Below are 72,089 nucleotides of genomic sequence, written 5' to 3' on the forward strand. Positions count from 1 at the left end.
TGTGAACAACGTGCAGGTTTTTTACATATGGATATATATGCCATGTTGGTGTGCTGCACCCATTAACTCATCATTTACATTAGATATATCTCCTAATGCTATCCCTCCCCCTCCCCACACCCCACGACAGGCCCCGGTGTGTGATGTTCCCCTTCCCGGTCCAAGTGTTCTCATTGTTCAATTCCTACCTATGAATGAGAACATGTGGTGTTTGGTTTTCTGTCCTTGTGATAGTTTGCTGGGAATGATGGTTTCCAGCTTTATCCATGTCCCTACAAAGGACATGAACTCATCCTTTTTTATGGCTGCATAGTATTCCACGGTGTATATGTGCCACATTTTCTTAATCCAGTCTATCATTGATGGGCATTTGGGTTGGTTCCAAGTCTTTGCTCTTGTGAATAGTGCTGCAATAAACATATGTGTGCATGTGTCTTTATAGCAGCATGATTTATAATCCTTTGGGTATATACCCAGTAATGGGATGGCTGGGTCAAACGGATTTCTAGTTCTAGATCCTTGAGGAATCGCCACACTGTCTTCCACAATGGTTGAACTAGTTTACAGTCCCACCAACAGTGTAAAAGCATTCCTGTTTCTCCACATCCTCTCCAGCACCTCCTGTTTCCTGACTTTTTAATGATCGCCATTCTAACTGGTATGAGATGGTATCTCACTGTGGTTTTGATTTGCAAGAAAATTATTCTTCATTCATGTTTGAAACAAACAAGTTTCTTATTTGTTCACCTAATAAAATAGACTCTTGGTTATCAAGTCTTTATTGCTCACAAATTAGGGAAATCACAAGAAAAAACTAATTGATACTTTCCAAAGGAAATAACTTTTATGAAGCCTGAAAGCAGAATTTTAAAATTTAAAATGCCAGCATATTAATTGTTCTTATCCTAGACAAAATACTGAAGCTAGTATATGTTTCTTGAGGAGTTTTGTTTAACAAAACCATAGTGCATTATAAATGCACTGTGTATAAGTGACAATTAAGTGATATTATCTACTTTTTATTTCATTTCTCCATCATGTGCTGACACAATCTTTTATTAAGGTGAGACTGCTACAATCAGATAAACTTACCTCTTGGCCATATAATTTTCTGCTGCTCCAAAGTATGTCATCAAAGAAAGCAAAATATGACAAGGTTAATAGTGTGTTTACTAGACAGCAACTACAGCATTATGAATGCTCAATTAATGTTTAGACTACATTAGTGCACTTCATAGGAAATGTATGATATTGGAAAACATAATGCACACTATTCAGAAGCAGTTCTTTTTCACTAAAGAAAAATGTGCTGGCAACTGCTCCGTTTCCATGGATTTATGATTCTAATAGGTCCTGAAAATATAGCCCAATCCTTGCCAAAATCTCACTTGTGCTTTATATCAGTAACATGCCCTCTATCCCTGCTTATGCATTTGAGAAACAGAAAAACAACACAATTTGTTAAAAATCCACTAATTAGAACTCCAGAGAACTGATTTTGGGGAGGGGAAGATGTACAGGAGCTGACACCTAACTTATTTTATTTTTATGGAAAAAAGAAAATTGCACAAAATTATGTGAAATTGAAAAAAGAAGCAAATATTTTCCAGAATATGTTTGAAAGTGTATAGTTCAAATTTAAACCGTTTTTTAACATTTAATGGTATTAAATCACTTCAGGAGAACTCAATCAGCAAGAAGGATACAATTCTCTCCAATGTTCTACTTACAGAGAGAAGCATATTGTACATTTAATTCTTAAATTCTGGTACCTGCAATACAAAGAGGAACTGGGAGATTTAACCCCTAGTTAACTAAAATATCAAATCAACAGACCCGGGGCAGTGGCTCACACCTGTAATCCCAGCACTTTGGGAGGCCAAGGCAGGTGGGTTACCTGAGGTCAGGAGTCCGAGACCATCCTGACCAACATGGTGAAACCCTGTCTCTACTAAAAATATAAAAATTAACCGGGCCTGGTGATGTATGCCTGTAGTTCCAGCTACTTGGGAGGCAGAGGCAGGAGAATTGCCTGAACCCGGGAGGCAGAGGCTGCAGTGAGCCGAGATCGTACCACTGCACTCCAGCCTGGGCAACAGAGCAAGATTCTGTCTCAAAAACAATTGTCAACTTGAACCCCATTCCTTAAATAACTGGGTTCCTTAAATAACCTTATTTAAGGTTCCTTACATAACCTTAGCTGCATGTTAGCATGATCTAGGCACCAAATTCTCAATGCTCAGGTCCCACTCCAGACCAATTAAATCAGAATTACTGCTATTTAAAGAAAGAAAAACAAAAACTCCACAGGTGGTTCAATGTGCTGCCTAGATTGCTATCCACCACCTGGGACACTATAGTTATTTTAAGTTTTAAACCAGATTAGTTTAAGTCACAAATTAAATCTCTACTGCTGGATAAAAGCATATTTGCTAAGTGACCTTTAATTTTTACCAGAGTACTAGAAAATCAATGAAATCCAATGCCTGGTTAACATTATATCTGATGGTCTTTCAATTCCGGGGTGGCCGTGTAATCCAGTTCCTGGCACTGAAATAGAAGGGAGACTCCTGCTGGGTCTTTTCCTTCTGGGATAAAAGGACAGAGCCCCACTGGGAGGAAAAAGTGGATTTCATTTCTTTCTCCACTTTCACTAGCCCTGAACTCTCAGATAAATACTGAAACTAAGGAGTACATCTTGCAATCAAATAGCAGTAAGAGAACAAAAAGTCAACATGTTGAGGATGGTGGTAGAACAGAGACTGGAAGAGCTTGGGTCTTTGATGACATTGTTGTGTCATTGAACCACACCAACCAACTACCTTCCACATTTTTATGTTAAGAAAATGATTGCTTAAGCCACCATTAGCTGAGCTTTCCATTACATGAAGTCAAATGTATTTCTTTCTTTTTTTTTTTTTTTTTTTGAGACAGAGTCTCCCTCTGTCACCCAGGCTGGAGTACAGTGGCACAGTCTCCACTCACTGCACCTCCGCCTCTCCAGTTCAAGCGATTCTCCGTGCTTCAGCCTCCGGAGTAGCAGGGAGTACAGGCATGCACTACCACACCTGGCTAATTTTTGTATTTTTGTAGAGATGGGTTTTCGCCATGTTAGCCAGGCTGGCCTTGAATTCCTGGCCTCAGGTGATCCGCCTGCCTCGGCCTCCCAAAGTGCTGGGATTGCAGGTGTGAGCCACAGTGCCCGGCCCTAAAGTATTTCAGATGGGTACACCTTAGTTCTCTCTTAAGCTACGAATCACTCAACATTTACTATTGGCTAAGAACTTTAAGATATTATCACTTTTAAGCCTCACAGCAACTCCAGAAACAAGTGTTGTTATTCCCATTTTACATATGCAGAAACTGAGACCCATACAAGTTAACTATCTTGTCCTTGGCCATACAGAAGTTAGACTTTAAGCCAGGTTCCTTTGATTCTAATCTCAGTGCTCTTCATTACATTGCTATAGTACTGTTATTAACCTCTTGGATGTGTGCAAGTCTAGCTGCTCTGATTAAATTGTGTATCATGCAAGAAGAGCATGTTAGGCTTGTAGGAGTACACCTAATGGTCTACATTTAGGTCAATAGATATTTGAAGAATTAATGGGTTTGCTTGAAAAAAAAATTACAGGATAAACTTTTTTGTGCTGTTCTGCAAAACCACATGATGCTTTAAATTCACTCCACCAAAAAAAAAAAAAAAAAAAAAAATCAAAATCAATCCACTTTCACAGAAGACTTGATAAAAACGTTTTTAATAATAATCAATGGCTTTGGTATGTGATAACATTTTTTCTCCCTCCCTGGTGAAAAAGCAAATAAATAGTAGGGTTTTGGTGTAGATGCTTAAGGCAACTATATGGACCTATCTTCAAGGATATGGGGTGCTGCTATCTGTCGAGTTGAAAAGACAAACGTACCCCTTTCCAGGGTTGTGTGCTAGCGTGTATTTTGTAATTTTTTTTTTCTTTTTGGCCAGCATTTACTCTTCAGGTGTTTCAAGGTGTCTAATATCCCCACTACTATGCTATTTGACCAAAAGGCACTGCTGATGGGCCTCCTGCAATTGCTGTTCCGTATTCTCTTAGCATTTACTGAATTATTGAAAGCAGTACAGAGGCAGCCACGTTGAGTTTAGAGTCAGGCTCACTGGACCAAAGCTACTATGTTTTGCCTTTCTCTGTAAAATGAGAAAAGACCTATTTAAAACTGTTCTTATGAGACTTAAGTGAGCTGAAATGTAAACAAACTAGTAACAGTTAAGGCAGACAACAAGAAATTACCAAATATCTATGTGCTGAATAGTGAGATAAGTGCCTGGAAAGTAATGATGGCCCCTGTCATCAAGAAGCATACAGTCTACTAAATTGCCAGTTTCAACTCTAACTCCTTAGTGGCCAGAAAACGGAGTAAGTTGGAAGATAGTAAAATCTGAAGTCTGGCACCTGGGATCAAGTGCCAGTTCTCAACTTTTCCGATGTAGTGGGTTGAATAATCTCCAAAAGTATGTCTATGTCCTAACTCCCAGGACATGTGAAAGTGACCTTATTTGGGAAAAGGGCCTTTGCAGATGTGATTAAATTAAGGACCTCCAGATGAGATGATCTTGGATTATCCCCGTGGACTCTAAATTCAACGTTCAGTGTCCTAAAAACACAGAGAGGTGACACAGGCACAGGAGAAGGCCATTAGAAGACAGGCAGAGATTGGAGTCATGCAACAACAAGCCACGGACCGCCTGGAACCATCAGAAGCTGAAGAAGCAAAGGAATCTCCCCTAGAGCCTTGAAAAGGTGCAGGGCTCTGCCAACAGCTTGATTTTGGAATTCTTGCCTCTAGAACTGTTACAGAATAAAATCCTGTTGTTTGACACGACCAAGTTTGTGGTGTCAGTTTCTTCATCTGGAAAATGGGGCATATATCCTAACCACAATTTTATATCCTGAAGTATAAAGTGCAATAACAGCACTTTCCAGGCACGAGCAGACATTAAAAATGGCAAACATTTATTGAGAGCGTCCCATGCTAAGCGCTTTGCACGTGTAACTTAATTATTTCTATTTTATTGATCAGGAAGCCAAGGATCAGAAAAATTTTGTAATTTTCCCAGAGCCACACAGCTAGCAAGTGAAAAAAACGGGATTACAATTCAAACCGATTCACGATACCCCTTTTATCCTCCACACTGGACTGCTCAGGAAGTATGCAAATTAACACACTTTAGAAACTTTAGCTACTTCAATATTTGTTCAGGCTACGGGATTCAGGCCTCTTATTAACCGCGCCGGCCAAGTCTCTCCTCCAGCAGCCTGTTCGACCTCGCAAGAGATCTCCCTTTCTTTCCAGCACGGAAGCGACAGGGTTAATGACGTCATTTTCTCGTGACCGTTGTCGCGTCCTCTGACCGACGGATCCTTTCAAGGGCCAAAATACTCGCTCCTCAAGAGGGGGCATAACAGCAGTGGACCAATAGAAACTCCGAATTTTTGTATTGCCTGGTAAGCTCCACCTCTTAGTCACTGATCCGCCGCGGAAGTTGAAAAAAAGCGGTCCGGGGGCGGAGCAAGGCAAGGAAGCGGAAGCGGAGCCGCGGTCGGGATCCGCTGCGCAACTTGCTTCTGTCCCACGTGTGCGGTGAGTGTGGCCGGCTCAGCGGTCGCTCCTAGGAGGGGTTCGCGCCCTACCGGGCGCTGGAAGTCGGAAAGGTCTCTCGGGGCTGCTGTCCACTGGGCAGTCTCCTGTGGCCTCTTTCTGGGCTAGGAGTTTGGGACTGATTGGAACCTGGCAAGGAGGGCGGAGCTCCGACCTCTCTCCCACCACGTTGCCTTGCGTGCTGGGTTAGATTGGACTAGCTTCACTCTAGAATCCCAGCCCGTGCTCGGCCTGATCAGCCTGTCTGTGCTGTTTCACAAACACCAACTCCAGTACTAGGTGGTGTACCTGAACGTACGCAGATTATAAGTGCTGGGAGGAAACGAACTGGAAGCTGAGTTGGGAGATAGTGGAGTCTGAAGAAGTGATCTTTAAGCGGAGATCTAAAGCATGGCGAGAGGCCACCCGGAGATCTGGAAACTCTGGGAGTACTTCAAGCAGAGGCAATAATCGGCTAAGTTTCTGAGATGGGAGCTAGGAAGGAGTACAGTTGGAGTACAAGATAAAGTTATTGGGATAGAGTGGAACTAGGTTCTGTAAGGCCTTGAAGGACATGATGGGGATTTTTTTTTCTATACAGTAGGAAAACATTTCCGTTGCTATTACCATGTATAGAAAACATTGAAGGTTTATAAGCAAGTGAGAATAATGAATAGGCCCTGGTTCTCTTTAGAAGATGTATTTAATTTGGAAGCTCAAGAGATTGTATTGATAATAGTTTGCATTAGGGTGGTGACTTAAGGGGCATTTAAGAGAACTAACTTATGGTTCAGTGTGGCAGACAAGAGAGAGGAAAATGTCAAGGGTAACTCAGGTTTCTTACTTGAGCAGTAAAATAGATGATGTGCCATTGGTTGAGATAGGGGACAGTGGGGCAGGGAAAAATAGTATCTTGTTGTCTGTGGGACAAACAGGAATAACATAGAGAACAACATAAGAGAAGTATGTTTTAGACATATTAAGGGTAAGGTGCCTGTTAGACACGTAATTAGAAGTATCAGATAAGCAGTTATACACAAGTTTGGAGCCCAAGGAGAAGTTCATAATGGAGACATGATTTGGGAGCACTCAGCATAAAAAGCCAGGAGATTGGATAAGACCATCTAGGGAGAAGTGTGGAGAGAGAATGGACGTTCCCTGAGACAAAGATTTGAGGAATGCTGACATTTAGAGGTTGGCCTATAAGAAAATGTCATTTAAACTGAATTTGAAGGATGGGTAGGAATTGTGTTGGCAGAGAGAATGGCTTTAAACTTCACTATTCAGATAAAGAATAATGAGAAAGATTGACTTCTGTGTGGTGTTGATGGGTGGGGTGAATTAAGACCACATTTTGAATGGCTGTGAATGCCTGAGTTGGAACTTTTTCCTGAAGGCAGTGGGAAAGCTTTGAAGCTATTGGAGCATGGAAATGACATGAAATAGGTGTGCTAGTGGAAGATTAATCAGGCAGCAGAAAGTGGATCAAAGCAGATTAGATCTAAACAAAACTGAGCAAGAGCTAACAGGAGCCAGAATGGGGTAATAGAGGGAAAGGAAAAAGAGGGGCCAATTCTGAGAGACACTATGGAATGTGATGATTGATTATCAAGGTACAGGGTCCCTGAGCAAAGCAAATTGCATTTTGCCGAGTGCAAGAAGCAAGACCCAAAAAGTTACATATTGTATGATTCCATGTATATGAATGACATTCTGGAAAAGACAAAATAGGCATGAAAACCTAATCATTGGCAGTCAGGGAAGAGGGAAGGAGTTGATTACAAAGGAGGTGTACCAAGGGACTTTCTAGAGTGACAAGACTTTTCTGTGAGATACTGTGGTAGAGGATGCATGACTCTTAGCCATTTGTTGAAGCCCATAGAATTATACACCAGAAAGAGTAAACTTGACTATATGCACATTTAATAAATCTGCCAGCATTTCTGGGGATGCAATGCTGACTGTGACCAATCAATTAAGCTATATTATAAACATATAACTTCACTAAAGAGAGTGAAGGGCTGATCTAAGTAGCTTTTTTTTTTTTTTTTTTTTTGCCTGCAGCAGTAATTGCTACAGGCAGAATCCACCGACTTGAGTGCTAAAGTTAACAGGTAAAACTTGAGGAGGTAGGATGTCTACATATTCTCCAAACATCTTGTCTAAAATATTTATTAATTGCTATGGTAGCTTAACATTTGAAACAGAGTCTCACTCTGTTGCCCTGGCTGGAGTTTAGTGGCACAATCTCAGCTCGCTGCAGCCTCCACCTCCTGGGTTCAGGTGATTCTCCTGCCTCGGCCCCCTGAGTAGCTGGGATTACATGTGTGCACCACCACTGCACCCAGCTAATTTTTTTTATTTTTAGTAGAGACAGGGTTTGGTCTTGAACTCCTGACCTCATGTAATCCACCTGCCTCAGCCTCCCAAAGTGCTGGGATTACAGGCGTGAGCCACCATGCAAGCCTCTAAGTAACTCTGGAAGTGTTTTGAATGGATACAAAAAAGAATTGTACTTCAACACTGTATCGTCATTGTAAATTTATTTCTCATGAGGTACAGGTTAGCAGTTCTGAAAGTATACATGTATAGTAGGGTTGAACATACGTATAAATAAATTGTAGATGGTGGGAAGCAGGTTGCTCACTGTCAGAGAAAGAACGTACAAATGAGCAAGAGGAGATGCCTAGAATAAAATCTGTGGTGCTTGATTAGATTTGGAAACATAGTATGAGCTTCATGTTATTTTAATAGATATAAAAATAAATATAGGTATGTGCATATGCATAGGTTAATGTACATATGTGTGTTTCCTGAATCTGTCTGCTGAAGGGACGTAGAAACAGGGACACCTCAGTGACAACAAGCACACCTAGCACTCAGATCATGGTTTTTAAATACCATTCTTAAAGAAAGGAACCAGGATTCCTTGGAGAAGTGGCTAATTTCAGGACTAGTTTAAGGAAAATACAGAATGAACCTGGAGCTAGTGCCACAAAATAAGGGTGTGCTTTAAAAAACAAAACAAAACAGATGGGCCATGTCAAAAGGACACAGAAGCAACCTGAAAAACTTCCCACTGGCTGGAGCTAGAATTATTTGAGCAACAAAATAACAATGGTAGTGGATTATAACCGAGGAATGAAATAAATATCTGAGACTATATGATATAAGTAAATAGAAAAGATGGGACAAATCTTCCCTACAGAAAAGTTCAGAATAACAAAGGTAAAAGTAATAAGAGAAATAGAAGATCACCATTTAAACGCAGTAATTGCTGCAGCCAAAATCCACCAACAAATGCTAAAGTTAGCAGGTAAAACTTAGGAGGACATAGGATGTCTACATATTCTCCAAACATCTTGTCTAAAATGTTTATTAATTGCTGTGGTAGTTTAGCATATGTCTGGATTCTTTAGACCCCTCCTTCTGGGAAGTGGAGCTTAATTTTCCTCTGAGTTTGGGCTGGACTTGGTGGCTTGGATCTAATAAAGATGGAAAGGTTAAAGTGGCAACTTTACAGTGGAGAAACCTGGAAAACACTGCTTTGACCAAGTGAACACGGTTAACATAAACAGTAATAAGTCATGTTAATGTCATGTACCTCCTGGTAGAGTACTACCAGAAGAAAGCTTGACCTCTGGTAGTCTTCCAAAAAATGTGTAGCCTTAGCCTAATCATGAGACAACATCAGGCAAACCCCAAATGAGGAATATTCTACAAAATACAAAGGAAACTTGATGGCCAGAATCAGTGTATCCTGGTACAGAAAGAGGATATTAGTGGAAAAACTGGTAAACTCCAACTCAACTCTGTAGCTTAGTTAATAGTATTGTATGTTAACATTAGGGGAAGCTGGGAAAAGGGTATATGTGAACTGTGTATCTTGTCAACTCTTTTGTAAAGCTAAAATTATTTCAATATAAAAATTAGAACAAAAATATAGAGAAAACATGTAAATGAATGGATTCTTATAAAACTACATGGCATACAAGAGCTAAGACATGCAGGTATGGTCATTGAGAGGTGATAATGTGCTAGGAGCCCTCACTCTCAGCGCCGCCTCGGCCTTGGCATCCACTCTGGCGGCGCTTGAGGAGCCCTTCAGCCTGCCACGGCACCGTGGGAGCCCCCCTCTGGGCTGGCTGAGGCCAGAGCGGCCTCCCTCTGCTTACTGGGAGTTATGGAGGGAGAGGCGTGGGCGGGAACCGGGGCTGTGAACAGTGTGCTCAGGGGCCAGCGCGAGCATGCCAGCGCGAGTTCCGGCGGGCGCCGCGCAGGCTCAGCGGCCAGCTCCACCGGCCCAGGGCAGTGAGGGGCTTAGCACTCGGGCCAGCAGCTGCGGAGGAGGTTGCGCCGAGTCCCCCAGCAGTGCGGCTGGTTGGCGCTGCACTCAAATTCTCCTCAAATTCTCGCAGGATTTATCTGCTTCCCCACGGGGCAGGGCTCAGGACCTGCAGCCCATTGTGTCTGAGCCTCCGCCCCCCGCCGCGGTGGACTCCTTTGCGGCCCGAGCCTCCCCGATGGGCGCCACTCCCTGCTTCCTAGCGCCGGGTCCCATAGACAGCCCAAGGGCTGAGGAGTGCAGGCGCGGCTAGGGACTGGTGGACAGCTCTGCCTGAAGCCCCCCGCCCCCCTCATGCAGGATCCACTGGGTGAAGCCAGCTGGGCTCCTGAACTGGATGGGAACTTGGAGAACTTTTATATCTAGCCGGAGGACCATCATATGTGCACCAATCAGCACTCTGTGTCTAGCTCAGGGTTTGTGAATACAACAGTTGGTACTCTGTATCTAGCTAACCTAGTGGAGACTTGGAGGACTAGCACTCTATGACTCTGTGTCTAGCTCAAGGATTGTAAATGCACCAATCAGCACTCTGAGTCTAGTGCAGGGTTTGTAAATACACCAGTCAGCACTCTATGTGTCTAGCTCAGGGTGTGTGAATACACCGATTGGTACTCTAGCTAACCTAGTGGAGACTTGGAGAACTAGCACTCTGTGACTCTGTGTCCAGCTCAAGGATTGTAAATGCACCAATCAGCACTCTTTGTCTAGCTCAGGGTTTGTAAATACACCAGTGAGCACTCTTGTCTAGCTCAAGGTTTGTAAATATACCAATTGGTACTCTGTATCTAGCCAACTAGCACTCTGTGACTCTCTGTCTAGCTCAAGGATTGTAAACACACCAATCAGCACGCTGTCAAAATAGACCAATCACCTCCCTGTAAAATAGACCAATCAGCTCTCTGTAAAATGTACTGTTCAGCAGAATGTGGGTGGGGCCAGATAAGGGAATAAAAGCAGGCTGCCCCAGCCCCCGGCAACCGGCTCGGGTCTTTTTCCACGTTGTGGAAACTTTGTTCTTTCGCTCTTTGCAATAAATCTTGCTGCTGCTCACTCTTTGGGTCCACGCTGCCTTTATGAGGTGTAACACTGACTGCGAAGGTCTGCAGCGTCACTCCTAAAGCCAGCGAGACCACTGGGAAGAATGAACAACTCCAGACGCGCTGCCTTTGCTGCCTTTAAGAGCTGTAACACTCACTACGAAGGTCTGCAGCTTCACTTCTGACAGCGAGACCACCCACCAGAAGGAAGAGGCTCCAGACACATCTGAACGTCTGAAGGAACAAACTCAGGACACACCATCTTTAAGAACTGTAACACCACGAGGGTCTGCGGCTTCATTCTTGAAGTCAGTGAAGCCAAGCAACCCACCAATTCCGGACACGTTATGATGGACATAGCTAAGTAATAATGTGACCCTTCAGTTCTAAATGCCCCAAGGAAGCCGAGTAATTCGGGGGTTGTCCATTTTTCAAAATCATTAGAAAAGTCTAGATTGGAACAGCGCTTTTCAGAGTGCTCCTTGGAACTCTGCTGTTCCCTTGTGATGTTCCAGGAAAAAGTGGTTCAACTGGAGTTGGAAAATCCTGCATCCTTTTAGCCTTTGCTTGACAATTGATCGTTTATATTAGCAAATTAAAGAATCTGAAAAGCCTTTTCTTACAGACTGATTGTTGTCATGTAACTTACTGTTTCCCAAATATATTTTATCCCCGAACCCTTGTTTTCTCTTATGCTAATATCCTGAGAATTAGTTATTGAATGGGCAATTCTAATCTAGATATATCTATTGTTGTCTGGGGATCACTAACATCTGCTGTTTAGAGTCAGCTTTCAAATGAGTTGATCGTCCAACTTTGGAAAGTGGAGAAATGAGCCAAATGGCTTTTGCTCTTGATCTGTTCCGTTGCTTTCAGGGACCTTGGGTAGTTGAGGGATTATAACTTGTTTATCCTGTGCACCATGGTGTCTCAGTAGCCTATAAAGCTCCTATTAGACAGATTCCTTTCAATGAAATATTAACTATTTCAACATGATCTTATTTTGGAGTTCACTGCCAATTACTTGGCTGCCTCTAAAACAATCACAAATTAAACACTGGATGCTAATCTTTGTTTTAGCTATGTTGGATCACATAGGAATCTTTCAGATAATCCTTTATTTTCTTATATTAAATGCATGTAGTGGTATGTGCAGCCTATTGTTTGTTCCTGGCTTTTTAGGCTCCAAGAAATCAAGAGATAATTTTGTCAGTTACTCATCCTCTAGTCTTCCCAGGTTACAAAATGCAAACTCTGATGCGTATTATACTTAGTGTCAATCGTGGTCTATTTTTAGCCAGTACTATTGTGGAAGTGAAGTGTTGCCTCCAGATACATCAAACACTGGCCAGGGTGTGTGTTGTTCCTAGTTTTTCTATTGATACCTTGTTCATTTTCAGTTTTAAAATCTGAGGCAGTGATTGCATAATTGCTGGATTTAATTAGTTGCCCATTCTATGTCTGGGTGATTTGTATTGTATTTGTAGACTGAAGGACTAAATGCGGCAGTGACTATGTAACAGCTCTTATTTGATGAAGAGAACTGCAGTGATTGTTTTGGTTTTGATTTTCCAGAGTTGCTACAATGGAAGTCAAAGGGAAAAAGCAATTCACAGGAAAGAGTACAAAGACATCACAAGAAAAAAACAGATTTCATAAAAATAGTGGTAAGATATGCTTCCCTTGTGGGTGTTTGGCTATTATAGTTGGGGGATGGGAAGGCAGGTAGTAAATTTCAATCTGTATTCATTGGCTAGGATTAGGATTAAAATAGTAGGAAGAAGTATGTGTTATTGTGTATGAGTTAACATGTTGCTCATAACATTTAGACACTTAAGAAATTGCCAGAATAATTGAGGAATGCCTTACTCATGAAAGACTCCTTATCTCAGTTGTTACTGCTGTTGCATCATTTTATTCACACTAGTTCACCATACGTTTTATTTTAACATTTGATAAATTAGGACTGTTTAATACATACTGCTCGTAAGCCAAATACTTTTAGGTTCAGAATTTATAATGGTGATGTCTTTATTATTCCATCAGGTGTCAGTATTGTAAAATAGAAAAGTCAGGGAACTGTACAAATGACTGTTTCCTTAAAATAAAGCCATTGCTGTTTGTATCTCATTTGTAAGGTACTAATTTGTATCTTCTTGACTAAAAGTTTTTATTAAATAATTTTATTGTAGACTTTAAAATTTTATTTTCTTAAAACTAGAAAATTTTCAAATTAACATTTTAGATGTCCTTATGTTATACTTTCCAAGTTTCAAGAATATTCATTTTATTCTTAGACTTCTTTTATGTTATTGAACTCTTGAAAATTCTGTGTAGACCATCATTAAAGCAGAATACAAAGGTATATAAATAATAGCTTTGCTATATGCTTAAAACTAGAGAAACATACCAAACTGACACCAGTGTTTAGTGGTAGAATCATGGGTAGCTTTTATTTTACATTTCTCTACTCTTGGGTTTTTGTTTTGTTTTGTTTTGTTTTGTCATGAACCTGTATTAGTTTTATAATCAAGGAAATAATTTTTTAATTTTGTTTTGATTGTTTAAATCCAGTTCTACTCAAAAGGCTGTATGTTGCGTATCTGAGAGTAAGACAAGGTATTAGGATTAAAGAACGTAATTTTCTGTAATGAATATAATCCCATGGATACAAGAGATTTGGGCCCAGAATCATTGAACTTGTAATTATTATTGTCACTAGATTCTGGTTCTTCAAAGACGTTTCCAAGAAAAGTTGCTAAAGAAGGTGGACCTAAAATTACATCTAGGAACTTTGAGAAAAGTATCACAAAACCTGGGAAAAAGGGTGTGAAGCAGTTCAAGAATAAGCAGCAAGGGGACAAATCACCAAAGAACAAATTCCAGCAGGCAAATAAATTCAACAAGAAGAGAAAATTCCAGCCAGATGGTAAAAGCGATGGTAAGTACTGATTTGTTCAGCATGGTCTTTGCAGATCCTTGCCCTGCCTGACCTAGTGCCTGAACCCATTCATTGTGCACAGGGACTCTGGAGGTGCATTAGAGACCTCACATTCTTATTCCTTGGCAGGTAACATTTTGGGACAGGTAGATGGCTTAAACAAACAACAGAGCATCTTTCATGCTCAGAATTTCCCTCTGGTGCTTGGAGTTTTTTATTTCTTAGCCCTTTTGTGAATTACCTTAGCCATGAAGTTAAGCTAAATTATAATGGCTTTGTACAGTGGAACCTCAATAAAATGTTTCTTTCTATAAGCTAAAATTGATTCATTCATTCAACGAGTATTTGAGTTTTCTATGCATTGCACCAGAAGATAGGGCAAAACACATACACACACACACACACACACACGCACAATCAGTAAGGATACAGGCCCCAACTAATCATCATAGAATCTGGCTTTAAAGAATCAGTCTGTCCCCAGCTAAGTGTCATCCTTGGTTAAGGATGCTTTGGTGAGCAAGAAACATACAGACCCTGCCTTCACAGAGCTTAGGCCAGACTAATACAATAACCCATCTGATTGCACAGATCCATGGTAGTTCCAGAGAAGGTGTCGTGCACACATGACAGATTTGATTTTAATTGGTTCAGGACAAGTTGCTCACTGATTGGAGGTTTTGGCAGGTCTCCTGCTTGTCTGTTGAAACAAACTGCCCGTCTCTGTGACGATGTTCAGTGGGTCATTTCTAACCCAGAGCTTTGCTCTCTATTGTGTAACATTCCTCTGTTGTGCATTGTCCTGCATTGATCTCAAACAAGCAGTTTCCAGGTTATATGGATTGTCGTATCATTACTTCCTTTGCAACATCCTGAGAATTTTTCTGGTGCCTTTTATTCTCTTTTTCTCCAGCACAGCATGTCTTAACACTGCTCCTTTGTTGCCAGCTGAGACCACTGGGGATGGTTTTCTCAGTGCCATCCCCTAGTCCTGGTGCTTGCTTTTTACCCTGCCTAAGGGCTGCTTACCAGAGGGACAGCAGCCTTAAGACGGAGGTGGGGAGAGAGGAAGGAGGGGAAGTGCCATTGTTTGCCATTAGGGATGTAGGATCTTTTCATGCTCAGTCTCGCTCTTCTCTTTTCATTTTTTCTTTCTCCCTCGTCTTCCTCCTCCCCCATTGCCAGTAGTTTCTCTTCTAGCTCTCTTATACTTTCTCTTACCTAGCCTCTCTAATAGATCCCAAATCTTACTTTCTCTACTGGAGTTTTTGATGCCTGCATTTTAAACACATATGCACTAATTTCTCACATTGATGTGAGAAAAGCCATGATTTCTTTTGCTATGGGAGATATGTTCCTGATATCTCAAAATGGGACTCTTGATATCATTTTCTCATATTTTTGTATCAGTAACTAGACTGATAGAATAAGATGAGAGATTGGATACTAGACAACCCCCACATTGATAAATGTATCGCAGCCTAACATGATGTATGTCAAGGGTACCCAAATATTTATGGAACTAAATTAGCCCTGGATCAGAATATCCTCTATTGTATAGTAGAAGATATCATGTTAATATAATGGTAAATACGCCCTCTGTTGCCTATAATCTTTTGTGTTACCAGGCAGGGAATATATAAGTAAACAATAAGGGAATAATAAATACATTGTAGTATATTGGATAGCCATTAGAAATTATGTTATTGAGGAATGTTAATTTCATGAGAAAACATAATCATGTTCAGTGAATGCAGATTCTGAATTTTTTTCTTTTTTGAGATAGGGTCACACTTTGTTGCCCAGACTGTGAAGTGCAATGGCGTGATGATGGCTCACTGTGTCCTCAACCTCCTGGACTCAAGTGATCCTCCTGCCTCAGCCTCCCAAGTAGCTGGAACTGCAGGCGTGTACCACCACATCCGGCTAATTTTTTAATTTAATTTTTTTGTGGAGACAGGGTCTCACTATTTCGCGCAGGCTGGTCTCAAACTCCTGGTCTCAAGTGATTCTTCTTCCTCAGCCTTCCAAAGTGCTGGGATTACAGGCATGAGCCGGCCACATTTTGAGTTTTTAAAGATTAAAACATGCATGGAGAAAAAGTAAGAGGAAAATAATCAGTGGTTATAACTAGGTTTTGGTTTTATAGGGCTTTTTCTTTTCTTTTTTGCATTTTTCCCAGTTTTTTAAGAGAAAGGGAGATAGTTAGAAGTGACTAATTCCCCCAAAGGATTCCGTGCAGGATACTCATGTAAATAATACCCATTTTAGTAAGTTGTTCTTTGTTTGGCATCATTAGTTCCATTGGTAAGTTACTTGGATTTTGAAGACAAAAAAGTGGTGGTAGAAAGATATTCGACTTTAATAGTATCACTGTTTGTGGCGAACTTGGAAATTTTGGTTGTTCATTGTCATGACTATGATAGCAGAGCACTGTTTCTAGGTTTGAATCCTAATTCTAGCAGGTTGTGTGGCCTCAGATAGAGATCTCAACTGCTTAGTTCTTTTTCCCCACCGTGGAAGGAAGGGTAATATTAATACTTCTTGGAGTTGTTTTAAGAAATAAGTGAATTAATATAGAACAGCACTCAGAACAGTGAATTTTCGAAGTTGTTTTTCCTGTTTTCATTTGGACTAATTTTTGTTTTCATTGAAAGTTGACTATACCCTAAGTCCAATGATCTTAATCTTAAAAAGTAGAAGTTTATTTCACAATTGAAAAGATATTTAAAATATTTTAGTTACTTTTGTAATTCTTTTAATGTCCTTTTCTCTTAATAGGTATCCTGTTAGAAGAATTAAAGATTTCAATGTAACAAATGTAAAATGTACAAACTGCTCAGAAAGCAAAGTATATATGGGGAATGGTGTGTTCCCCTTTCTAGCTTCCAGAATGGGCATTGATCCTGATTAGTGATTGCCCTTTATACTTAATTTGTGTTGGTTTATGACACTTAGAATGTTAAATGTAATTGAAAATAATTTCTATAATAACTAGAATCAGCAGCCAAGAAACCTAAATGGGATGACTTCAAAAAGAAGAAGAAAGAACTGAAGCAAAGCAGACAACTCAGTGATAAAACCAACTATGACATTGTTGTTCGGGCAAAGCAGATTTGGGAGATTTTAAGAAGGTAATTCTACCTAAAGATGTCTTTGTTAGTCCCTTTGCGACAGTGGAGAAGTCAGTGTACCTTGTAAATAGGGAGATGTCCTAAAATAAATGACGTAGCACTTGGGTTATTGAGGGCGTCCTCATGACAGCCCAGTAGAGACATCAGTACTTGGATATCTGCCCGTTGCAGAAGTGTGTAGAATCATTACGATGGCATCGGATATGCTTATGAAAATGTATGAGGTTGAAATAAATTTGACATTCTTCCTGAGAGATTTCTGAGAAAATGAAGGATAATTTCTTATCAGCTAGGTTTTGAGATACTTCAGTATTTGTTATCTTAGATTTGTTTTATTATTATTTTTTTTTACTTCTGAAGTTCTGGCTGTTAAGATTTGGATTGATACATAAAATTACACCTTTTGAGATGAGTTTCTGCCTTTGAGAAAATTACTTTTGTCTGGCTGCTCTGGAATAGTAATTTTAATGTCAGAGGTTTGCTGCTGTAGAAAAGAAAATCATGCTGAACTTGGAGAACATATACTGGTATGGTTTTAATTTTGTGTGTTTAAAATAACTTCTTTACTTAAACTGTGTTTCCTTTTCTCATTTGTAGAAAAGACTGTGACAAAGAAAAAAGAGTAAAGTTAATGAGTGATTTGCAGAAGTTGATTCAAGGGAAAATTAAAACTGTAAGTAGGACATACTCATTGTTGCCGTTTTAAACGATTGAAATTGCCTCACTCTGAGGAGTAGCTGACCATTCATGACAGGTGATCCTGTCATTGTTTCCGGTGTATTTGACCAAAAGTTTTAAATACCTTCCATAACACTGAACTACATAAAAATTTAAAAGTGAGCGACCTTACTGCTGGAGAGTTTTGCAAAGATTATCAGTTGGCTGTGTCATTTTTAAATAATTCTTAAAATAAGCCGGTGTTCCCTTAAAGTTATCTTGAGAAGTTACTAGTTCAGTAGTATTTGCTTAAATGTCTTGTTCTAAACTCCATATAATTTAGTATGTTCTCAGTTGCCAACTTTTTTGTATTTGTGATGTGAACATATTACTTCTTTCTTTTGCTCCATGCTTTTGTAAACATCATGCAAAGATCTTTAACTAAAATATAATCATTTGAGAATTCTAAAGTAGTTTTCATTGTTGATGCTTAATCCGGTTTTGTAATAAATTTCCAGTGACTCTTGTGCATTTGGATTAATACATAATGGCTTGGAAGACAACAGATTCTCATAGTTTTACGGCACCTAGGGGGGCAGCGTTTGCCAAGTCAGATGCATAGTTCTAACCAGATGCTATATTACCTCTTGAAGGAAAATAGCAAGTCATCAGCTGCTGCTTTCTTATAAATTCAGCAGGATCTTTTTACAATAGAACTGCCCCCTCAGCTCTGGCAGCTTATAAATATTTCACTCAGGATTCTTTCTCAACTACCCTGAGGTCACAGCTGTGTGACCATGGTCTTAGAAGTGAGTTTGGTGTTCAGATCCTGGCTGGGCTGCTTAAAATATGTGTGCCTTTGAATAATAACAATAACCTATTTATTATTTACTATAGGTTAGGAATTGTGTTAACCAGGACATGCATTGTCATTTACCATATGTCATCATCCGTGTTATATATTTGATGTATTTGGGACTCAGAGAAGTAAAGATTCTTCCTTAGGGTAACAGAGGTAGCGAGTTCCTTCTCGAAACTTTACTCCCCTTATCTGTAAAGTGGGAATAATGACAGCTCATTCTTATCTCATTCTTATGATTGCTTTGAGATATAAATACGAACACTATGTTTAAGGCAGTTATGTTGGTTATAAAATAGATGCTCAATATATACACAAAAACAGCCTTAATTTTTTAAAAGATATTCAGAGATGTCTTACAAATCTTGAAATTTATGACTTTGATGGAGGTATACACTCACCTTCTGATTTGTTGGAATTAAAAAACTTTAAAGACAGAGTGAGCAACAAATAAGCACTGTTGAAGTAGACTGGTACTGTAGCATAGTAAAAATAATTTTGCATGATGGATGATTTGTGGAGGTTGCTCTAGAAAATTGACCAGTGGGTCCTTCCAGCAGTCGTGAGGAGGAATGGGTTAGAGAATCAGATTCGAAACACAGCAACTCTTCTAGAAATATAACTGGCTATATGTGCAGGAATTATCATGAAAATGTGACAAATGAATGATTAGCTTATAATTGCCAGTGTGTATGGATATAGTTATATTTATTTCTTTAGGAAGACGTTTAGATTCATCTTACGGATATACTTCTGGTTGTCAAAGCCAAACATTCTTAGATCACTTATATAAAAGTCATAGGGTAATAGACCTTTTAAACAAATATTTCCCTTTTAGGGACAGTAACTATCAAAGAAATGAGAAGTTATAGTCTGTATAATCATCAGATGGTTTGGATTGGTTAGGTTTTAATTATAATGAGAGGAGTATTGCAGAATGGTTTAATTTATCCTTGCCTCAATGTCATTATTAATTGTACCTATCAAATATGGTAGGCCTCAAAACAAAAGAATGATGTTCTGGGTAATTAAAACAAGTAGTTCTCAGTAATCTAGGTTTGATTTTATCCATGAAGACTACCTATTTTCTCACAAGAAATTCCAGAAGAGGTCACGATAAATTAATGAGAAACATGACTCTCAAAAGAGAATTAGTCTAACTCAGACTTTTTCCTACAGATTGCATTTGCACATGATTCAACTCGTGTGATCCAGTGTTACATTCAGTATGGTAATGAAGAACAGAGAAAACAGGCTTTTGAAGAATTGCGAGGTATTTATTACATACTGAAGATTATGTTATCATTTGCAGTAAGTCACTTGTTTTCTCTTAAAATACCCAAGACTGTCTAGAAAACAGTTTTTGTTTAGGTGTGTCTTCTCCAGATCCTTTTTTGTTTTTATTTTTTCCTTGCCTGGGACAAATTGAGAATTATTTGTGTTTCCAGGATTGTGCATTTATTTAGTTCCTCCCTTTGTTTTCAGAGAACTGAAATGAGATCTCGAAGTCATTGTAATGTATTTTTGTTTTTCAGATGATTTGGTTGAATTAAGTAAAGCCAAATATTCCAGAAATATTGTTAAGAAATTTCTCATGTATGGGTAAGTTGTTTTATTTATAAAATACATTTTTTGTTTGTCTTTTGAAGGCATAGTTTCCAACTGTGCTCAGATGTGAAATAGGAAGTCTGTGGTCTTTATAAGTAATAGTAATGGCTCGCAGCAGATGCTTGTGTTGTTTCTAGAGAGTATCATCTTTAATACAATTATTGAAATTAATGTAGAATTATGGTACTGCCTTCATTCCTAAAAAGATACATGAGAGATGTCTTGCAAATCTCCTTGAGATGTATGACTTTGATGAAGGTATACCCTCACCTTCTGATTTGTTGGCATTCAAAAGATGCTGGGCCCTATTCTAAGTCCTCCCCCTCCACATGTCCATCTTTTTGGCTGTCTCTCCATCTGTGTTCCTGTCTATATGTCTGTCTTCTTGTCATCCAGTAAACACAGTATATGCAGGGGGAGTTCAAGTGGGGACTTCCATCAAAAGAAGAGGCAGTTCTGTCACAAAGACAGAGTGAGCAACAAATAAGCGCTTTTGAAGTAGACTGGTACTGTAGCATAGTAAAAATAATATTGCATGATGGATGATTTGTGAATGTTTATCTTGATCCTCTGGAAGAAGAGAGATAGAATAATTAGCTTGTAATTAGCCACCAGTATTAAGAGGGTAGAGAGTGGGGAGGGGGTGGTGGGTGCGTAGACTGATACAGGGTTAGTGGGTTAGAAAATGTCAACGTGGGAGAATTTCCTAAATTAAGTGGAATTAGTACTTGTCTTGACCAATCTTTTTGAGTGTAACAATGTGCTAGAATATGATAATCAACAACAAAAAGTGTAATATATGCAGTTGACAAAATTTTCAAAAACATATTCCTAGCTATAGTTACCAGCTATTTGATTCTTTTAGGATATAGTTAAAATACTTGTGATTAAGTCCCATCTTCAAAAAGAATCTTAGAATGATTTTCTATTTCCCTGAATCTTTTGCTTTCATCTTTTTTCCTGCCATACTTTTTTTTTTCAAGCAGAACAGTTTAATAGGAACTGACATTTATCGAGCATTTACTGGGTGCTAGCCCCAGCTTCTCAATGCATGCTTGCTCATTTACTCCTCAGAGCAACACAGGTTGATGAGTTGGTCTTGGAGGAAGTAAGCTGTGTTTTATTGTCACCCAGCTTTCTCTTTCTATCATTTATTTTTTCCATGATTGTGTTGCATTTAGAAGTAAACCACAGATTGCAGAGATAATCAGAAGTTTTAAAGGCCACGTGAGGAAGATGCTGCGGCATGCGGAAGCATCAGCCATCGTGGAGTACGCATACAATGACAAAGCCATTTTGGAGCAGAGGAACATGCTGACGGAAGAGCTTTATGGGAACACATTTCAACTTTACAAGGTGACATCTCCAGAAGTCTTTTTCTAGTATTTTTACTTTTTCTATATGCTCTTCCTTAACTTCTAGTGCCCTATTTTTAGAATGTATTATTTTTTACCTTGGCTGGTTCTTTAAGAGACCATCTTATGCCCTTGATATTCCCTCATGCTTTATTTTGTCTCTGGTGTAGTAAGCAAGTGATCATACTTACGCTTCTCTTTCTCCAGAACATTGGCTTTAAATCCACTTCAAATCAACTTTTGGTCCTCTCCTAAGTATGCTGTGTGTAGCACTTCAGTACTTCTATTTTTACAGTCAGACTGAGGGAGAAGACTCCCAATAGTTATCAAAGTAGTGTAAGCACCCCCAACCAGCTCTGGCTGAAGTGTGTTGGGCTCTGGTTGCTAGCTTCTCCTGTGTGTTCTCATGTACATGCATTGCCCTTCTTTGGATTGTATCTAGAGATGAAGGGGAGTAGAGAAACCTAACCTTGGATAGAGTGCAGGGATTGAATTTGAGAATAGTGAGCAGTGGGACTAGCTGGTTAAAGAATCTATTTCAGACCTTGGAACGTAAATGCACACATTTGTCTGAAGGGATATGGATTGATTCCTGGGTTGCCTCCATTAGTCAGGTTCAATTCTTTGGTTGAATTTGTTGCTGTACTAATTTTGTTAACAGTTCATTATATTTAATAGGAATAGCCAACTAATTAGAAAACACATGGTGGCAAGAATTTGTGACTTGACTACTTGATCTCATAATTAGGCGAGAGCTAGGTGCTTGGCAAATAACTATTGACTGGTTAACTTAGTTGGTGTTTAGCCTGGCTCTTTAAATGCATTGATAGATATACAGACTGAGAATCAGCTAATGAGGTTGCTCCACAAGGATATACAGCAGAGCTTTCATTATGTAAATGTGGGAAATCTTAAATTTGTTAAAACTTACTTTAAAACGACTGTAATTGCTTTTCTTTATCCTGAAGTGAAAAAATGGATTAAATTTAGAGGAGTTTGATTTTTTCTTTTGTTGCAGTCAGCAGATCACCCAACTCTGGACAAAGTGTTAGAGGTACAGTCAGAAAAATTAGAGCTTATTATGGATGAAATGAAGCAGATTCTAACTCCAATGGCCCAGAAGTAAGAAAGTTGTTTTTGTTTTTTTCTTAACAAGTGACATTCAAAGGAGGAAGGTTTTACATAACTGTTGCCCAGAAGAGGTAGATATTTCCTACTTACAAGTGTTAATCTGTCCTAAATAAGAGTGCAAAAGTATTGGTTTGAAACCATTCTTGGTGCAAAAGGAGATTTCTTTTTCTGATATTGTACCCTATAAAATGGCAACTAACATGCATTCGTGATTTATTAGCTTTTTTAAGCAATGAAACATTCTTTCCCCAAATAAAATGTTACATGGAAGCCATGTATACTAAACAGTTTCACAAATATAATTTTTACTCAAATTTGGTTGTAGGCAAGATGCAGTGGCTCACGCCTATAATCCTAGCACTTTGAGGGACCAAGGTGGGAGAATCACTTGAGGCCAAGAGTTCAACACCAGCTGAGGCAATAGCAAGACCCCATCTCTATGAAAAATAAGAAAATTAGCCAGGCTTTGTGGCATGTGTCTATAGTCTTGGCTACTCGGGAGGCTGAGAGGCAGGAGGCTCACTTGAGCCCAGGAGGTGAAGGCTGCAGTGAGCCATGGTTGTGCCAGTGCATTCCAGCCTAGGCAACAGATTGAGACCTTGCCTAAAAAAAAAAAAACAATTTTTTTCAAATGGATTGTAAGACTCAGAAGCCTGTGCCTGTGCCCTTCATGGCATCTGTCCCGTAGTGGAGTGGCTGAGCATAGCTTTTGGGACCCGATTGCCTGGGTACAACTCCTGGTTCCCCACTCCCCCCACTAACTGTGTAACCTTCAGCAACTTAACCTCTCTGTGCCTCAGTTACCATATCTGTAAAATTGGGATAATAATAGTACAGACTTCATAGGAATTTTATGAAGATTAAATGGGTTAGTTGTTCCAAAACATTCAGAACAGTGTTTTACCCATAAAGGCAGTGTTAGTTTTTGCCGTATACTTGGATATCGCCTGTTTTACCCATAAAGGCAGTGTTAGTTTTTGCCGTATACTTGGATATCGCCTGTGAACTTTAGGTCTTTGATGCCTGACCATCACCCTCCACTGTACACCTAGATCCACCAAGTGTCACACTAGGGGGTTTGGATTAAGTAGGTGTTGTTGCAATTGCTGACAATGTTTGGTTCATTCAAGTTTTAATTTTGCTAAAATTATTTTGTGAAACAGATGGATTGTGAAGAGTGTTGACAGAAATAAAACAACTATTAAAAAATAGGTCCACGTGTGGATTTCTAATCATCATGTCCAGTGCTGGGGAAAAAAATGAAGATGTCCTTATTTAACAGAGCAGAGCATATTTCAAATGTTAATTTTATGTGTGTTGAGTAGATACTAGACATTTGTACTGGTCTTGGTTGTAGATGGCACTAAATCAGTTTTACCATCTAAGTTTTTGTTTAAGTTTAGTATTTCTGAAAGATGCGGTCTATTTTATGACAAATCATATTCAGTAAAACCATTTCACTTGTTTAGATTACTTTAGGACTTCTGAGATTACCTATCTTGGTATGACTAGTGCCAGATCTGATGAGTCTTTTTGCTTTTTTTTCTGTTTTCAGGGAAGCTGTGATTAAGCACTCATTGGTACATAAAGTATTCTTGGACTTTTTTACCTATGCACCCCCCAAACTCAGATCAGTAAGTTCTTGGTTTTTGTTTTTAAACTAAAACATGGAGAAGGAGCGGTGTAGAAATTTGAAAAACTGCTTTGAGGTACATTGTCTTTTGGAAATTTTAGAGATGCTTCCTTATTTAGGGAAGATAATTTACTCACCTCCCTTTGAACATGTTTGCAAATTCCATTTAGATATTCCAGTAAACAATAGAATTGACCCTAGTTTTACTAGTCATGTTGAATGTTTATACCTTAATTATAATCTGGAGGGTATCTGCTAGCTAGCCTACTCTGAAAATTAACTAACTCATGGAGGAATATTCAAGCATTCGGGTAGTTTTAAATTCAACTGTGCCAAAAAAAAAAAAAAATTAGCTTGGCATTAAAAGGTTAGAGGAGGATACGTTTGTAAAATTAAATGGACCATGAAAACCTGGACTTTAAATGATAGAAGAACAGAGAGTGAAGGTAAATTGCACTGCCCTTCAAGTCAGTCATGGGAATACAAATGAGAATTCATCATTTATTTCCCTGAACTTTGCTTGCCTCATCGTACAGTGAGCTCATTGTCCATTTGTCCTCATTTTCCAATCACAAGGGATAATGAAAATAATGAGACTGACTTAACAAATATGCCAGACTATACATTCACTGGAGTTTTGACTCTCTTAAAATTGGCATGCAAAATAATTTCCCAGCGGTAGCCACCCACCTAAGCTTATGGTTCGATGACCATAGCAGCACCTTCTCTTTCGGAGATTTCTCTTATTTCCTGCAAAACACAGTATCCCACAGTTCTGAGGTAGGACTGTATGCTCAGAAATGACACAATGATTATTTGAATATATTCAGTGGTAGAAAGTATCTTTTTAGTGTTGAATGTTTCAGTAACAGCAAAAAATATTTTGTAACTTAGCATGCATGTAAAGTAATGAGACAAATTGTCTTTTCTGGTACTGGGGGCATTTTCAAAAGAGACTTAAAAAAAAAAAACCTTTGGGGAAAATGGAAGCATAATTGGGATATATGCCTGGCTTTCCATCTGGGTAGCTCGGAAGAGATTCCTAAGTTCAGGTATGTTAGTTGAAACTGCTCTTGAGAGTCATCTTGGGAAGCGATGTAAGATACTTGAGGGTGAAATTGTTTGTTCCTTGATGAAATTAGCCACCTACCCTCTCTTTCCTGGAATGAGGCTTTGTATTTATTTATTTAACGTAAATTTTTAAATTGGGAATAGACTAAAATGGGGCTCTGAAGGTGTTCGTTGCCAGAACTCATTTACATTCTATGTGCTTAGACTTTGAAAATATAGGGCTGGGCACGGTGACTCACGCCTGTAATCCCAGCACTTTGGGAGCCCGAGGCGGGCAGATCACAAGGTCAGAAGTTCAACACCAGCCTGGCCAATATGGTGAAACCCTGTCTCTACTAAAAATACAAAAATTAGCCAGGGGTGGTGGCGGGCGGCTGTAGTCCCAGCTACTCGGGAGGCTGAGGCAGGAGAATCGCTTGAACCCGGGAGGTGGAGGTTGCAGTAAGCCAAGATCGCACCATTGCACTCCAGCCTGGGCGACGGAGCGAGACTCTGTCTCCAAAAAAAAAAAAGAAAGAAAATGTAAATAAGAAATTATGTACATGGAAAATGAAGGCTAAGGGTTAAATTAAGCTAAGCTACGTAGTGAGAAATTAAATGTTTTTTACTAAAGGGTCATTTGTAGGTGAGGTCTTAGTCTAAATGTTAGTACAGAAATTTTTCATAAGGAAATAATATATAAGCATATTTATGGTAAAGAATATGATTTTTGGAGATAATCCTGTTATGAACTAAAAAGGGAACTTTTTCAGTCAAAATGAGTGTTTTGATTCTGTTTGTTACATACAGGTCTCTTTTTGGGAGGAGCATTTTCTTTATCTCACTTATTCTGTTAAAAGCTCCCTTCTTATCACCACCACCTCCTAGGCTTCTTTTCCTTGGAAAATTATTAGAATATATTATAGTACGCATATAGTTTGTGACTTTTTTTTCTAACGGACGTTGGTAAAAGTCAGATATTGTGTTTAACAGAAATTGTCTGCCAGCAGTATTTACTGCTCTTGACGGAAAAGAACGTTTCTAGAAAGAGGTTGTGTTTCTGTTTGATGGCCTACAAAATGAAATTGTTTGCCACCTGGCACTCTCTTCCTTTCCTTCTCTCTGTGTAACTGGCCCCTGTAGACAGACAGGTAAAACAGCAGAAAGAAGAAAATAAAGCAAAGCCCTGTTCCTGACAGCATTTGTTCCCTAGGAAATGATTGAAGCCATCCGCGAAGCAGTGGTCTACCTGGCACACACACACGATGGCGCCAGAGTGGCCATGCACTGCCTGTGGCATGGCACGCCCAAGGTAAGTGTGACAGCACTTGTGCATTTAAACTGTACAAGTCAGGGCCATGCTTTATCTGCAGGCTTGTTTAGCTGTCCTTAGACTTTTAATCTCCTTTGGTCTTTTCCCTATTGTGCACAGCAACATTATCTTCCAAAAGTTGTGCCTCAGGGCCTGATGGGAATGAGCCATCTTCTTTAGGCCTAGTGTTTCTTCTTTTTCTGCTGTAGTAGAAACCTTGAAGTTTCATTAAAGGATGGGAAGAGATCCATCAAGCAAGTGAACATAATACGTATTTAAGCTTTAGTTTATAGAGGTTTTGGTACCTCCTCACTTAATGATCATACTATGGCAGAGGGAAATGGGAAGGGCTAACACACAGCTGGCCACACACATTTGCTCCCATAGGTGTTAAGTACTTGAGGGAAAAGGTAAAGATTCTTGTTAGGCACAGAAGTTTAACAAAAATGATCATTATTTCCTTAGTCAGCATAATTCTGCCTTTAAAAGGTAGTTGTACTATATCTACTTTTTTAATGCAGATTTAATTTTGTTCAACAAATGTAGACGAGTACTAACTGTTTGCTAGACTCTGCATTTGAGGACAGTTCAGACCTCGGAAGAAGGGTCTGCCTGGTCTCACTGTGAAAGGTGGCTTCACTAGGTTTGCCTTGCAATTTGCAATTTAATGGTTCCATATTTATGTCTGAATGGATTGTCACATATACATCTAAGCTTGTGATAGTTCTAAGAGAACTTCTTTGGTATATTACAGTTTTTTCATTCTGGCTGCATAACTATTTTTACTAATGAAAAAATATGCCATTCAAATGAAAACTTAATAAATATATTAAAATGTTTAACTACAAAATACCCTTAATACATAACTGAAAGTTCAGTGAGACAATCTTTCCTTTTTAAGGACAGGAAAGTGATTGTGAAAACAATGAAGACTTACGTTGAAAAGGTGGCTAATGTAAGTATAATAAAACTACATATTTCTTCAAATTATTTTTAATAGTAAGATGTATTCATGTATATTACAGAAAATTTGGAAAAATTCAAAAAATTACCAAGAAGAAAATTATTGTTTTATTATATTTTTCTGTGCATATACATGTATTTTCATATTTTATCTACACAAAATGGAAATCATGCCACATGCATTCTTTTCTTCTTTTTAAATTTAACATTGTATTGTGATAGTTCTCTACTTTTATTAGATATTCTTTGAAAACCTGATATTTACTAGCTTTTTTGGTGAATTTGTCCAGTCGTGTTAATTAAACATGGGAATTTACTGCCTGGATACGGTATGTCCATATTTTAGTCTCTGGGTGAATGATGCCAGATTGCACCTCAGAAACTTGATATTAGTTTTCCTTAGGACCAAAACCATAAAAGAAATTAAAATGTATCTTTTTATTTTTTAAGAATAAATTTGCAGTGTAGTTATGGAAATTTTATAGTTCTTTAGAAATGCAGTAACAATTTTCCTAATTTTTTCTGGGGAATTTGTTGCTTCAAAAATAGTGTTTATATGTTTTTAGATATTAAATAATTTTTTCATGCTGTTACTATGGAGTACTATAACTAGAAAATATGTAGTAAATACAATTTTAATTTTTGAGTTATATTTTATATATTTGATGGATAACAGTTCATCAGTAAAGTTCTAATTTATTGGTGAACTAAAATTATGTGGTAATCAACTACTTTATCCTTCGGAAAAAATCCAGTGAGAACTACTAACATCTGGTGAATACTTCAACTTGTTTGAAATAGTAAGTCAAACAAGTTAAAATTAATGCTGTGTAATTGTATACTTGACTGTTGTCTTCTGTTGGGCTAGAGATTAGAAGAATTCAGAAGGCAGCTAACATTCCTATAACAAAGTGAAATACGGAATTCTCTGATGAGTTCTTTCCAGTGTATGTGATTTTTTTATGATTCATAATTCAATGTTAAGTAAATTTTTATGCGTGGCATTCTAATTTGAATACTTTACATTAAAATGAGTAAAAACTAGAATGTTAATAGAAAATTCACAAAGGTATTAATAGTATGACATTTTAAAATAATTAGATTGTTTTAGTTCTACAGTTTGGTTATGTCAGGTAATTCAACACTAAGTTTTTTGAGAACCTAATCCCAGCATGGCATCATGATGGTAACAGAAATTAGCAATACATGTCTTTTTAAATCTCTTAAGAGTTACTTCTAAAGGGGTGATAAACTAACATTACCCATGGATTTGATCCATGGGTTATTTAGAATTATTAATTTCCAAATATTGGGGGTTTCTTGATATACTCTATATTTTGTTCCTTTTAAATTTATTGAGACCTATTTTATGGCCTAACATATGGTCTACATATTTTGAAAATAATATATTGTAGAGTTGTTTGGTGGGGTATTCTATATTTGTCAATTAGATCAAAGTAGTTGATAGTGTTCATACCATCAATGTTTTTACTGGCTTTTTATTTTCTAGTTCTATCAGTTGCTGAGAGAAACATGTTAAAATTTCTAACTATACTTGTGGATTTGTCTATTTCTCACTTATATTCAATTCTGTACCAGCTTCTGTTGTATTCATCCGGAAATATTTTATGCTTGGTTATGCTTATGTGTGTCTGAGTTAAGAGAACTGAAACCAGTGATTTTGTAGTAGGCACATTGTTCTCCATTTTGTTTACTTCACTTAATTCATATTACGGGTCATTTTATTTCAACATACATACATCTGTCTACCTCACTTGTCTTAGTGACTATAACATTTCATCATATGCCTGTACCATAATTTATTTAACCAGCCCCTACTGTAGGGCATTTTGTTAGTTTCTAGAATTTTTAAAATTACAATTAGTATTTCCGTGAATATACTCGTATGTAAGTCTTTGTACTTACATGGAAGCACGTCTGCAAGATAAATCCCTAGAACTAGAATTGCTGGATCAGGTCATACTTGCATTTTAAATTTGTATAGGTGTTGTCAGTTGCTCTTCAAAGAAGTTGAACGACTTTACATTCTCCACAACATAAAAGTGTGCCTGCTTTTTCCTAAACCTTTGATAAATTAGTCTATTGTCAGAGGTTTTCACCATCGCTTATAGGATAAATGGCATTTCATTGTTTTAATTATTGTCCTTAATTAGTTCCTAAAGCATTATTTCATACATTTAAAGACATTTGTACTTCTGTTTTTTGTGATCTGACTTTTCATGTTCTTTGCCCATTTTTAGTTGGTTGTTGGTCTTTGTATAGTAAGGGTGTTAGACCTTTGTTGTTTATCTTCAGTTTGTCTTTTTGACTTTACAATTAGCAACTCCGTTATTGTTTCTGATTGAAATTGTATTATCTGTGATATTCATCAGATCTGGCTCTGAATGATTGTGGGCTATTATCAAAAATCAAATTCCTATCAAAGTTTAAAACAATTATATCAACATCCAGGATACTCGTGTGACAAGCTCTGGAAACAGGTTTTAGTTTAGTTTTGTTTCTGTTCTTAACATAAAGTAGGTGTTTTAAAGTAATGATTTTTATATCATTCTCATTCAGTGTATAATTATACTCTTCTAGTTTATTTTTTTCATGTTTATATTCTAATTTTGTGAGATCACATTAAAGAAATTGAGCAATATAGAAAATTAAAAATTCTTTGTATAACCCAGAGATGACTATTACAATACCTTGCCTTCCAGTATTTTCTGTGTACGTGTATTATGTATATTGTGTGTGTGTGTGTGTGTGTGTGTGTGTGTGTGTAAAATTGTGTGAGTTTATATTTTCTTTTTCATGATTGGAGTATCTTATATATGTGTTTATATATGTAGGTTTTTTGAACCTAATCTTATAACTTGAACTTTTAAGTATAATTTTCAAGTAGCTATTCATTAACAGTATACCTGTTTACGTAGGTATTAGTTTTAGACTATTTGGTAATGAATAATGTGCTTTAAAAAAAATCAACTTTACCTCTAGAATGAGGTCATGATAAGAGAGAAAGTTCATTAGAATGGCTTTTATTCATCTTGTTTATATTATCTTAGACAAGTTGTCAATGTAGGTAACCTTTATGAAGATATTCTGTGTGTGGAATAAGAGCGAAAATCTATGCACTTGTTTTTAACCTTTACTGTCTTCCAATTCTTGCAGGGCCAATACTCCCATTTGGTTTTACTGGCGGCATTTGATTGTATTGATGATACTAAGCTTGTGAAGCAGATAATCATATCAGTAAGTAATTCTGATGGTCTTGAATTTAAGTTACTTCGATAAACCAGTTGTGGATGTGTAAGCTTGATTTCACCATGCATGTGTAAAGACTTGCAGCTGTGCCTTCTATCAATATTTTTGCTTACTTTTAAGTTAATTATGTTTTATTTTGGAGGTTTTATTCCTGTATAAATCTCAACCTTGTAACTTGATATTAATACTGTTTTAAATATTTAAGACTGGTCAAATTAAGATTTAACACTTTAATTTGGATTAGGATAACATGGTACTTTAGACTATATGCAATTCTAAACTATGGAAAGTTAACAAAGTAATATTTAGATATGATCAGAAATTAGCATAGTAATTCCTCAGTTATTCCAGAACTCAAATACAAGCAGAGAATATCTGTGACCTATTAAATTCTCTCTCTCCCTGTGGAGAAATAATTACCTCTGCACAGTTACCCAGTTAATCATTACATCTGTGCTGGATTGAGCTGTTGGAGAAGAAAAATGTACAAGACTCACTCAGTTGTGATGCTTCTTAGAGCTTTTGTAGGGTCAAATTAAAAGTTATTACTAAAATTAAAACTCTAGCTTCCTTTTTACATTTCAGCAATTCCTTCTAGTCCAGTGTAATGACCATAAAGTGCTAATACATGAATGTAGTGTATTTGTCCCTAAACTTGCCTTCAGAAAAACTAATTGTCCTCTTAGGGGAAGTACTCCAAAGTCAAAATTGCATTCTAAACTATTTGTTTTCTTCATTCTGTATCAATAGTCTCTTTTTCTGATTCTACGATTGTCTTTTCTCTTCTTCTAATTTTAGTGTATGAGTGGTGTTGAGTATATGGTAGAGGTTGTAGCAGGGTGGGGATAAGAAGATACAAGCTTGATAGTAGTGACCAAACTTGGAAACGTCTTGAAAACCACATAATCTGTATAGATATAGGTTATTTGTCTGAAAATTACACAAGCCTTTCTGTTTGATATACATGAATGGGACCCTTAGAGAAATCTTAGTGATGACCAGTGGTACTTTCACATCTGCGAGAAAAAAGAATGTGGATGATTCAAAAAGAGAATTTACCTGTTGTCAGGTGGTGGTGCTATGGTCTGTCTTTGTAGCCCCTCGGGATCAGTAGAGCTGAGTGTAGTAGAAAAAGTATACCAGCTAGTGGAGGGGAAGATTGTTTTCTTAGATGCCAGCTGTAGGTCCCAGTGTGTGTGAATTTCTCATGCCCTTGCTGTCATTTTCCAACTTTACCCTTGACTATTTTAAGATTGTGATGACTTTCTTTGGGATAGGATTGTGGGAAGAAACAAGTTGGCAAGACTTCAACGTTACGAACTGAGTATTTTGACATGTTCCTTGTGACTTTATTACCCTTTTGACTCCAATCAGTAATGATTGTTTTTCATTCCTGTGACAGAGATGTGAGGCCATAGAATTGGCTAATGAATAAAGTCGTTTCACAGAAATGGAAACAGGCTGGGATATTGAAAGTTTGCTTTTGTTTAATATTTTCAGGACAACTAAAATTTGCATAACTGTTCCAAATGGATTTCAAGAGAAACCAAATTTCCTTCACGATTTGCCAGAATTGTCTGTTCATTTTTTTCCAAAGATGTATGCCACTTAAAGTTGCTGTTGAAACAGTTTTAATTCCTTATATCACTTTGATTCCCACAACTGCTTAACCCACATTCTTAATGACTTTATCATACTTAGGGCAGCTTTCCCTGAATGGCCTGATTTGCCGATCTCTTGTCTGTAACTGACAAATGTTCAACAGGTTCTGTGTATTATTAAACTGTGTAGCTTGTGATAAAATTCTGGAATGCTAATTGCCCATGAATTTTTCCCACCCCTCATCTACGACAAAAACAGTTGCAGTATGCAGTGCTTTTAAAAAATAAACAGGAAAGCTTAGTGTTGCTAAGCACTCTGTTCAGGGCACCCAGACTTCCCAAAAATGTCAGGTTGAAATCACAGCCTGGTCAGCTGAGCCTTTCACCTTTCAAAATGGATACGAGCTCTTTCTAACTACTTTACTTTCCTAAATAAACATAAAGTTTCATCCAGTTTACCTTTGTTGTCATTGATACGCAGGCGGTTTGACAGCAATGTTCGTTGGAAAGTAAATAAGTACACTAGCTAATTGCTGTTTGAGGGTGAATAAATATTGATGCATATTTTTAAAGGCATTGTCTTTAAAATATACAGAAAGGTATGAATAATACAGTGAACACCCAGCCTCCCACCACCTGGCATAAAATAGAACTTAACAAATACAGTTCAAATTTAAGCCCTTCGTGTACGCATCCCTGGTATCCTGTCATCGCCCCGTATCTACTATGATAAATTTGGCATTTATTATTCATATGCATTTCCTTATCCTTTCACTATATGTAGACATTTTTTATTTTGTAAAACATGTATCTAATTTTATTTCACATGTTTACAAGTTCTGTATAAATGATGTCTTACATGTATTCTTCTGCATCTTGCTTTTTTTTCTTTTGTCACGTTTGTGAGATTTAGCATCGGGTCAGCATGCCTTTTTTATAAAGGACCAGTTAATAATTATTTTAGCCTTTGTGGGGTATATATGGTCCTATCACGTATTCTTACTCATTTTGTTTTTGTTTTTTAAAACCCTTTTGAAATGTAAAAACCATTATTAGCTTGCAAGATGGACAAAAACAGGCTATAGGCTGGATTTGACCAATGTGCCATAGTTTACCCATCCACATTCTAAATCATTTCTTTTTCGCTGCCAAATAGTATTCTATTACATGTGACTATACTGCGATTTATTTTGTTTTTCTGGTGATGGATGTTTAGTTTGTTTACAATTTTAAAAACTAACTTTAATTCTTAATTTTTGCTAATCCACATCCATGAACATTCTTGTGTATGTCTCCTTGGGACATGTTAAGTTTCTCTAAGGCACTTAGCAGAATCTCTGGACTGCCAGTTTTGCTGCATGTGTTTATATAGAGAGTCATGTGTTCCTGTTTCCCACTCAGCCACTACAAAACCATTGCATTACGCAGTGCTTTTAAAAATAGCCAGGAAAGCTTAGTGTGTTGCTAAGCATTCCATTTAGAGTAACTAGATTTCCCAAAATGTCAAGTTGAAATCATAGCCCGATAATCACTGCTTGTTTTCTGTTAAGACTAAGCTCTAGTGTAATCACCAGATAGTGATCTTCTAGTCAGATGTGGTCTCTCCACCCACTCAACTACTGTAGTCTTTTTCTTTGCCATCCTTTCCTTGAGCAGTTAATCATGATCTCACCCAGGGCTCACAAACCTGCAAAACCTTCATTGACCAGATAGGTAAATGAGTGGCCAGGCCAGGTGTGAGACAAGGAGATGTGGGAGGGACTATAGGAAATGGCGAGAGCACACGCCCTCTCCAAGGTGGTGGGCGCCATTCAGCTCCAGTCCCTGGCAGTGTGAGCTCCATGGCAACAGATCTTCACATTTGTTTTCTTTTTAATTGAGGTAAACTACACATAACAAAATTTACCATGTTAACCATTTTGAAGTATACAGTTAAGTAGTATTAAATATGCTCATTGTTAGGCAATCTCCAGGACATTTTTTATTTTGCAGAACTGAACGAGGCGCTGTACCCACTAAACTAGACCTTCCAGTTTTTTTAGTGCAGCTGAAAAGGTAGACTTTTGCAAATAGTCACCCTGTTTTCAGAACAAAACACTCGGGAAGCTGCCTGATGATCTAACCTGCCCTCTATAGTTCTGTTAGCCATTAGTTAAATCTCTTAGTTTTAACTTTTTATTAACTGTCTTCCCTCTTCACTAGATTTTAGGTTCCATATAGTAGTCTGCATTTCTTTTTGTCCCCACAGCAAACTACCGTAAGAGTGGACACCACAGGCTCAGTCTTCAGCACCATGGATGGGTTGATTTGTACATTTCTAACCTCGACCAAAAATGCATACACATGTGTGCATCTTTTATTTTGACCTTTACCCTTCCTCTTTAAAAGAGCATTGGCAAAACAAGAGTGCCAAGGTATCTAGCTAGAGGTCAGCACAAGGCGGTCAGAACTGGCCAAAGATGTCTTCAGAAGGAAAGTCTTTGTAACTCCCATGCTTTCTTTGTTTACTTGCCTACTTTAGAGCTTAAGAAGAAATCACAATAAATGGGCCTTTGTGAATTTTCTGTAAGTTAACTCTTGTTAGGAGTAAGCTAAGCCAGAACCTTTCAAATTAAACAATTTTTGCTATTCTTTCTCTTGAGGGTGAAAACTCATGACTCAGCTAGCTTTATTAAATCTCCGTAGTTAAGGAGGATATACATATTGAGAGGTATGCTTTTCATATGAAATAATTATTTTGTGGCAGCTTTCACTTTGCAGTGTGACTTTTTCTGATTTGCTCCTAGTAATAGCCCATGTGTTAGGCAGGTCTATCATTTCCTTTTAAATATAAGGGTATTAATACGCAAAGAGGTTAATGGATTTGCCAAAGGCTACACAGCTTGAACTCAATACCCCAGAGACTAAATTCTGCACAAAATTAACTATGCCTTAGCTGTCTCTTTTTATACATGTTACTGGAATTGTTAGTACACACTGTGTGATAATCCAGAACTTCCCCATTTTCTCTGTAACCCAAGTTAAAGAGAAGTGAAGTGTATAAGTACTCTTTCAAAGATGTGTGTTTTTGATGGTAGGGGAAAGCTGGAATGAGGGTGATCTGGGGAAGGATTAAATGATACTACATTTTTTTTTTTCTGATCAATAAGGTGGGTTGAAAAATATTACATTTTGAAGTAAATGTTTTTTAGTTTTTTGTAAAATTGCTATTTATAAACATTGGCTTTCTTTTAAAAGCCTTAATTAAATATGAATTTAGATTCTGAATTCCTTAATCACAAACCAAAAGGGAGTAAAGTTCAATGAATTTGAGGACTGGTCTGAGTAGTTTTTAAGCACAGGTTTTATGCGTATCATGAAGTCCCAGTTTCTCACTTTATAAAACAATTTCTGCCCAAGCCATATGTGTCGGATTAGTCCCTAAGCGTGGAAGCTGTGGAGAAAGCTCGCTATATGGAGGAATACATTGCCAGCGTCATGCCTCCTCCCTATACCAAGGGAAAAAAATGTTAAATAAAAGTGAAGAGTAGCCATTATAGTTGTTCACTACATACAGTTTTTGTTTTTTCTCAAAAAAAAAAAACCATTTTTAACGGTGTTATATTTCAGAATCATTTTGTTAAGGGCCGCGAAGTTTTGTTTCAGTTTTTTTTTTTTTAACTGTAGAAATTGGCCCAGCCTATGTATTATTCTCACCTCTTTCTTTCAACAAATTAACAAAATATATAAGAAATTAAAGCGTTTGTCCTCTTTTATGAGTTGGTTAAAGCTTAATATAGGTACCTAAAGGTACAGTAAAGGCACACTCAAGTTACGCCATATTTGGGGCGCTAAACACTTCGTTATCAACAACACATAGATTGTCTGGGTGCGGTGGCTCATGCCTGTAATCCCAGCAGTTTGGGAGGCTGAGGTGGGTGGATCACCTAAGGTCAGGAGTTCGAGACCAGCCTGGCCAACATGGTGAAACCCCGTCTCTACTAAAAATACAAAAATTAGCTGAGTGTCATGATGCATCCTGTAGTCCCAGCTACTCCGGAGGCTGGGGCAGGAGAATTGCTTGAACCCAGGAGGCAGAGGTGGCAGTGAGCCAAGATCGCGCCACTGCACTCCAGCCTGGACAACAGTGAGATTCCGTCTCAAAAAAAAAAAACATAGATTAAATTCACATTGGAGCTTGTTTGCCTTGAAAGAGTTCCCTACCTTGTAACAAGTTCTGTGTATTTTGTGTGTGTGTGTTTTCCCATTTATTACTGAAATTTTATGTTCATTTTCCCTGGGTGCTTGAAATTATATATTCATTTTGAGGTGGTTAGACCTATTGAATTTTCAGTTCTCTGAAAACTTTTATGTTTTACATGGAAATCTTTATACTGTGATCTTAGACTTCAGAAGTAATTAGGAGAGCATAATGAGGATCAGACTGCTAGAAACAGGACGTAGTGGTCAGAAGATTATGTTAGATGATCAGTGCGCAGCTCTCAGTAGTGCTTGACTCCTAGTAAGCACTTAATGAGGGTTAGCTACTGTTATCAGAAGCATGCTATACTTTTGTGCAAAAAATGAGGGAAGGTTGGGATTTTAAAAAGAGAAACATGGTGTTTGGAACCTGGAGCAGCATCATCAGCTGTAGGATCATGACACAGCGAGATTCATGGTCCCATGGTTGATGGCTGACTTGATTTTGAGCTCGGTTCCTTACACTGAAATTGCTAATCTCATCATAATAAATAGGCCCTTTTAAGAAGAGCAGATCTGAATGTGTCCTCTCAGAGAGAATCCCTTTCCTTAAGAGGAGGTTTTATGTTTGAAAGAGACTGGATTTGGAGTTGGAGAACCAGGACACTGCCACTGTGAGTCCTCTGGCAGGTCCTCTCCTCTTTCTGGATGCCTCATCTGTAAACCTGGCCAGTTGGACAGAACTCTTTCCGAGGCCCAGCCAGTTCTAAAGAATATGGGGTGCTCAAACATGCATTGAATACTTGTAAAGTTTGTTACAAGAAATAGGAGTGTCAGAGGTGGGGAAACAAATTGATGACTCTTCTGTTGCATCTTCTCTATTAAGAATAAAGGAATTTTTAAAAATTTTCAAGTGACTTCTCTGTCTTTGAAAACATCAGATTTACACAGGAGTTTAGTTAGGGTGGGGATGACATTGCTTTTGTCCCTTAAATTCGAACAACTAGAAAAGGAGGTTACTGTTCTTGGGTATGTTGATTGGAAATGTCATACAGTGTAAATTTGTAACTGCTTAGTTGAGGCTTTCTGGATTTGGTTTCCCCTCCTCCTCTGTTTTTGTTTTTCATTGTGGTAGCTAAACAGCCTTCATTTGCCATGAATAAGCAACCTAACTTTAAAAGCCTTTATCCACTTGTTCGATTTAACAGAGTTTCTTTATCTCCTTTCACATACATCCCAGCAGGGAAATTCTAATAGAAATGTTCTTCATTCATGCCGATGCTACATTTAAATGCAGCTGCAAATTAACTGTCTCTACTCAGTGACCTCAGCAAGTGATGTCCCTCGTAATAGTGGCCCAAGAAATACTGGCCATAATGAATGAAGATAACACCTTTAAATATTTTTTAAGTCCTTGGGCTTGGTCAGTTAATATAAATGAGTTGTTCAGTAATGCTAGTCACAAAAGAGAATTGATTCTGTGTTCTAAGTGTAAATCTCTGTGTGCTTTAATGAGACAATTTCAGAACTAGCTCCACATTTTCCATGAAGTACGCTGGGAAAAATAGTTAAGTATGTCCTTCACCATTGAAATTCCAGGCATACTTTAAGACTGTAGATATCAATTCTTTTTGTTGTTGTTGTTTATAATTTTATAGGACATTGTGCTCACTTCGGCGGCACATACACTATAATTTTATAGGAAATTATCAGTTCCTTGTTTAGCACAGTAAATGACAAATATGGAAGGAAGGTCCTGTGGTACTTTTTTAAGAATGCAGATATTGATTCTTCTTTTTGTTTATAATGTTATAGGAAATTATCAGTTCGTTGCCTAGCATAGTAAATGACAAATATGGAAGGAAGGTCCTGTTGTACTTACTAAGCCCCAGAGATCCTGCACATACAGTACGAGAAATCATTGAAGTTCTGCAAAAAGGAGATGGAAATGCACACAGGTAAAAACAAGTAGAATGGCTTGACTTCTTTATTCCTCTGCTCTGGTTGTCTGCTAATGTTGAATAGTGCATGCGTCCAGAAATCCACTTACGCCTCTCTCTAAAATTGCTGAAAAGGTGAATTCCATTGTCACGCCTGTATTTTTGACAGATTCTTAAAGCTTTTATCTTGAAAAGGAAACAAAAGTGTCATGCCAAAAGAATACCTCTGAGCCCTTGGCACGTAGTAGGCATTCAGGTGTGTGGTTTGATTTTTGTTTTGCTTTCTTTTCAAAGCTACCGATACCACGTATTTGACTACCTAGAGTATGGTGTCCATACGGCAGTGTAAATGTGTTGTTTTGTGGGTATGTTGTTTGGTTTTTGGATTTTTTTTTTTTGGTATTACACAAGCCAGACTCCCTTTATTGAGCGCTTGTTCTGTGGCAGGCATTATTCAGATCGCGGGACAGAAATATTTTTAAAAACAGATAGAACACATACTCAAATCACTCACTGTCTACGTGCTTAACAGAAAGATAGACAATAATAATAGAGTGTGATACAGTCTGTGATAAGCTCTTAGAGGTTTTTGTGATAATAAGATCACATTTCCTTTGCGATTTATCTTACCCTAATACCCCATTCAACATATTCAACAGTAAGAAAGATACAGAGGTCCGCAGACGGGAGCTCCTAGAATCCATTTCTCCAGCTTTGTTAAGCTACCTGCAAGAACACGCCCGAGAAGTGGTGCTAGATAAGTCTGCGTGTGTGTTGGTGTCTGACATTCTGGGATCTGCCACCGGAGACGCTCAGCCTGCCATGAATGCCATCGCCAGCTTGGCAGCAACAGAACTGCATCCTGGTGGCAAGGACGGAGAGGTAATATGCCGTTAAAGGCCAGGCAGGAAAGCTGCAAAGGCCACAAAAACTTCATTTTTGGAGGATGCGGGGTGTCAGTAAGAAAACTGGGGAGGGAGATGCCTGTTGAATAACAACAAAGAACCTCCCACAGCAGCAATTACATTCATCTTTAATTTTCTCTAACCATCTGGGTCAAAGCCTGGCACTTGGGAATGTTTTGCAGACGTGTATTTGGTTATGAATGAAATCATTGCCAAGTGTTGAATGCCCAAGGTGCTTCTGACACCTGAGATTGGGGAAGAGAAGATTGGGGAAGAGAAGAGATCTTAGAGAAGCCCTGGCTCCTCCTGACCATATTAACAAAGGGGAAAGATGAATGCAGCTTGAAAGTTTCGCTATAAGGAGACTGAGCTGGTTGCCTCCCATACTTGCTAAGGAGAAACCCAAGTAACTGGGAACGATCGCTATTGCTCTTGAAAAGGAGTAAGGTTGAGCTGAAGAGATGCTTTCTTGAGCTGCTCATCAGATAATCCCCTTAGGTAGTCAGGTGTACTTAAACAGCATGCAGCATTGGGTTTTGATGTTTCTGCTCCAGTGTTCTGTCCTGTAGGTTTATTTGTGTCTGAGAATGGAATATTTCAGTCTAAGACATGATTGGCATTAAGATGAGCCTTGTGCTGCTACTGTTCAGAGCACATTTCATGAAGCTGAGACTAAAGTGCTGTGCAGTGGTTGTGTTATCTGACATAACCGTCTTTTGGTCTGGGGATTAGAAAAGATCTCTGGTCCCCCCAAGTATGATGGTTGCTCTAGATAAAGACCTCTTAAGCCTGTGGAACTTTAAAAGTGGCCGAGTCCTTATCAGTATGTGGTGACATAAATTGTATGTATTCATTCAAATGTATTTGCATGAATGAAAACAGCTTTTAAGATGGACTGTTCTTGACCCCTCATAGCTTCACATTGCAGAACATCCTGCAGGACATCTAGTTCTGAAGTGGTTAATAGAGCAAGATAAAAAGATGAAAGACAATGGGAGAGAAGGTAGGCTATGAAATTTGACCTTTTCTTGTATCTTATATGGAATTCCAGTAATTCCTGCCGTCCCTGAACTTTATACCGGCCATTTAGGCTCAAATGAAGTTTGTTGAGTGTTTAGAAATGATGTCTGTGAATAAGAAATGATTCAGTGGTTGCTGGTAATGCTTTTTCCCCTAGAACTTTGTGCCCGAGAACTCTTTAATTTTCTTTCTTTTTTCCACCCCCTCTCACTCTCTCTGTTCTCCTTCCTCTGCTGCTGCAGGCTTCTAACCTGGCTTGGTCAATGCCTTAAAATGCCATTCTAATGAGGATGGTGAGCGGGGCAGGGGGTCCCAATTGTTGAGTATCATTACCTCAGTAGAAAGGCATGATATTTATCTCTATGTTTGAAGAAAGAATAAGCAGAGGAAGATTATCCTCGTAAGAGAATTTTGGACTGGTGCCTGTTTATTTGGTATTGAAATACATGTGACCAAAGAGTAAGCCAGTCTTTGGCGCTTTCTGTTTTTTTGTAAGCCTTACAGCTGCTCTGTAGAAACTCAGCTCTCTAGAGAAGGACAGCATTAGCATTTGCATGCCATTCCCCTCTCAGTCCTGTCTCCAACCAGACCTTCACTTAGGAAATCCAAATTGCATCTGGTATTTAAACCACTGGAGAGATTTTTTTCCCCTAGTGAATTAAAAGAGTTTGGGCTTTTCATTACAATGACTGAAAAAAAAGTGACAGATCGTGAATTCATGTCTTACGGCAAGTGGCAGCTCTAATGGCTAGTGAGGCAATCATTATAGCAGTAGAGCTGTCTCTTCTCGCTTTACCTTTAAGAATGGGGACCTGGGGCTATTTTTCACTGAAAATGTTTTTTTGTAAAAGAGAAGCCTTGTGATGAATATTAAAGAGAAAGATAACATATGGAATCATCTTTTTCATTATTAAAAAGTCAATGTATAGTTGAGTTTATGCCAGAAAAGTAGTCTGGCTTAACGTCCAGTGGTTTTTATCCCTCTTAATTAAAATGTGCTGAGAACCCTAAAATCTGCCTGTTTGGGTCTGATGTGTTTGTCTTGTCATATTCCTATAGCACCAAATAAGTTGGTCCTCCTGCATGTCTAGCTGTTTAGATTCTCTTTTACTGTATAGTCTTAAAACGTAGTAATTTTCAAAACAATGACTTGATCAGGGTCTGGTGGAGCTTGCCTCCTCTGTGCTCAGAGTCAGTCATCTAAGGCTGCTCGGTTTGTGGCTGGAGTGTCCACTTTTCGGAATAACTCAATCACATGGCTGGCAAGTGAGTACTGACTGTTGACTGGAGATCAACAGCTTCAGTTTCCCTTCCTAGGCTGCTTGGGCTCCTGCACGAGATAGTGGTTGCTTTTTTAAGAGTGTGCATCCTGAGAGAACACAGTAAATGCCTGGCACTTCCATGATTTATCCTTAGCAGTCATTTAATGCCACTTTCATCATACTATTTTGGTCAAGTCGATCACAGAGGCCCCTCGTGATTCAAAAGAAGACATGGATTCCCCCTGTAGATGGGGGAGTGGCTGCATTCTAGAAGAGCACACAGGACAGGAGATATTACTGTTGTCAGCTTTGGAAAACAGTTTGCCTCACTAGGTGAACTCTGTCCCTCTTTAGCAGGTACCATGAAAGGCTGAGTAGCCATAGGCCTCTTGACGTTTAAAGAGTCCTTACATTTAGGTATCTGAATGAATTATGTAGTACGTGCTACCTGACTATGATGTTTGCCGTCAAGATAGGTTGTCCCTACCTCCATCTACACTAAATCTTAGCTATCAGAATTTCTCCTGTGTCCAAGCATTAATTGCACAGTGAAAAAGATAATACCAATACCTTGGGAATCAGAAGTACCAGAATAACAGGAGACAAATGGTATTTTTGGTTTGTGAGTATGTAAGTGTTGTAAAGAGAAATGCCAAGTGTAAGCTAGAACAATCATATCATTTATCAACCACTGTTGAACACGTGAACACTGTGTTATGTTCATGGCACCTTCTGAGTGAAGCATTTCTCCATGAGGAAGAACTTGATTTCAACCAACCATGAGGTGCTACTGTGAAACATTTATTTACTGAATAGCTTTCAGGTCAAAGTTAAATCGTTAAATAGTACAAAGAAATGCAGACATAACTCAGTGAGTGTTTTATTAGAATTCATTGTTTATCTTGAGTAATTACTGCTAAACATAGCCTAGGTTTTGGATCAGAGTTAAAAGAAATCGCTCTTTTGAAAATGCATTAGATAAACCTGCACTGGAATTTTTAGTGTTAAAAGGGAGACTGGGTGAAAGCTACTTTTATTAGCTTTTTTATTTAAAAATATTTGCACGTTTGAGGGCAGTAGAGAATGGGTTGGGGAGTATAAATCTTATTATATGATGTTCACTAAGCTTCAGTATATTTTACAGGTTGTTTTGCAAAAACTCTTGTAGAGCATGTTGGTATGAAGAACCTGAAATCCTGGGCTAGTGTAAATCGAGGTGCCATTATTCTTTCTAGGTATGTATATCGTGTGCCCTTCTATGAGCAGGGCCTGGTCATGCAGAAGACATACTTCCTTCACATTGATTTATCAGTTCTAATATTTGTTCTCAGTAGTCTAGTATTACTTCCAGTCAGTCATGGTCTAGACAAGCATACCAAATATTAGAAAGCAAATGTAACTCTTTCAGTCAGTCGTTAGAATTTTTTTTTTTTTCTTTTTTTTTTTTTGAGACTCCATCTCACTCTGTCACCCAGGCTGGACTACAATGTCACAATCTCAGCTCACTGCAGCCTCAACCTCCTGGGCTCAAGTTTTCCTCCCACCTCAGCCTCCTGTGTAGCTGAGACTACAGGCGCATGCCACCACACCCAGCTTTTTTTTTATTTTTTTATTTTTTGTAGAGATGGGGGTCTCCCCATGTTGCCTGGGCTGATCTCAGACTCTTAGGCTCAAGCAATCCTCCCATCTTCATCTTCCAAAGTGCTGGGATTACAGGCATGAGCCATTGTGCCTGGCCCTTAGGATTTTTTAACTACCATCTTTTTGACAAATTATAACATTCACAAGATATCAGGTGGCTTCACCATGTTTATGGTTTTGACAAAAACATAATTGTTTTTTTTTTTTTTTGAGACGGAGTCTCGCACTGTCGCCCAGGCTGGAGTGCAGTGGTGCGATCTCGGCTCACTACAAGCTCTGCCTCCTGAGTTCATGCCATTCTCTTGCCTCAGCCTCCCAAGTAGCTGGCACTGCAGGTGCCCGCCACTATGCCCGGCTAATTTTTTGTATTTTTAGTAGAGACGTGGTTTCACTGTGTTAGCCAGGATGGTCTCAGTCTCCTGACCTTGTGATCCGCCCACCTTGGCCTCCCAAAGTGCTGGGATTACTGGCGTGAGCCACCGCGCCCAGCTTGTATTTTTTTTAATGAATAACTTATGTCCCTGTGAAAACTGTGACAATGTTGATTCTTAAGTCATGCCTAATTCTACATGTAATTTCCTTCATTGTTTTAAAAGATTCTAAAAGGATTGGAAGAGCATTTGCTACTGAAGTCTGTATGCTAATTGTTGATATCTGACTTAAAATGAGAAAAAAACAGTGATGAACTGTGGCCTGTTTTGTATTATTCTCTGAACTTAGTTGAGTTTATCAGTCCACAAGTCATTGAAATTTTCCAAACATTCTATGTGCAGATGAAAACCTTCTGTTAAGAGCATTCATTTAAAAAAAGATTTGTATGTTGCCTTGAAGCAATTACTGTTGATTTTTCCCCTGCTGTGTTATTAAGGTTTGGGAAAACAGATACCAACTCTAGTTTGAATTTCTCAAGATATTTCACTTGCAACATGCTATGCAACCTAATTTATATTGTTTGCAAGTGTTATTTTAAATGTTTCTTCAACATATACCTGATCTGGTACACATATACTCACAAACACACGTAGGAGCATTCGTATCTTCAGGTATGTCAGTGTCTCCCAATATGTAAGTGTTACAGATCCTTTTGTTCATTTCTGCTTAAAATTAGTTAATTTTCCAGTTGATGTCAAATGGTCAGAATTCATTAGCTGATACATGAACTTTTTTGTTACAAATTCTTTTACCAGGCATTTGGAGTATTAACATCTACTGACACATTCTTTCTTTACACTCAATTAACTGGAAATTTCAGCAATGCCATGAAATTAATTTATAAAGGATGTTCATCAATCAGAACTCCCATTAGGTGGATTTCAAACATAGGAAGGATACTATAGGTTTATTATGGAGCACTACTTAGAATTGGAACAGGAGCACAGGAAATATTTGAAGGTCTAAAGGGAAGTTGAGCTATATGTAACAATAATACAAAAAATTGTTTTTGTAAATTTTAGGTGAAAAGAAAATCAGCCTTGTATGTTGGCTGAAAAGTAATTCAGAGAAGCAAAATTCTCTATCATTTGGGAGTATTGGCTCTCGACAGACTGCCTGGGTTCCAGCTTAGTGCATAGCCTTGGGAAAATTCAGCTTTCCTGGGCCTTAATTTTCTTGGTGGCAAAAAAATGAGATTAATCATAACCCTATGGTTGTTATGAAAACTAGATTGGAATGATGCATATAAAATGCCTAGTATTATGTCTAATATGTGGCATATGCTTAGTAAGCAATAACTATTATGTGTTATATAACTGTGTGTTTAGCCAAGATGCATGAAATTAAAACACCTAGTGAGTCACGAATTCATTACAAGGGAACCTTACTTTTTAGCATCATAGGTGGCAAGCTGAATCTGTTGCTTGTCTTCCAGAAGCAGTAGAATACTGCTTGGTACTGATCATTTATCCTCCTCTTTATTGACATAATGGAAGTTATTGGGACCAGGGACTTTGGAAAATACCAAGTACCTCATTTCTAGAATGTGTTTCAGAGGTCCGTATTTACATATGGTCCTGAAAAAGAAGAGAACAGGAAATTCAGGCCTGGTGCTCTGCGGTCAGAGCTGTACGTCCTATTCACAGAGAAATGGGCCCGCTGTTACCAGCGTCTAGGGCTCCCTTCACTTTTGATAGGGTACTCGGGCGGGGTTTCGGAAAGCAGAGGCCGGGGTTATTTTGTTGAATAGCTAACATTTATTGAGTGCTTACTAAGTGTCAGGCTCTGGCTGGGAGCTTTAGATACAAGGCCATTTGAACCTCAGAAAACAACTCTGTGAGGTAGAAGGTGGACTCTGTTGTGAATCCCATTCTACAATTTGGGAAACTGAGTCTTAAGAGAATTTAAATAGCGTGCTCTTGGTTGTACAGTTACTGAGTGGTAGAGGCAGGTTTCACACCCAAGCAGTGAAGCTCCACAGTGAAGCTCTTCGCCCCTTCACTAAACGTTAGTGCTGTGGAGTTCAGTGAGAAGGCTGCTAAGTCTGACCTCTCTGTGCCTCTCTTCACACATTTTCATTCAGCCATGTGGTGGGCCTTTTTTGGCTGGCTGCTCTATAAATGTAGCATCATGAAATAAATAAAATACGGTCCCTGCTCTTGAGCTTATAATCCTGAGATGGGGAAGGGAAGATAGAATACATGTAGAATCATTTTAAGACAGATGTAAGTAAGTCCTAAGATAATGTGAAGGTAGAGCCAACTCTGTATGGAATGCTGTTGGTCCTGCAAATGTCTTTGCTTGGGTGACTCCACCAGCAAGATTCTAAAACATTTTTTTCCATGGCTTTATAATATAAGCTACTGGTCCTCATCATTCATCCTTTGAATGAAAAATAATGTGTATATAGTTACAAGGCTTGTCTCACAGTTAACCAAGTCTTTTATACTATTGGTACAGGTAGTATTGGAGATGATGTAGGAGTTCGTATGAAATTTAATTTTTTTCCTCTCTTCAGTCTTCTTCAGAGTTGTGACCTAGAAGTTGCAAACAAAGTCAAAGCTGCACTGAAAAGCTTGATTCCTACATTGGAAAAAAACAAAAGCACCAGCAAAGGAATAGAAACTCTACTTGAAAAACTGAGCACATAGGTGGAAAGAGTTAAAAGCAAGATGGAATCATTTTTTTCTGTTCTCTGTTTCCCAATGCAGAAAAGAAGGGGTAGGATCCACCATACTGGTAATTGGGGTGCTCTGTATATGTGTTTCTTCTTTGTATACGAATCTATTTATATAAATTGTTTTTTAAAATGGTCTTTTTCAAAAATCTCAGCTGTCTCCTCTGTTACATCGAGTAGTAAGCATATCAATGTGTGAGGCAATTAATGTGGAAGGTTTACCAATCATATGTGGTGGGACCAACCAAATATATAAAGTGTAATTGAACGAGTTGATTCAGGGGAGAAGACATCTTCAGTGAGCATAGTCTCAGAAGGCTTCCTGGAGAAGGTGGGACTTGAAAAGACTTTCATCTTGTCAAAGGAAGGCAGGATATGGAAAAGAAGAGCCAGGGGGAGTCGTGGGCACAGTAAAGTGGAATTTAATGAGTACCGGGGGAGCGAGGGGTCCACAGCTGCCTTCCTAGCTGTCTTATGGATTAGGTTCCATGCTAGATTTTGTTTGAAAGCCACTCAGGTAAGTTAAGCTCATAGGAGGAAATGTGCTACTGGAATTTTCTGGTCTATCATGGTGAGAATGGACTCACTCCTCTCCATGCGCTAGGTATTCCACGTCCATGGTTCTGCTGCCTTCCCTACTGCTTCCTGTTCTTCCAGATACTTGGTGCTATCTCTCACCCACTGTGGCTTCTCCTCTGTTTACTTTGTTCCTGTGAGTTTATACAATTTTATTTTTCCAGTCTTATCTTACTGTTTCTGAAAGGAACAGAGATAAACTCAACAATGCACCATTTTTAAGCAGAAATCCACAAATGGCTTTAAACAGATTGAAAACAACCTACCTGGCTTCATGGTGGTCTTCTTTTCCATGGATGAACTTAGCAGATCTGAGAATGTCTTTTATTTGAAAATTCAGCTTATTGTATTTTCAGTTTGCATCAAACCCTGCTTTTCCTAGGAATCAGCTGTTGTTAGAAGGAAGGAGAACCCCATTTTCCCTTGAAGTCTGGTGTAATAAGTATTTGCATAACAGAATAAAGGCCCCTTAGAGGAAATGGCTTCCTACCTGAACAAACTCAAAGGACTGGCTCTTGAAACATGAGATGGCACTTCTGTTTCTATTTCAGTGAAAATCTGAAAAAGTTACATATTAGTTTTAGCAGATTAATCACTTTTAAGATTAAGTCTGGCAAATTTATGGATATATGTATTTAGAATAATGGTTAAGAGAACACAAGATCACAAAGTAGCAGCAGTTAGTATGGAGCCCGTAATCAAACTATTTCTAGGCCAAAATTAATGACCTAAACAAGCATAAAAGTTTGAGATTTGAGCTCTTGTCTTACCTTTTGATAGTGCTTAACCTAAGGAAACTAAGTTTATGATCGTCCTCATCTTTTCTGAACCTAAAAACACCGCCACCAAAGTGCCCCAAGTCTCCTTACTTCCCCAAATGCGTTAGTAAATTTTTTTAATGAATGGCCTTAACCAAGAGATATGGTATGCTCTTTGGATTGAGTGTCTTTTATGAATAGTAACTAAATGGCTGCTCTGCATTCCAGAGTGTGCAGACAGACACTGGTTGCTATGTATGTTTGTACCCATGACAGTGCCCTGGATGATACCACAGATAACACCCTGTAAAAGAACGGTGTTTGGAATATTTTTCATCAAAATGTTTTATCCAGTTTTTAAACATGGGCTCATGCCCATGGCTGAATGTAAGTGGACACATAGAGCTGCAAAATTGTGGGAATGAGACATTTTGGTCTATGCGCTCTTGTTGTTAGGGAGTTAATTGTACCTTGGGAGGAAATGATTAGCTCTTCGTTGTGCTTGATATGTGATAACTACTTGAGGGAAAGGTGAGAGGAGTCTGGTAAGGTCATGGGAATCATCTGACTTTAAGCTCCTGATGACTATAATTAAACATAATTACTAATTTAGATATCTTAAAATGACTTCCAGATGCTTGACAACAGACTTTCCTTTTAGATGAAAATCCTCTTGCATTTAAAACTTAGGTTCTTACTGGTATATCTACCAGTAAGCACGTACTGACTTGATGTTATCACATTTAGCAGTAGGCAGTGATAGAAAAACTCTGAATCTTAAAGACCTGTAATAGCAGGAATATCCTTTTGAAGAAACAGACAAGACATGGGTTCGGTTGTTCTTACCAGATCAATTATTTGGCCCCATTGTATTACTCGATATCTGAGTCTAGTTCTAAATATCTGTTGGAATCTGCTCTTTTGGTGATAATACCCTGCCTGGCACCTTTCTGGAGGTTCCCCTCCTCCTACATTTCAGTCGCCTTTTTGGTTGGAGTGGAATTATGATTTGCCTCGACCAGTGGCATGTGACTCTGGCCTCTGAACCACAACACTCTCTTGGCCACCGTGATTAATTAATGAAGTATACGTGTCCCATAGTAAGTTGAAGAGCATTCTGAATTTGTATCACTTTGCTTCATCATTTTGACTTTTGCACAGGTGAAAAGTCGTAAGTAGGCCAGGTACAGTGGCTCACACCTGTAATCCCAGCACTTTGGGAGCCCGAGGTGGGCGGATCATTTGAGGTCAGGAGTTCAAAACCAATCTGGCGAACACAGTGAAACCCCATCTCTACCAAAAATACAAAAATTAGCTGGGCATGGTGGCAAGCACCCATAGTCTCAGCTACTCAGGAGACTGAGGCAGGAGAATCGCTTGAACCTGGGAGGTGGAGGTTGCAGTGAGCTGAGATCGCGCCCCTGCACTTCAGCCTGGGTGACAGAACGAGACTCTGTCTCAGAAGAAAACAAAATCGTAAGTTGATCTATTATAAATCAGGGACAGTCTGTACTCTTAATACTAAGAGTAGCACCATATCAGGATCTGGCATGAGACTGAAACCAGAGCACTTACAGTTCTCTGGCTAAAACACTGTTGAATGTACTAACATCAAGTCAGTTTCTGGAAGAAAAATGTGAAAGATGCTCTCCCTTATTCTGGAATCTCAAACTTAGACTATCACCTGGGCTGCCTGCCTGCGTGTTACTGTATTTCATCAATTCTACATTTTTATTTTGCGTTTAACAAATCTTTCAGGACATCACTTACAGTCAGTGGCATATTCACATGACCGTTGATAGGCAGCTTTTTTTCTGAGTGATAAAATAGTGTTACGTCTTAGAGGCAAAGTGTTACAGTTGGTAAAATACAGTTCCATCTTTTCCTCTCTCAAATGTTTCTCAGTCTCCACAAGCCTGGTTTGCTTTTCTGTAGTAGCTTTTCACCCCTCAAAAGTTTTCTTTATTGCTGGACCCTCCGACAGATGATCAGCATTAGGATGAGGTGTTTTCTGCCACATAGGTCACACCCTTTTGGAAAATGAAAATCAGGTAAAATTAAAGGCAATATAAAATAGTGGCTGGGAGCACAGGCCTGGAACCACATTTTGAAGCCTGGCTCTGTAGCTGGATGATCTTTGTAAGTTACATACCCGCTCTGCTTCATTTTCATCATTTTTAAAATGAAGATAATCACACTTCGCTGTGTCTTTGTGAGGGTTAGGTTCCCCTCCTTTTACGAGTTTTTTCCCGTAAAACATTTCAGCAGCTTCTGCCCCTACACATAGTTACAGTTACATTTTTAAACATATATTTGCTAAGAAGTCACATAAGAATACCCACAAATTCATTACCACTTTAAAATATATTATTTACAATTTTGAACATCAGCACTATACATTTGAAAAGTAGTCAAAACATGAGCCTTCATTCCCTTGGCAGCTGGTGCTTGGGCTAAAGTTGGGTTTGCAGGCTCCTTGTAATCATTTCTGCCAATATAGATTAGGAAGCAAAAGGTGAAAGTACTTAAACCAAAATGGGGCTGCTTTTAAAATACAAATAACCCTGGTTGAATAGCACCGCTAGCTGTCATTAACGCCTTCCTGTGAAGTCTATCAACTTGCCGAGGTAGATGGCAGAGAGTTAGGTTAACAAGGGAGTTTGTTTCTTGGGGCAGGAGAAAGGGGTGAACTGAACTCACACCCCTATTAGGTGGAGGTACAGCAGAGAAGTGGGGGCTTCAAGTTGTTTGCTGGTCTTGGCATCCAGAGATGAAATCTGGGTCAGCGCCAAGGGACAAAGTGGATTAACTCCAGGTGATCGTTTTGTGGAGGAACTAGCCTTTGACTTGTTTGGGGCAACTTGGACATGATTTGGCTTCTGTCACTTGCTAGGCAGGTGATCATGGTCCTCAGTTTCCCCATCTATGAAACAAAACCACCTGCTTTGTGCGCCCTCAATTTGCCAAGGGTTTTTTAAACCATAAGCTTCTCTACAATGTGAGGGGTTGTTGAGAGCAGCACCACAGTGAAAGCCCTTGGTGTTTGTTATCAGAAGATCTGGCTTTGCACATTGACCCTGGTTTTGACCAGGAATGTGGGCAAGTCACAATCTTTAGGAACCTCTATTTTCTTATCTGTGAAAATAGGGATGATACCTGCACATCTCAGGAGGCTGGGGTCAGAATCAAATAAGACCATATGTGAAGATGCCTTATAAAAACATTGTGTTTATGACTCCCCAGATAGATCCAAATATTCCTTGCCTTTTTTGGTTCTCAAGTCACAGGGTTGTAGTTTACAGATTATAAAGAAAAAAAATAAAAAAACAGACAAAAACAAAAAAGCTCTACTACCATTAAGTAAAATTATCCAAAGCCTAGAAATAAAGCAAAAAGATTTGTCCCATTTAAAGACATGCTACGGCATGGTCTGCAAAACAACAGGGCTGTTTGACTTTCTGGAGGGGGGTGATTTTGTTTGACTTGCTCTTCTGTTAGGGCCCAGACTCTGGGAAGGAGGATAATGCTGAGCAGAATATCAGTAAATTGCAAATGATTTCTGCCCAATAGTAGAGACAACACCAGAAATTACAGTATTGCCCTATTCATTACCTGGTGTTAATCTAACTGCAATCTTATTCCAGTAGACTTTTCTTGAAATGGACATACAGAAAAATGTACATATATAACACAGTCCACCGTATCCTCCTTTGAACTAGTTTTACCTGCTTGTTTTCTCATGAATGAGTTACGTAAATATTTGACATATATTTTTGTGAGAACCGTGTTTTTAATATTCTGACATCACAAAGTAGCCATTTGTTTATTTCACTTTAGAGGTAATGGTTATTTTGCCGCCTTTTTGTACAACTGATATGGTTTGGCTTTGTGTCCCCACCCACATCTCAGCTCAAATTGTAATCCTCACGTGTGGAGTAGGGTAGCTGTGGTCCCCACGTGTTGAAGGAGGGATTGGATCATGGGGGTGGTTTCCCCCATGCTGTTACAATAGTGAGTGAATTCTCATGAGATCTGATGGTTTTATAAGCAGCTCTTCCCCTTTTGCTTTCTCCTCTCTCTCCTACCGCTGTGTAAGACATGCCTACTTCCCCTTCTGCCATGATTATAAGTTTCCTGAGGCCTCCCGAGCCATGCAGAACTGTGAGTCAAACCTCTTTCCTTTATAAATCACCTAGTCTCAGGTATTGTCTTTACAGCAGTGTGAAAACGGACTAATACAAAACAAAACCTAAGAGAGATATTCACTTCTTTTAAAAGTTGGCCCGTTGATGCCCATTTCCCAAGTAGAAGAACAAACTGTTTCCAGTTACCATTTATTGTCAGCTGTGGTCATGATGTGACTATTCTGTGGAAACGATTCTGTTACATTCAGATTGCATTTTAGGTTTCTTTTGTTTTAAAGAAAGCTTTAGAGATTTATAATTTTAGTTACTGAATAACATTAAGCCTTCTTACCAGTTTGAGATTTTTAAGTGAAATTTTATAATTGAGGAAAGCATGGGACTGATGGAAGAATTTTTCCTTTCTAATTAGAAGACCTAAATGAAGTAATTTTGCCCACTAACAACTTATTTGAGAATTGTTTGAATCAAGGAAAGCTGTGAAAGAAAAAGCAACCCGATGAGAAAGTTGAGTGTAAGACCTAGGTGGGCAAAAATCAGTGATACTTCCATGAAAATGAGCATCAAGTTAAAATATCTCTGGAGAGATTTCGTAAGGCAAAGTTTTGCCAGGACCAGAAGCATAGTCAGAAAAAAAAATGAAATTCCAGCAAGTGAGGAGGATTAAATTTGCAGCCCATATTTAAGTCAGTCAGCAATCAAAATCAAAGATGGAAAAGAAAATAGCCATGTGCCTATGTGTAATATTTCATTGCATGTTGGTTTCCTTTTTTTATACAAGAAGGTGGCTTCTCTCTATACACAACTTATACATTTTATGTCCCTGTGACCCAAGGGATTGTTGCTTTTTCCCTGTCAGTGGTACAAATGCTACCCACTGATTCCATTCTCTGCCTCTTGCCTTCCCTGGGGTGTGCCAGGGACTTGGCTAGTGATGCAGGGTAAAACAAGGGGAGAAAGAACAACAGCAGTTCAGGGGAATAACCTCTAGTTACTTAAGCTGAGCGAGTACCCACCCCTTCTCTACTAGGGCTGCAGCTGGGGAGACATTTTCTGACTTTTCCCATAGAAATGAATAATACCTTGTGGTTTGATTCTATCATATACTACAAATACTACATTTGGGAAAAGGCAAGAGACAGCTCAATAAAAGGCTTTTGAAGGCTGGCCTAGAAATCAAAGGATTATTATGGTATAGTGAAAAGATCTGTGGATAGATAACAGTTGTGGTCCCCACCCTGCCAGTAACCAGGTGATGACCTAGGCTGAGTTATTTAGTCTTCCTGGGTCTTTGTTCTCTCAGCCATAAGAAGAGGGGCTTAGAATACATCAGGTGATTTTTAGATAGGTTCCTTGAGGCCCCAGGGCACCCCAAGATATATATATACACATACATATACATATATATACACACACACACTCATATACATATATATATACTTTGTGTCCTTCAAGTTGATACTCATTATTAACCATCACACTAACCATGGGAGGAATTTAGTATATATATATATATACACACACACACACACACACACACGTATATATACATATACACACATATATATGTATATACATATATACGTATATATACATATACACACATATACGTATATATATGTGTGTATATATATACGTGTGTGTATATATATAAAGGGGAGTTTATTAAATATTAACTCACATGATCACAAGGTCGCACAATAGGCCATCTGTAGCCTGAGGAGCAAGGAGAGGCAGTCTGAGTCACAAAACTGAAGAAATTGGAGTCCAATGTTAAGGGCAGGAAGCATCCAGCACAGGAGAAAGATACAGTCTGGGAAGCTAGGCCAGAGTCTCCTTTAACATTTTTCTGCCTGCTTATATTCTAGCTGTGCTGACAGCTGATTAAATTGTGCCCACTCAGATTAAGGGTGGGTTTGCCTTTCTTAGCCCACTGACTCAAATGTTAATCTCCTTTGACAACACCCTCACAGACACACACAGGATCAATACTTTGTATCCTTCAATCAAGTTGATACTCATTATTAACCATCACACTAACTATGGGAGGAATTTAGTTTGTAGTTTAGCTTTAAAGCAAGGATGATAATAGTCCCTCCCTAAAACAGCCCCCTCCTCCTTATTCAGGGACTGAAACTGTCTGTGTAAAATGAATGAAAGGCCGTAAGATTAGGATTATGGAAGGGGCCTGAATTCTGCTAAAACGTAGGTGTACTTTCTATAACTCCTCACTGCTCAGCAGTTATGTGGTCAGAGGTCACACAAGGTTTGTGACTTCCCCAAGTGCTCCAGTAGATAACATCACTATTGTAGAACCTAAGAGTGGTCGTTTGAGATGTTTTTCAGATTTTTACATCCTGGCAATTAACTGACCCCACCTGGACCCATGAAACATGACTCAACCAGTCATGTGGCCTCCACCCCGAGATGGACTCAACACACAAGGGCCATTTCCCACATGATTTCATCCCCAACCAATCAGCAGCACCCATTCCCTAGCCCCTTGCCCGTCAAATTATCTATAAAACCCTAGCCTCCAAATTCTCAGGGAGACTGATTTGAGTAATAACTCCAGTCCTTCCTCTTGGCCGGCTTTGCATTAATTAAACTCCTTCTTTACTGCAATAATGCTCTCTCAGTGAATTGGATTTATCTGTGCAGGAGGAAGACTAACTCATTGGGAGATTACACTATGGGCAAGAACAGATGGGACTTTTGACCTACTACCACCTGGTCTCCAGCCAGAGCAGCCACACTTGTATCTGTTCAATGTGTTCAGATTCAGAGTGAGATTTCTTTTTGTAACAGGGTTCTGCCATTAATAACAAACAAACCAAAGTTGGAAGACCACTGATAAATGTCATCTCTAGTATTTCTTCTACAGTTGGTGATTGCTTGATTGCAGTGATCTGCATTGTATCCTCCATGCTACAGGCAAGCAGTGCTGGGAAAGGAAGCGTTAGGCTGGAGGTAGATTTCTCATGAAGCCAATGAGGCTTAAGTATCACTGCCCCTCACTTCCTGGGCATTCCAAAGCCCACTACCTAATTGTGTATTCACAATTTAATGGTTTTTTTCTTAATAGGGGATCCTAAGTTGTACAAGCCTCAGGTCCCATGAGCCCTGGATTCTCCCTAGCGTTAGCCCCAATGCTTAATGTGCAGACACCACTGCAGACCTGTCCTAAGTGACCTGAAAACATAGTCTTAGAACATATCAGCCATTTGGAGTGGGGTGGGAGTTGCTTTGCAAGCTCAACCTAATCAAATGATGGCAAAACCAGTGTTATATTATTCCTGCTAATGAGGAACACATATAAAATGTCATTTATTACTCATTTTTCATCTCCACCAAAACTTTTTATCAGAGTAGCATATCTTAGAAGCTAAGAATGCATGCTTTGCAGATAAACCACCTAGGTTGAAATTCTGCTTTATCACTTCCTAGTTATGTGACATCAAGCACATTAACCAATCTCCAAAAACCCGTTTGTTTGTTTTCTGTTTGTTTTTTTACTCGACAAGATGAGAAAAACAATTCCACATAGAGTTATGAAGGTTAAATAAGATACTGTCATAAGGAATTTAACACAATACCTGGACATATTAGCACTTAAGTTTTAATTTTCTTTATTACCGCTGTTGAGTAATTATTTAAGGCAGAAACAACTAGATTACTGTCTTAGCACCTCAGTAATAGAACCTTAATTTTTAGTGGGTGGTCATGTGCCCAGCTAAAAGATAACATTTTCTAGTTTTCTTCACAGAAAAGTTTTTGTGCCAATGAGATCTAAGAGGACAAGAAATCCTCTCAGACAGGAACTCACGTGAAAGAAGAGTGAGTGCTCTTCTCTAGGTTTTTCTCCATCCTTCTCCTTTGAGCTTGGATATGATGGCTGGAACTCCAGCAGCCATATCATATCATGTGGACAAGGTTTGTGCCTTAGGAGTGAAGGAATGGTGAGCAGAGAGTGCAGGTCCCAACTTCATGGAATTGGTATACTAGCCTTGCACTGCCTACCTCTCAAATTCTTTTATGGCAGTGCTTCTTAAATCACCTGGAGGGCTTATTAAAACAGATTTCTGTGCCATACCCCATGGTTTCTATTTTAGTAGGTCTGGTTTGGAGCCCAAGAGTTTACATTTCTAACTCCCCAGGTCATTTGGATCATCCTGGTTCAAGGACCATATTTTGAAAGCCAATGTTTTATGTGTTAGAGAAATAAACTTTTGTTTAAGCTACTGCTATTTTGTGCTGTTCTGTTATTAAAGATGAATTTAATACATTATTTAAAATTTGTAACTCTTGTAACTCATTTTGCCACCCAAAATGAAGCCGAAAGGGTGAACTGAAAATTGAATTGTCGCCCTCTGAACCATTCATTTATCAAATGAGTACTGAGCACCTAGGATATGCTAGGCATTTACGAAAATAACCAAGACATGGACCATGGTTTAACAGCGATTACTGCCTAGCTGATACCCACGTGGAATACTCAGTTGAGTCAGATTCCTAATAACCAATGTCTGCAAGGGAGTGTTGAAGTAAGCCAATGATTTTTCATCTGTCAATTATTCTGGAAATGGGCATGGTCCTTAGGGACCATCAAATGCAGTCGTAATCGACCCCACCTTCACATTGGAATCACCTGAGGAGCTTTAAAATCCTTATGCCTGGGCCCCACCTCCAAGGATTCTTATTTAATTGGTTTAGGTGGGGAATCTGGATTAAAAATTCCCTCGGTGATTCTAAAGTGCATCAGGATTTAAAACCACTGATCTAACCCAACCCAAAGAGGTGAGGTGACTGCCCCAAGGTGACTGGCAGAGAGGGTCACAGGCAGGTCTGCTGTGTAGTCGAGTGCTCTTTAGATGCCTGGCTGGCCCCCAAACCTGCCTGAGGCAGGGTGTACTGCCAGGTTAATTCTCTCTCAGTCTTAATTGTCAATGGCACAAAATGTATGATGTTGTTAAGCACACATCTGCTGTCAGTACCAGAGAGCTCGCTGCACCTCATCAGTTTCCCTAACAAGATTTTCCTTGGTGACAGCAAAACAGATCATTTTAATTAGCATTAGATAATGAATTTAAACAGCATTGCAGTAATTCTAAAATCTCCCTTAACTGCACTAAATAATGTGCCGCTAGGTATTCTAGTGGGATTTATTGTTGAAGAATATTTGTGGTAAGAACACAGCTGAGAAAACTCCTTATGTGAGAATATTTTCCCTGGTTTTTCTTTGAATCTGCAGTCAGGTTAGAACTAGACTGTCAGAACTACAGGGATCTAGATATCATCTGGTGTCTTTGCTCCTTCTCTGTGTGCATCCTCATCCACTCGTCCCCAGAATACGGCTGTGGCCCTAAGTTTAGACCCTGTTGGCAACACGGTGTTTGTTCTCTATCTCCTGAGGATACTCCTCCACCAGAAAGTTCTTTACAGTCAGCTGAGAAGGTCCCCTGTAACTTCCACCCTTGTTCCCAATTCTGCTCTCTGGGAATTCGTTCTCTGCCCTTCTGTGCCAAGGGAACAGGGCAGCGTCTCTGGCTCATCGTAAGGGATTTGAATAGATGTGTTTGAGATGAATACTGCTGCTGTTAGGCTCTGACTAAAGGGACTGGGAAAATAATGCGTTGTCCTTCTGGCCCCAAAAGACCTTGCAAATAGATTTCCCCTCCCCCTACATTAATATTAGCCGTAGGTATTTTTGACTCACATTTCTCTGAAAGAGAAGAAAAGAAAAATCTTGGCAACCCTTAAGCCATTAGGCTGTGGGAATGCTCATCTTGTTATTAGAATGTTGTTGTCTTCCAGGCCATATTCTGATTTAGAAACGGGCTCTGCCTTCTCTTCCTGATTGGCGTAGCCTCACTGTGGACAAGCTGTTGTTCTATTATTAGACCTTATCTTCTTTAAGCTAAGATTTCATGAGTTAAAGACTCCTACATTCCATTTTTCTTGTGTTTTTTGAACACAAATTTCATAAAGCAAGATAGTGAAACAGACAATTGCCTAATCACTTCTATATGGGCCAGAATAAAATTATTAATTTTGTTTGGTTCTTTGCCTTAAAAAAAATAGAATCTTAGAATGACAAGGCTCTTTGGAGGTACTGTGCAACCACCTTCTGTATTTCTTTAAGACATACTCTGACACCAACTGATGTACTGCCAAGCAATTTCGATGCTAATCACCCAGAGTTGGTGTCAGAATTTGCCGGTTTAAGGGCATAGTCACCAACAAGACTGCTTTTACTTCAAATGCCAGCCATACCTCAGGGGTCCCCAGCCCACCCACACTTATGACCACTAGCTACAAATTCAGAGATTCCAACACCCTTAAGTTTGATAATTCACTAAAACAACTTACAAAACTCGAGAAAGCACTGTATGTACAATTAGTTTTATAAAAGATATAAACCAGCCAAATAGATGATAGGGCAAGGTCTGGGAGGGTCCTGAATGCAAAGCTTCCGTGTCCTATTCCTGTAGAACCAGCATGCACCACCCTCTGGGCCACTGATGGTCTCAAAAACCGGGAAGTTTCCCCCACTCAGCTCAATGTTCAGAGTTTTTGTTGGGGTCTCACTTGTAGGCATGATTGATTGAATCACTGACCGTGGATTGGCTTGATCTCTAGCCCCTCTACCCTTCTGGAGGTCAGGCTGGCTCAAAGTCCCAAAGCTCTCCTCATACAGTAGGTTTTTCTGGTGACCAACCCCCATCCTGAGTCATCTCATCTCTTACCATGAACTCAGGTGTGATCCAAGAGATTCATGAATAACAAAGACACTGCTATTAATTGGGAAACTCTAAGGATTTAGTCTCCCTCCCAGGAACCAGGGACAAAAGCTAGTCAAATTCTTTATTATACAAGAGGATGATTCAACTAAATATGCTTGTTTGTTAGTGAGAGCAAAGAGTGAGGTGTTTACAGCAATGCACCTACTGTATACCCCATCAGTGTGTGCCCCAAAGTGAACGTGAAATAGGATACTTGAATCAGTGATTGCAGTGGTTGTTTTATTTAGTTCCCACACATCTGTAAAACCTCACAGGGTTTTGTGATGCCAGTGTTTAAAAAATTGCATTATTTATCATATTGTGCATTATTAAATATATAATACATTTGTACATATATATCACATGTCCTAAAACCATGATTCATATACCATACTTTACAGGTAATTTTCAAGGCAGTTTTGGCATATGTGATTTTTGCCTCACTGACTTTAGAGCCTAACTTTGAAGTAAAATGCTGTTCCACTATGCAATATCCCCAGCAGACTTCAATAGCCTTCCAGAAGTTTGATTATCCAAACCCTGTTTGAACATTTCTAATGACAAGAAGTCCTCCCAGATTTAAGAGTCAACCCATCTTATTGTTGGGCAGCCTTCATTTTAGAGGGTGGTTTCTTATCTGGAGCCTAAATCTTCCACCTGATCCTATGATTGTACCCTCTAGAACCACACAGGACATCCTCTGTCAGAAGTAAGGGCTTTAAATGTTTGGAGACAGAGATCCTGTATCCCCTAAGCCTTCTTTTCTCCAAAACAAACATTTCCTGGTTTCTTCAACTATGTTTTGTAAATCTTTCTACATAGATGTTTTTAGGAAAACCTCCTCTACTTTCTCTTGAATACTTAATGTCCCCTATAAAGTAAAATGTCAAGTACCATATACAATACTATAAGAGTAGTTAAACTGTTATAGCCATACATTTCATAATTTGATATTTGATGTTCATTAATTCAATGATCCTAATATTACACTTTTTTGAGGTGAATTAGAATTCCTCACTCTTTTTCACAGATGAGGTAATGCACTTGGATGTGTGTTGGTGGGCGTGTGTTGTCTTTGGGTGCTCAGCATTGATTTCTCTTTCTCCTGGTAACTGCATCATGGTTTTTCCTTGGCCAGCACTTTTCTACCCTCAGTCTCTATACCCAGAGATAGAAATAATAACCCAGGACTAAACAATCAGTGTTCTAGTCCCCTGTCACCAAAGTGACTGGATCTTTTGCTTAAGCTATTGGGGTTGCAACTGTTGATATGATAAAAGCCTTGAATTACTACTGAAGGAAGCCAACATGGAGGAAAGCAGAACTGAGTAACCCGGGGAGAAAGTCTTTGTGACATCATTTGAGTCCAGCTTCCTTGTGCCTAAACCTGGCTTTAACCTGTACTTTTCAGTTTGGCAAATTAAAACCAGATCAAATTGGAACAATTTAAAAGTTTTTGAAGTACAGGCCAGGATCTGTTGAATTTCAAACTGAAAGCATTAAGAAGCTCAGCCCACAGCAGTTACAGCACAGTTTATAAAGTATGAATGAGGAAGAATGTTATTCCCTATCATGGTGGGCTACTTGAAACTTCAGGCCGCTGTGCTCTGTAAGCTTACCTGTTGATAGCTAATTGGCTGGAAATTGTAAGGTCACGCTGACCTGGGAAAGCTTGAATTGTGTTTATGGTTACAGCTAGTGTTACAGGGGAATCAGGACAGTTTTAGTTTTCACGCAAGTGGCTATGGATGTCTGCTTTAGGTGGATAATCAAACTGTGGCCTCTAAAAAATATATCTTTAACATTTTTGCCTCTTTGGTCGTGCTCTCAGTTAACTGGGAGTGTGGCCAACTATTAAGTGTTACTCTCAATCACCACATATTGCTTTCTTCTCCCATGATCATCTAAAGATTGCATACTGAAAGTATAGGTTATTTTCTTATGATTTGAGTTCATACAGTTTCTGTCCTTCAATTCTCAAGGAGATCATCCAATGATGTAGTGGCTGCTGACAAGCGTGTAAGCCTGTTGAAAGAATACAGGGGATATTGTTAGTATGACTAATAGGAGGGTAATACCAGGAGTTTGAGAAATACCCCAAAGCCAAGGTCCCCCAGAGTCAAGTTTTAACCATTAACAGATAAACTGATTGGGCTTTCCCAATTAGGTGGAATACTTGGATTTTATCTTTTAGGTCTCCAGATTCTGGGTGTACAATTCCTTGTTTATGGACATAAAAACAGCATTTTTCTCCAATAAGTGCACAAACTCTTCCTTGTTGAATAGTTAGGGTATCAATAACTTTTCTGTTTTGAAGTACAGAAGGTCCTCAACCTATGATGGTTGGACTCATGATTTTTCAACTTAATGATGGTGCAAACGAGATATGTTTTCACTAGTCTCCTTGACTTAAGATGGGATTATGTCCCAGTAAGCCCATGGTAAATTAAAAATACAAGTCTAGAATGTGCTGTCAACTTAAGATTTTTTTTTACTTATGGCCTTATCCAGATGTAGCCCCATTATAGGTTGGGGAGCATCTGCACTGCTGAGGCTAAACTGCTCATTTCAGATTTTATCAGTTGAAGAGAACTTAAGGTACCATTAAGTTATTTTGCAAGAGTTGCAGAAACATTGATAAGTGATTTTTGTAATACAGACACTACCATTTGAGGGCAGAGTTCTCTAGTAAGAGAACAAGATCCAGAACTACTTCATATAATGAGGTTTTGAGGCTCATGAGAAACTTATGGGGAAGGGGAGTTGTTCTATGTACAGATGATCCTGTTAAGAATTTGAGTATCATTTAGAAGTCATATTTAGTTAATTGGAGTGAGAACCCAAATCACAGTGTCCAGATCATTCGAATGGAAAACATGTATAGGTCTTATTACCACACAGAATGAAAAACCCAGTATTACCGAGATAAACTATGAAGACAGATCCCACTACCCACAAATCAGGAGTGAGATGAATATCATGATTATTTTTTGGCATGTTGGCGTGTGCACATTGTCAGTTTGAATGATTGTGGTTTAAACCAGGATAGGAGCAAAAACTTCTTCGAATTGGATAAAGTAATCTATGCAGTCATAAATTGTTTGATTAACTCCCTTTCTTGATATGTCCTGTGTATTGATCTATCCGCATTCAGAACTGTTATCTACCTTACATAGTGGTACGTTTTAGGCATTCCATTTACCTACAATTTCCATCGAGCCAACATATGGGTTTCAGTAAGTTCCTTAATGATGTAACATTGTCAATTTTTAATGATTTTATGTTATGTATAGAAGTCCAGTCTACATCATCTGAATCAAACCAAAGGATTTTATTACAGAGTGAATCTGGGACCTTACCTAAGTTAGATCTAGTACCATTAAGGCTTTCTATGCATACAGGTAAGTCACCAGTAATAACACTTAAAGTAACTAGAAGCTATCCCATGGCTTCCAGTGCTTCTTCCCAATGCCAAACCAGCTGGCCGTGAGTATTAGTCAAATTACTTACATTAAACCTTTTTGTAAAGTCATTTTCCTGAATGGGTCAACCAAGCATATATAGGAGCTGGTTCTAGTATTAATAGCAGTTCTTCCCAAGTTTTTGTTTGTCTGTCTGTCTGTCTGTTTTAACAGAGACAGGGTCTAGCTCTGTTGCCCAAGCTGGAGTGCAGTGGTGGGATCAAAGCTCACTAACCTCAAACTTCTGGGCTCAAATGATCCTCTTGCCTCAGCTTCCTGAACTACAGTTGCCTGCAACCATTTCTGGCTAATTAAAAAAGAAAAAAAAAAGAGTCTTGCTGTATTGTCCAGGCTGATCCTGAACTCCTGGGCTCAAATGATCCTCCTGCCTTGGCTTCCTAAAGTGTTGGAATTACAGGCATGAACCACTGCATCCAGCCTTCCCAAGAATTTAGATGGCTACAAAAGCATCAATTATTTGGATTAGTGAGGGAAGCTGTGTGTTGGAGAGTAGACCTTAGTACATGTTCAGCTTGTGTGGTGTATGTTCGTAACAGAAATAAAAGTGTGAGTTTAAACATTGTGTATTAGTTTGCAAAGTAGTAGGATCACAGTCATCCTACTATAATTATTTTGGAAGTTAAGAGCAAATTCTGGAAAGATAAAAGGGAATACAACGGGGTACTGTTCCATTTTCTTGGGCAGAAACCGTCCACCTCATTTTGTCATGTTTCTGGGGAAAACTTTTCCTTCAATATACTTAATTTTAAGTCAACTGTGGCTTGACATGTCCAATAGCCTGAGGAAGCTCTTTTCAGTTGAGAGATATGGATCCAAGTTTTGATGCCCTGTAATTTAACTACTATTTGAGAGGTTACAGGAACGTGATAGAATTTTTTATTTATTTATTTTTTCAGTGAGGCTCAAGTACAGTTTTTCATTGAAGTCTTTTTCAGAACATCCAGTCATCAAGTTGCAATGTGTTGGGCAGGAAGTCATCATTAGGCAGTGAGTCTCTGAAGACTTATTTTACCTGTTGTAAATATACTTTGGAATATTGAATTAATGCTTTATAATATTGGGTGTGTCAGAGTTTACAAGTACTGGATGAACATGGGGTTCTATCATTAAAAGCATAGATAATCAAGTAACAATTTCATAAGGAGTCAATTTGTTTTCTAAAAGGTGTAGATCATAAGAGCTAAAGGCAACACCTTAGACCAATGTAATCCTGTGGTTTCAGTTAGTTTTGCTGGTTCTGATTTTAGAATGCCATTGGTTCATTCTACCTTTGCTGAAGATTGGAGATACTGGGGACAATGATAATACCATGATGTTTGAATAATCTTGTTTAGTTGTTTTACATTTTATACAGTAAAGTGAGTCTATTATTAGAAATTTTATTTGCAATTCCCCAAAGTGGAAAAACATTTTCTATAATTTTTTGACAGTAGTAATTACATTAGCCTTTTAATGGGGAAAATCTTCCATACATCCAAAAACCATACAGATTGTTATACACACACATTGATAACCCATAAAGATGGTTAATTGAATGAAACATCCACAAATGTTCAAATGGTTCTGATGGTTGGGGAGTTGTTCCTGGGGCCACTTCAATGGTCTTTCCAGGATTATGAGTTTGACAAGTCAGACATTGATTATATCCCTATCTAGCCACCTTGGAGCAATCTCTCCATCAACATTATTCCATAGTTTGTGTCATCTTATTAATATCATTATGATTTGCTGAATGCAAGGCTTTCAGCAAAGGAAGTTTTAAAGATTCTGGAAATACCAAGCATCCACATAGGCCCTGCATGAGTCCCTATTTTTTGTTTTTTGGTTTTTTTTACAATTAAATTTGCATCTGTTATTATGCCAGTCTTGTTTTGTTTCAGGAGCATACCATTGTTTATTAACAAATCATCATAAATTACTCGATTTGGGTCAACCTTAAGGAGCTCATTCAAGTTACAGAGGTTTAGTACATTAGGTGTCTCTGGAGTTGCAGGTTTAGCATGAACATTGGCCACAGTATTTCCTTGATATTCAGGGTCAGATTTGTGGATATGAGCTTCAGCTCTGATAGCAACTTGTGAAGGTAGCAGTAATACAGAAAGATTGGCAACTTCACGTTCACTTTTCATAGGTGTGCTATCATAAACCTCCCGGGTTTTCATAACATACCAAAATTATGGATAATGCTAAAAGCGTTCTGCTATCAGCATAGATATTTACAGTCTTGTCTTTGGCTAATTCACAGGCTCAAGTGAGGGCAAATAATCTTGCCTGTTCGGCTGAATTAAACTGAGGAAGTACTCTTTCTAAAAATTCATACTGAGTTCTGATAGCTTGGTATTTTCTTTTAGAATTTTTGGTACAGGAGCTGTCAACATTGAGTACCAATTCTGTTTCTTGTAAATCAAGTACCAATAGTGTTTCTTGTAAATCTAGGCTAAGAGTCAAATTTTGGGAAACCTCTTTGACTCAATTGTGAGCCTCTCCTTCATTTGGCAAAGTAAGAGGATTAACCGGGTTCAGCAAGTTACAGTGAAGAATATGTAGGTCTGAGGGAGACAGAGCATAGTCTCATAAAACGGTTAGTCACCCAGGACCTGCAATATCCTGCAAGTCTGAAGAATCCTCTGAATTGTCTTTTAGTCACCAGTTTAGAATAACTTGGAATAGTATTTATTATTTCTAGAGACATAAAAAATCATTTTGTGAATAAATATCAATTCTCACAAGAAATAGTGCATTAAATCTTATGAGAAATAAAATTTATTCAGGAAGCATTGTGGTCTTGCAAGCCAATTGTTACAGTAATATATCAAATCAATTTCTGAGTCCTCTTTGCATGCAAAGCAAAAAAGCAAATCATCTACATATTGAATCATGGTAGAATTTCTGGGAAATAGTAAGATTTTAAAATCCTGATGTAAAACCTGAGAAGAGTATGAGGGAGCCTTAGTAAATCTCTGAGGCATTACTGTCAAAGTGTATTGCTAAATTTTCTAAGTAAAGACAAATAATTATTGGCTCCCTTTGTCTACAGGAATGATAAAGAAAGCAGGGCATAAATTCACTACTATGAACCATTTGGATTCAGTTGATGTATTTCTCAATTGGGTGGTTAGGTTAGGCACTAAAGGAAATCTTGGAATAATTTTACTTACAGCTCTAAGATCTTGTATAGATCTCTATTCTTCTTCATGGGTTCTGCCCATAGGTAGGCTAGTGTTTCACTAGTGGGTAGGTTTATGCACACCTACCCCTCAAATTCAAGGAAGGTGAGAGACCAAAGAAAGAGGCTGACATATCTAGTTTTTCAGGAAGAAACATTTAATAGGGATTTACAAACAAATTAGTGTCTATGTCTCAGGTGGCAGCAAGACAAGATGGTGGATCCCATGCCATTACCCCCTAGATTCAGGGATTATATACCATAGTGGAGAGGTGATTCAGAGGGAATGTTGTAAGACAATTGAAGTGCAGTAACATTAAGGTTATTTGACCTAAGGGCAGGATTTACAATAAGTACCTGCTTTTATACAAGAAACAATAGATAAACTGGAAATCTTGGAGGCCTTCCTGGAACTGGGGTTAATCAGAAGTCAACATGGTGGATTAGCATCAAAGATGGAGTTGCTTAGTCTCCCATTCAAGATGGAGTTGCTTTAGCCTCCATAGATAAGAGTATTTCAAGAAAAACAAGAAATAAGCCTTTGATTCATTGAATCTTCTATTCTAAGAGTGAGTCCTTGTATGACTTCAGATTTTAAGGAGTACTGAGACAATTTAGGAGATAGTTTTGAAGCATCAATTTGAATTGTAATAGGTTCACGATTTTTTTTTAACTTTTTTCATATCTGTTGAAGAAGAGGCCTATAGAATATCAGGTATTTCAGCAAGATCTGTAATATCTATATTTCTATGGAATTTAATAGTCTCCTCAGGACAATCAATTTGGGCTTGGAGAACATAATGCTTCAGTGTCTGATGAATCTGAAATTTCTATGGTTATTTCTTCAGAGGAGATTTTGTTTGACGTTTTAGTTCGGAAAGCAGGTTTCTACCTAGGAGATTCACAGGGACAGTAACACAGAAAAGCATGACTTTCAGAGATAAGGCCAAGGGTGACGGTTATGGGTTCCAACAGAGAAACTCTTTGTATTTGATAGGAAACTCCCACCACTAAGATATTTTTATTATTCCAAGGATGAAGAATAATAATTGTATCATAGTGTATATCATACACTATGTATGTATCATAGTGTATCATAGTGGGTTTAAGAATAAAGAATTATTCCAGTAACTGCCAACACAGTACACATTTCTCTATTTAAGTTAGTTTCTCCTTGTTGATTTAAAGGAATTATTGAAAGTTCCTTACATGGTGATTCCTTGGAGCTCTATCAACATTGACAATTATCATCAGAGGTGGGAGGTTGAGGGTCTCCCTTTTGTGCTATGTCAGATGGTCCAGACGGCTGTTTAAATTCTTCCAAATTCCTTTCTGTTTGCGATAACCATAAGTGTCTTTATCAAAAGAGTTATAAAAGTCTTTTAAAGTTAGGGCAGGACTCCTGCAATTGTAATTGCAAGGTCATTAATTTGCATACCCCGTGGTTTCTTTCCTGTTCCAATGTTCCCTGAAGATGTTCAGCTAAATGTTGTAACTCCACCAAGGGAGTAACTTCCTATTCTAGTGTATGATTCTTCAATAAATCACTTATCTCTGTATGCAATCCATTAACAAAATGGGATTATAAGACTAATTCATCATCTCAGCCATTAAAGCCAGAGTGCAGCTTAAATGTTTTTTCTGAGTAGATATGGTAGTTCATAGCAGATTCACCTTTTTTCCTGTTTGCAGGACTGGATTACACCCCAGTCTATTCTTTTTTTTTTTTTTTTTTTTTTTTTTTTTTTTTTTTGAGACAGATTCTCACTCTGTCTCCCAGGCTGGAGTGCAGGCGCCATCAAGGCTCACTGCAAGCTTCGCCTCCTGGGTTCATGCCATTCTCCTGCCTCAGCCTCCCTAGTAGCTGGGACCACAGGCGCCCACCACCATGCCCGGCTTATCTTTTTGTATTTTTAGTAGAGACAGGGTTTCACTGTGTTAGCCAGGATGGTCTCGATCTCCTGACCTCGTGATCTGCCCACCTCGGCCTCTCACAGTGCTGGGATTACAGGCGTGAGCCACCGCACCCAGCCTGCCCAGTCTATTCTTATAGGAAAAACCTCAGGTGTGGTATCAAGAAGTATTTGTCCTATTTTACTGCTCTTTTTATTCCATCCTTAGAGGAATGCTTAGTAGGATTTTCAAAATCTTTAGTGGGTTACTTCTAATCTATTTTTGAGGCCATTTTTGAGCATATCCAGGATTATCATATTGACAAATTGATATAAATCAGGGAGTCCTGAATCATAAGCACAAAGAATAATTTTAAATTCTTCTGTAAATTTAGTTTGGACTTTTTTAGGGTCTGGAAAATCCTTTAAAATGGCTCAGTTTGGCTTGAGATCAAGGTTTAAATTGTGCTGAGGCTGGTCCCTGAGGTTTATTAGAAGATCCCCATGTTAAAGGACATCTGTTGCTAGAGAGTTCAAGGGGAAAGAGAAAAGGCACAAGAGTTAGTGTATTCAGGGTAATCAGGCAGTGGAAGGTAGGAAGAGCAGAGGGATTAACAAGTTGTTCCCTCACATCAGTTGAATCAGTCTGAATTTTAGGCTTTAATTTCCTTTTTTTGTGTGTGCTTATGATTCTTTTATTTTTTAATTAGAATGGCCTATGTTTTAATATTCGATAAAAATTTCACAGGAATACTTCCTACTTTTGTTTTTTCCTTCCAACTTTTATTTTAGGTTCCGGGGAGTACATGTGCAGGTTTGTTACTTAAGTAAATTGTGTGTTGCAGCGGTTTGGTGTACAGATTATTTTGGCACCCAAGTAGGTGGCATAGTTCCCAATAGGTAGTTTTTCAATCCATACCCTCCTCCAATCCTCCACCCTCAAGTAGGCCTCAGTGTCTATTGTTCCTCTCTTGGTGTCCTCGTGTATTCAATGTGTAAGTGAGAATATGAAGTATTTGGTTTTCCGTTCCTGTGTTGACTTAGGATAATGACCTCCAGCTCCATCCATGTTGCTAAAAAGGACATAATTCCATTCTTTTTTATGGTTGCATAATATTCCATGGTGTATATGTACCACATTGTATTTATTTAGTCCACCATTGATGGGCATCTAGGTTGATTCCATGTCTTTGCTATTGTGAGTAGTGCTGTGACAAACATGTGTGCATGTGTCTTTATGGCAGAATAATGTGTATTGCTCCGAATATACAACCAGTAATGGATTGCTGGGTCAAATGGAAGTTCTGTTTTAACTTCTTTGAGAAATCTCCAAACCGCTTTCCATGATGGCTGAACTAATTTACATTCCCATCAGCAATGTATGAGTGTTCTCTTTTCACTACAATCTCATCAGCATCTGTTATTTTTTTTTACTTTAATAATAGCCATTCTTACTGGTGTGAAATGATATGTCATTGTGGTTTTGATTTGCATTTCTCTAATAATTAGTGATGTTGAGCAGTTTTGTGTTTTTTTTTTTTGTTTTTTGTTTTGTTTTGTTTTGAGACAGAGTCTTGCACTGTCGCCTGGCCTAGAATGCAGTTGAGCGATCTCGGCTCACTGCAACCTCCACCTCCCAGGTTCACTTGGTTCTCCTGCCTCAGTCTCCTGAGTAGCTGGGATTACAGGTACACACCACCGCACTGGGCTAAATTTTTTTTTGTATTTTTAGTAGAGACAGGGTTTCACTATGTTGGCCAGAATGGTCTTGAATTTCTGACTTCATGATCCACACACCTTGGCCTCCGAAGGTTCTGGGATTACAGGTGTGAGCCACCACGCCCGACCGATCAGTTTTTCATATGCTTGTTGGCCCCATGTATGTCTTTTGAGAAGTGTCTGTTCATATACTTTGCCCATTTTTGAATAGAGTTGTTGGGTTTTTGCTTGTTAATTTGTTTAAGTTCATTATGGATTTTAGATATTAGGTCTTTGTCAGATGCGTGGTTTGCAAATATTTTCTCCCATTCTGTAAGTTGTCTAATTATTCTGTCAATAGTTTTTTTTTTGTTTGTTTTTGTTTTATTGTTTTGTTTTGTTTTTCCTGTGGAGAAGCTCTTTAGTTTAATTAGGTCCTGCTCGTCAATTTTTATTTTTGTTGCAATTGTTTTTGGAGTCTTCATAATAAAATCTTTGCCAGGGCCTATGTCCAGAATGGTATTTTCTAGGGTTTCTTCTTGAGGTTTTATAGTTTTAGGTTTTATTTTTGTTTTTATTTTTTAATCTAATTTAATTTATTTTAAGTTCTGGGATACATATGTGGGACGTGCAGGTTTGTTACATATGTAAATGTTTGCCATGCTGGTTTGCTGCACCTACCAACCCATCACCTAGGTGTTAAGCCTCACATGCATTAGCTATTTATCCTGATGCTCTTCCTTCCCCCATACCCCAACACCAACACGCTCTAGTGTGTGTTGTTCCGCTCCCTGAGTCCACGTGTTCTCACTGTTCAGCTCCCACCTAAAAGTGAGAATATGCGGTGTTTGGTTTTCTGTTCCTTTGTTAGTTTGCTGAGGATAATGGCTTCCAGCTCCATCCATGTCTCTGCAAAGGCCATGATCTCATTCCTTTTGTGGCTATATAGTATTCCATGGTTTATATGTACCACATTTTCTTTTTCCAGTCTATTATTGATGGCCATTTGGGTTGATTCAATGTCTTTGCTATTGTGAATAGTGCTGCAATGAACATACATGTACGTGTATCTTCATAATAGAATTATTCATATTTCTTTGGGTATATACCCATTAATGGGATTGCTGGGTCAAATGGATTTCTGGTTCTAGGTCTTTAGGGAATCACCACACTGTCTTCCACAATGGTTGAACTAATTTACATTCCTACCAATGATGTAAAAGTGTTCCCGTTTCTCCTCAGCCTTGCCAGTATCTGTTGTTTCTTGACTTTTTAATAATCACCATTGTTACTGGCATGAGATGAGAGCTCATTGTGATTTTGATATGCATTTCTCTAATGGTCAGTGATGTGGGGGTTTTTTTCATGTATTTTGGCCACATAAATGTCTCCTCTTAAGAAGTGGCTGTTTATGTCCTTTGCCCACTTTTTAATGGGGTTTTTTTTTTCTTGTAAGTTTAAGTTCCTTGTAGATTCGTGATATTAGACCTTTATCAGATGGATAAATTGCAAATATTTTCTCCCATTGCATTCGTTGTCTGTTTGCTCTGATGATAATTTGTTTTGCTATGCAGAAGCTGTTTAATTAGATCCCATTTGTCAATTTTTGCTTTTGTTACAATTGCTTTTCTTTTGTTTGTTTTTGTTTTGTTGTTGTTGCAATTGCTTTTGACATTTTCATCATGAAATGTTTGCCTATGCCTATGTCCTGAGTGGTATTGCCTAGATTTACTTCTAGAGTTTTTATGGTTTTGGATTTTACATTTAATTCTTTAATCCATTTTGAGTTAATGTTTGTATAAGAAGGAAAGCAGCCAGACACGGTGACTCACGCCTGTAATCTCAGCACTTTGGGAGGCCAAGGCAGGTGGATTACTTGAAGTCAGGAGTTCAAGACCAGCCTGGCCAACATGGTGAAACCCTGCCTCTACTAAAAATACAAAAAATAGCTGGGTGTGGTGGCACACACCTGTAGCCCCAGCTACTTGGGAGGCTGAGGCGGGAGAATTGCTGGAACCCAGGAGGCAGAGGTTGCAGTGAACCGAGATTGTACCACTGCACTCCAGTCTGAGTGATAAAGCAAGACTTCATGTCAAAAAAAAAAAAGAGAGAAGGAAGTCCAGTTTCAATTTTTGCATATGGCTAGCCAGTTCTGCCCAGCACCGTCTATTAAATAGGAAATCCTTTCCCTATTGCTTGTTTTTGTCAGGTTTGTGAAACATCAGACAGTTGTAGATATGCAGTCTTATTTCTGAAGTCTCTATTCGGTTCCATTGGTCTATGTGTTTGTTTTTGTATAAGTACCATGCTGTTTTGTTTACTGTAGCCTTGTAGTATAGTTTGAAGTCAGGTAGTGTGATGCCTCCAGCTTTGTTCTTTTTGCTTAGGATTGTCTTGGCTATACACGCTCTTTTTTGATTCCATATGAATTTTAAAGTAGTTTTTTCTAATTCTGTGAAAAGTGTCAATGATAGTTGAATAGGAATAGCATTGAATCTATAAATTACTTTGGGAGATATGGCCATTTTCACGATATTGATTCTTCCTATTCATGAGCATGAACTATTTTTCCATTTGTGTCCTCTCTCATTTCCTTGAGCAGTGGTTTGTCATTCTCCTTGAAGAGGTTCTTCACTTCCCTTGTTACCTATATTCCTAGGTATTTTATTCTCTTTATAGCAATTGTGAGTGGTAGTTCATTCATGATTTGGCTCTCTGTTTGTCTATTTTTGGTGTATAGAAATGCTTGTGATTTTTGCCCATTGAATTTGTATCCTGAGACTGCTGAAGTTGCTTATAAGCTTAAGCTTTCAGGCTGAGATGATGGTGTTTTTCAGATATAGGATCATGTCATCTGCAAACAGAGACAGTATAACTTCCTATCTTCCTATTTGAATACCTTTTATTTCTTTCTCTTGTTTGATTGCCCTGGCCAGGACTTCCAATACTATGTTCCAATACTTCCAATAGGAGTGGTGAGAGGGAATCCTTGGGCTGGTTTTCA

At 38.6% G+C, this 72,089-nt stretch overlaps 1 protein-coding gene across 1 annotated transcript; it reads left to right on the forward strand.

The window, feature by feature from the left end:
- The first annotated feature begins 5,572 nt into the window (after nt 1-5,572).
- Nucleotides 5,573-46,738, forward strand: PUM3 (pumilio RNA binding family member 3). The gene is made up of 18 exons (XM_015117807.3): nt 5,573-5,637; nt 12,595-12,686; nt 13,742-13,960; nt 16,959-17,094; nt 17,692-17,767; nt 19,790-19,883; nt 20,146-20,212; nt 21,400-21,574; nt 22,592-22,695; nt 24,260-24,338; nt 26,601-26,699; nt 27,601-27,654; nt 30,840-30,920; nt 38,528-38,670; nt 39,312-39,534; nt 40,473-40,560; nt 42,984-43,074; nt 46,431-46,738. Exons 2-18 carry the CDS (start codon nt 12,605-12,607, stop codon nt 46,561-46,563), a joined length of 1,944 nt encoding a protein of 647 aa, XP_014973293.3. The 5' UTR covers nt 5,573-5,637; nt 12,595-12,604; the 3' UTR covers nt 46,564-46,738.
- The last annotated feature ends 25,351 nt before the right edge of the window (nt 46,739-72,089 follow it).

Source organism: Macaca mulatta, chromosome 15 (assembly GCF_049350105.2).
Source record: "Macaca mulatta isolate MMU2019108-1 chromosome 15, T2T-MMU8v2.0, whole genome shotgun sequence".
Taxonomy (NCBI): domain Eukaryota; kingdom Metazoa; phylum Chordata; class Mammalia; order Primates; family Cercopithecidae; genus Macaca; species Macaca mulatta.

Bases quoted from the DNA above. Each gene is read 5' to 3' on its own strand.
- PUM3 (XM_015117807.3), top strand. From the start codon at position 12,605: ATGGAAGTCAAAGGGAAAAAGCAATTCACAGGAAAGAGTACAAAGACA. The intron at 26,700-27,600 runs GTAAGTGTGACA...TTCCTTTTTAAG, and splicing joins TGTGGCATGGCACGCCCAAG to GACAGGAAAGTGATTGTGAA. The intron at 39,535-40,472 runs GTAATATGCCGT...GACCCCTCATAG, and splicing joins CTGGTGGCAAGGACGGAGAG to CTTCACATTGCAGAACATCC.